This window comes from Balaenoptera acutorostrata, chromosome 18 (assembly GCF_949987535.1).
Source record: "Balaenoptera acutorostrata chromosome 18, mBalAcu1.1, whole genome shotgun sequence".
Lineage (NCBI taxonomy): Eukaryota > Metazoa > Chordata > Mammalia > Artiodactyla > Balaenopteridae > Balaenoptera > Balaenoptera acutorostrata.
The window spans coordinates 73,840,473-73,911,980 of NC_080081.1; the positions used below are offsets into that span (position 1 = coordinate 73,840,473).

At 44.6% G+C, this 71,508-nt stretch overlaps 1 protein-coding gene and 1 long non-coding RNA gene across 6 annotated transcripts; one reads left to right on the plus strand and one right to left on the minus strand.

The window, feature by feature from the left end:
* The first annotated feature begins 12,591 nt into the window (after positions 1-12,591).
* HMGB1 (high mobility group box 1) lies at positions 12,592-18,298 on the plus strand. 3 transcript variants are annotated; one of them, XM_007164169.2, is made up of 5 exons: positions 12,592-12,711; positions 15,421-15,584; positions 15,804-15,949; positions 16,448-16,622; positions 17,656-18,298. In XM_007164169.2, the coding sequence occupies exons 2-5, from the start codon at positions 15,435-15,437 to the stop codon at positions 17,830-17,832; spliced, it is 648 nt and encodes a 215-aa protein (XP_007164231.1). In that variant the 5' UTR covers positions 12,592-12,711; positions 15,421-15,434; the 3' UTR covers positions 17,833-18,298. The 3 variants fall into 3 exon arrangements, with proteins under 3 accessions (XP_007164231.1, XP_007164229.1, XP_007164230.1); XM_007164167.3 differs by lacking the exon at positions 12,592-12,711 and adding an exon at positions 13,127-13,282; XM_007164168.3 differs by lacking the exon at positions 12,592-12,711 and adding an exon at positions 14,985-15,181.
* Positions 18,299-25,879: 7,581 nt separating this feature from the next.
* LOC130705629 (uncharacterized) lies at positions 25,880-49,847 on the minus strand. Of its 3 annotated transcripts, none has more exons than XR_009005958.1 (5): positions 49,740-49,847; positions 49,356-49,475; positions 32,113-32,436; positions 30,451-30,653; positions 25,880-30,019 (listed from the first exon to the last, which is right to left on the minus strand). It is a non-coding gene; the product is annotated as an uncharacterized LOC130705629 (long non-coding RNA). The 3 variants fall into 3 exon arrangements; XR_009005956.1 differs by having other exon boundaries at positions 32,113-32,533; XR_009005957.1 differs by lacking the exon at positions 32,113-32,436.
* Between the last annotated feature and the right edge of the window lie 21,661 nt (positions 49,848-71,508).

A 71,508-nucleotide genomic window follows, 5' to 3' on the forward strand; every position in this document is an offset into this window, starting at 1 on the left:
GAGAATTATCCTGATTGAAGGAATAAGTACCTGAAGAAGCACACAGTCTAGGACCTCCCGATGGCTCAAGACAGTGGGAGCTCAGAGCGCGGGGCTGGATCTATCGGCAGACGCTGAACACGATGCTCTGCTAAAATGTGTGAGCGTTCTCTTGAGGGCAGTGGGAAGTCATAGAGGGATTTTTCAAGTAGGGGAATATCATGACCATATTATCTTATTTACTTTAGAAAAATCACTTGGAGTTTTCTAAGGCTAAGGCCCAGAGACGTTAGGTACTTTGTTGAAGTAAACCAAGCAGGAGGCCATAGGTTCAGCTAAGATGGTGGTCTTCAAAAGGAGGGAAGTGGGTAGATCAGAGACGTAAATGAAAGAGGTAGAGACCACAGGACTCGATGATTTGTTGATTGTCGGGAGTTAGGGAAAGGGAGGAATCAATGATGCAATTCAGGTTTCTGGGCCAGGCTGCTGAGCTAGAGAGGGCCAGGAGAAGTTTCTAATGATGTGTGCAAAGCTGGATGAAGCCTTGATTCTCAGGGCCACCTTAACGCAGTGCTGAGTTTCCCAATCCTGGAGGACTCAGAATGATGAGGGACTATTTTAAGAATGAAGTGGGTTTTCTGTGCCTCCGTGGCCCACTCACCTTTGGGTCAAGAGTGCTGGGGCGGACTTCCCTGGTGGCGTAGTGGTTGAGAGTCCGCCTGCCTGTGCAGGGGACACGGGTCTGAGCCGCGGTCCGGGAGGATCCCACATGCCGCGGAGCAACTAAGCCCGGGCGCCACAACTGCTGAGCCGGCGCTCTGGAGCCCGCGAGCCACAACTACTGAGCCCACGTGCCATAACTACTGAAGCCCACGCGCCTAGAGCCCCTGCTCCACAACAAGAGAAGCCACTGCAGTGAGAAGCCCGCGCACCGCAACGAAGAGTAGCCCCCACTCACGGCAACTAGAGAAAGCGCGTGCAGCAACGAAGACCCAACGCAGCCAAAAATAAATAAATGAATAAATAAATTTATTTAAAAAAAAAAAGAGTGCTGGGGCGCTACCCCTTGAGGAGATTCTCTGACCTCTCAAATGTTCCGTTGAAATTTCTCCTCAATAATTGGTAAAGGACATCAGTTTTCTCACTTCCCACACAGACCCTAGAAGGAAGTAGAACTGCACAATTCGGCTACAGCTGTCATTTTGCTACCTTTGGAATGTATCTTTTTGAGATTGTTGGTTTTTAGTGCCAAAGCAGAGACCATAAGGAGACATCCACGCCGGACGTCATGTAAAGGGGTTGGGCTTTGGAGCCAGAGAGACTAAGTGGGTCAGCCTAGGCGACCTTAATTTCCTGCTCCGTAAAATAAGAAAAGTAGCACCCACGCCAAGGACTTGCTGCGAGAATTACAAGGGGGTAAAAGCATTTTCGGTGCCTAGCACGTGTAAATGCCCACTAAGTATTAGCTTCTGCCCTCCTCCCCACCCCCATCCGTGGACACTGACCCCTGAACAACACTGCCTTCTCACTCTGATGGGAGAAGCCCCGCGCTGCCCTTCCCTTTACTGTCTCGCTAACAAATGGGAGGGTTTGGGGGCTTTCCTGGCGGTCCAGGGGGTAAGACTCCGCGCTTCCAATGCGAGGAGGGAGGAGCGAGGAGGGAGGAGGGGGCAGGTGTGATCCCTGGTCGGAAAACTAACATCCCACGTGCTGCGCAGCCAATAAATAAATAAATAAATACTTTAAAATGGGTGGGATTTTTTTGTTTGTTTAAATTTCTTAGGCAACAGAGAGAAAGGAAGAGAAAAGGAAAGAAGAGAGGAGGGGGAAGGGATCCGAATTAAACTTGGGAACTTTTCTAAGTGTAAGTTTTGCCTAAAAGCTCTTTCAAGTGTCTAACATCGGTTCTTTCTCAACTACAAATGTTAACCTATGGCTTGTGACAATCGTATGGGTCTTTGGTAGCACAGTTAAGACTAAGAATACTTGAACTGAGGGAGAATACCAGGCTCATGAGTAAGACAGTGGCTTCCCTCCCTTCATAGGCTGACTCGGCTTCACCTGTCTGTCCTTGAATCTTAGAGTTCTAAGCTATGATGCGATCGGCAGCTCACTGTAGAAAAATGCGGGTCTTCTGCCTTGAGTCCTCTTCAGATCTTTCTGCTTTGGGAGGTATGCATGTACATTCTTTCTTACTACTCTTTCTGGTTTTAGATAGCATCTGACTCTTGCATTTAGGGCTCACAACCCGCCTCAGGCTAACTTTCTTAGATGTTGGATAGATTCGGAATATTTTTGAGTGGAACACTCTTTGGCACTGGCTTCTACTTTGGTAGCCGTCCCCCTTCCCCTCTTTGGCTTTCTTTCCTTCTGTTGCTCTAGCAGTTCTTCCTCTAATCTCATTTGTGTTCTTTTGCTCCATCAAAAAAAAAAAAAAAAAAAAAGGCAAAAAAACCCTTTGAAAAAGATAGGAGGCTCGATTTTAGCCATTGAAGAATTTATAGCCACATAAAGATATTCTTTGAGTCTTCTAATTATCTTTAGGAAACATGTAGCTTTTAAAGACACCTTGTTACCATATAATATTTAGGTCAGGATATAGTTTCTATCTGCAAAAAGATTACATTTCTTTAGGTAAGGTAAGAAAACACAAGACGAAAAATGATTCAAGAGACTAATACTACGCTTCTTTTAAAACATGGGCAGGAAACCATAGAGATAGCCTGACAAAAATCCATTCTTCTGCTTCGGATGAGATTATTGATTTTCTTAGTTACTATTTTTCCCTGAAGTGTTGAAATAAGTGCCTTTTGATGCCTGGGCTTGAGAAAAACTTGTTCCTCACAGCCACTTGGCAAGTATAAATCCCAGGAACTAGGTGCTTTAAGTACTGTGTTTGTGAAGCAGGAACTGCTGTTAGTAGGGCGCGGGCGGGGAGGAGTGAGGCTGGGGAGGGAGGGAGCGCGGAGCGCTGGGGCTAGAAACCCTAGCAGCGGGTGGGAGTGACCCAGACGGGAGAGCCGGTCCTTGCTGGGGCCTTGCAGGTCCGCCTTGCTTGACTTCCCCTGTCCCACCACTGCCGGCTCCACCCAGTGAATCCTTGTCACCCATACTGCTCCCAATAAATCTGGAGTGGTTTCAGGCAAATCTGAACTAGTTGTACCCAAATGTAAAACCTAGATTGAATTTGTTGAATTCTTCGATGGCGCCCATTTTGGTGCCAAAATGAATTTGCTACACAAGAAGGGGTACCATTTCGGGGGAGTTTATGAATTTTTGTGATATCTGGTAATATGCAGGAAAAAAGTGTGTTAACCTCAAAATCTGCCACATGAATGCAACCGATTAGAAACCTGGTGTTACTGTTTTGACTTTAAGGACTTTTCATAAGATCCGGGAATTTAAAAAATAAATATATTTACAAGCCTCTGAACTATAACAACCTTACCCAGTAAAAAGCAAAAAAGAAAATCTGTGAAAACAGCAGTTCATCAAACCACTGCCCCAGATCGTCAGGATAGGGGCCAACCTGAATAGAATTTAACCACATAAAGTTGCCAATTTCCACTGATTTTGACCAACAAAGATGACAACACAACAATAGGTTTTGCTCCATGTCGTACTAGGATGTAATTCAATCTATGAAGGGAAGGGAATTGTAGACATGGTTTATTAAAATTGAGTATCAACAGTGTGATAGGTGTGGACAGAAAATCGAACCTCACCTTGACATTCAGCTATCATTTACTGAGTAGCTGTGATGGGCAAAGAGTGCTGGAGAAACAAGATGAGTAAAACAACATAATATGTAATATATTTATATAGGTTATAAAATATATAATAATCTATTGTCATTATATTTATAACACTATAAAAGCCATTAGAAAGGTACAACCAAAAGTGACAGCTCAAAAATGAAAGAAAGCTCATCAAATTGAGAATTGTAAACGGTTGGGAAAGTTTTAAAAGACAGGTTGGATTTAGCAGCACAGGTGGGGGAAGGACGCTACAAAGCAAAAGTGTGGCCAGAAGCTCAAAAGTAGGAAAGTACAAGGTCCAGTTTGATTGGAAATTAGGAAAGCAGTGGGAGGGAAAGCAAGGGAGAAATTTTGCCTGACTAGGGAAGGACTTGAAGGCCAGGTGAGGATCTTGTAGTTAATTGGGAAGAAAATGTTGTAATTAAATGGAAAGTTTTTAAGCAGTGGTGGAGCTTTATGCATTAGGAAAATATTAATAATACCAGTTTTTAAAATCTAAAATAAACAGCCAACATCTGGTGCCCATTTACAGAACTCTAAGCAATTTGCATACTAGGCTCAGCTCTTTATGTATATGAGCTAATTTAAACTCACAACTTCCCTTTGAAAGGGGTATTATCATTTTACAAAAGCAGCTGAGCCTCAGAGAAGTTAATTCACTCTGCCCAAGGCAACACAGCTAGCTAGTGCAAAGGCCAGGATTTTAACCTAGTAGTGTCTGGTTCCAAAGCCACCATTCTTAACCACAAAATAATAAAGGCCAGAACTAGAGCTGGGGGCAATAGAAATGAAAATAAAGGTGTGGGGCGTTGATTCAAAAGTACTGTGACATAGATGTTACAGAATTTGATGTGAGGGAAGAGGAAGAGGGGGAATTAGACTCCTAGAATTGGAGCTGGTGTGGGAAGTCAGCAAGTAGGGAAATCAGAAAGGGGTCTGGCTTAGAGAGCAAACCTGTGAGCTTGAGAAACTGGTACACGGTGGGGTCCAGGATAGAGCCTAAGGCTGAAAGGGAAACTTAGAGTCATTTACATAGAAATGGAGGTTAAAACTCCACGTGGAGTTGGTCACGGGGGTCTCTAAGAGAGCAGAGAAGCAAAGAGAAGATGACTCAGGACTGAATTATGGGAAAAGAAGGAATAGTGATTAAAGAAGATACAGCAGTAGTGATGAGAGGTAACAAGGTTTTCGTGTAAACACTGATACTTTTCCTCCTAGCACATACCTGATTCTGATTTGTGTTAACAGAGTGGTCGTATTTGGATGACAGTAGAGACACCTTAACTTTAGGACCATGATAAATGTGCATGATTTTTATATATAGTGTATATCTCTTTACAGGGAAGAATTTCTAGAGTAACGACGAGGTCTGAATTTCTTTAAATGATGTAAATCTTTGAGTCTTCTATTAGCAAATTTCTTCTCTTAAAAAATTGGAGTTTTTGTTTCTAATTTTAGAAGTAGTATAAATTGTAGAAAACTAAGGAAATATTGACGAGTCTAAGGAGAAAGCAAAGCTTACCTTTCACCTGAAATAAACACTATTAATGTTTTTTAGTATATTCTTCCAATCTTTGTTGGATTCACATACACACTTTTCTTTCAAACCAGGGATCCTTCTGAAAATAGTCTTTGTCATGATAAGGTAATATGAATATTTTTACGTGGCATTAAATTTAGTATTCATAACAATTTGATAGTGGCATAATAATAAACCATCATGAGGATGGACCAAAACGTATTAAACCAACCCACTCTCATTGAACATCTAGGTTGTTGACACATTATAGATAATTCTGCAGTTAATATTCTTATTCACATCTTTGTGCCTTTTACTTATTTCTGATTATTTTCTTAGTATTTTTTGAAGCAAAATCACTGGTCAAATGCCATGAATGTTTCCAAGGCAGCGTTCTGTTCCTGAATGTGACTATCAATTTGCTGGTAGTACTTTTGTTAGAATATACTAAATCATGCTATCTCCTTCCTACTTCCTTATTTCCATTCTTGGAAAGCAAAAGGAAACCTTAGAACAAGGATCAACAGCAACCTTTCAAAAAAAAGCATACAGGTTTTTCGTTGTTGTTGATTTTTTTTTTCAACACCTTCATGAACAACAGGTATGGGTTGGCGGTCACCTTCTATTTAGCCCACAAGCCATTTTGGGCGCTGTTTTTTAAACAAAAAGGCTGTCTTTGGGGGAGCTGAGGCCATCTTCCCATCGGTGCAGCTTCTGCTGGCAGAGACTCCTGCTCTGCGGCCTCTGACAAAGACAAATCCAAGGTGGTGAACCCCACCCAGGTGAGGAAGGTGTTTATCAGGTCTGCTAGGATTTCTCTCCTACGCCTCGGGGGTTTTCAGAAGTCTCCTTTGCATTTCCTGGAGGCCAGGAGCGCCTGATTTTGTCTTGGTCTCCCAGGCAGAGCGAGGCGCTCTCCTTTCCTGTCTCCAGACTGTTTCTCTGGACTTGGGACGGTCCACAGTTTTGGCACCAGCCTCCTTAAGTGTGCTGGGGAGCTCTGGCCGCAGGTCCTGGATTCCAGGCATCTGTCCTGGCCTTTCCTCCCTTCAGTCCCATCCCATCAGCTGGCAGCACCCACACTTGTCACTTAGGGCTGAAGTTACCCTTGATGGGAAATGGGGCTTCTTTACTCGGGCTTTAATGCAATGTTTTGCAAACTGCAGAGCCCATTGGCGCGGGTTGGAAAGTAAACTTAGGATTTTAAGAAAAAAAAAATGTCAAACTCCATCACAATGGTAGGTATTGTTTCATGAAACTGTTTTCAAGTTTGTTTGTTTGTTTTGCCACACTACTCAGCTTGTGGGATTTTAGTTCCCTGACCAGGAGTCGAACCCGTGCACCCTGCAGTGGAAGCGTGAAGTCTTAACCACTGGACCGCCAGGGAAGTCCCATAAATTTGTTTTGTTTTGTTTTGGCCACACCACGAGGCTTGTAGGATCTTAGTTCCCTGACCAGGGATCGAACCCAGGCCCTCGGCAGTGAAAGCTCAGAGTTCTAACCACTGGACCACCAGGGAATTCCCATACATTTTTTCAAGTTTTATATATGCAAAATGTATGTGTCCTATTCAAAAATCTTGAGAGTCGAGGCTGTAAACTCACGTCAGATTCCCGTGAGGATATGGGTTATATTTAGGTGGGAAAATGTGATCATTTTTTATTTTATTAGCTAGGCTAATAACTGGAAGGTCATGCGGCTTAGTGGAGAAAACTTCAGCTTTGGAGTCAGAACTGGGTTTACTATTACTCTCTCACTAGCTGTGTGACCTTGGACAACTTAAGGGATCTCTCTGAGCCTCCTTAGAATTTTTTGTAGAAGAGAGATAAGCATCCTGGCCTATAGGATCGCTGTGAGGATTAAACGAAATTATCTGTGTAAAGTGCTCAGCATACGGGAGAGATAGGATCAATAAAGCTTACTTTCGTCTGGGCTGTAGGACATCCTCTGCAGCACAGCCAGACTCTGTTTCACATCAGGAGTACATGCTACCTGTGACAGCACCAGACATGGTTCTGTTCCTCACCGGAGGCAGCCCTCTAGTTCAGTTTCCCGCTCTGTGTCCTGCGTGATGATAATAAGTGTTTCCTATGAAAAGAGTCTCTGAGGAAGGACGTTTCCGAATCGCAGGTCGTAGTGCTGAAATTCTAAGGACCCAACTCAGGACTGGCAAAACTCAAATGTCCGCAGGAGCCAGGCAGGCAAGACGGCAGGCCAGGTGCTTAGGGAACGGTGGGGCTGCGCAGAAGACAGAACACACCTCCTCGGAGGGAGGCGGCCCCTGCTCACTCCACATCATCGTAACCCTGCCCAGCCATGGAGCCAAGGTTATCGGATCTCTGATTTTTCAAAAGAAGCCAAATATCTGGATTTTTTTTAACGTGAAAAAAAAAAAAAATCCAACTTTTTAAAAACACCATGTTAACCAGTTGGCACATCTGAGGGTCACATAAGCCAGAGGCCCTGCCAGTTTGCACCGTCTGACCTAACACTTCACGGCTCAGACGACAGTACAGTCACCTCAGGCGCTCGAGGGAAACCTCCCAAGGTACCCCTGGAGAGTGCTCTTTTAACATAATTTTGTAGCAAAAACACACTTTAAGCACAAAATATATAAGTCCACTAATAGAAGAAATTTCCACCGAATGAAGAGGAAGAACATCATTTTCACGAGGCAGCAGGAAAGTACGGGGCAAAATTAGCAAGTGGGTAGTGATCCGTCGTCCCTTTCTGTGTTTGTTTCATAAAACATTAATTCGTTTCTTAAAAAACAGCTTTATTGAGAGATAATTCACATACGTACAATCTGATGATTTTTGGTGTCTCAGAGTTGCACAACCATTACTATGATGTAATTTTAGATCATTTTCATCTTCTTAAAAGAAGCTTCACACCCACCAGCAGTTACCCCCCTTCCCCCCATCCTCCACCCCTGGCTACCCTTAATCTACTTTCCGTCTTTATAAATTTCCTCTTCTGGACATTTCATATAAATGGAACCGTACAATATGTGGGTTTTTGTGTGTGTGTCTGGCTTCTTTCACTTATCATAATGTTTTCAAGGTTCATCCATGTTGTAACATGTGTCACTACTTCATTCCACTCTATCGACGAATAATATTCAATCACAAAGATACACTACATTTTATTCATCCCCTCAACAGTTGATGAACATTTGGGTTGCTTTTTGACTATCACAAGTCATGCTGCTATGAACATTTATGTGCAGGTTTTTATGTGGACATGTTTTTGTTTCTCTTGGGTACATACCTAGGAGTGGAATTGCTGGGTCACGTGGTAACTCTATGTTTAACCTTGGGAGGAACTGTCAGACTGTTTTCCAAATCGGCTGCACCGCTTTACATTCCCACCAGCAGTGTATGATGCCACCAATTTCTCCATTTTCACTCACGCTCCCCATGTCTGTCTTTTTGATCATAGCCATCCTAGCAGGTGAGCTAAGACATTTGTTTTTAAGGTTTATGACACTTCTCATGGGGCAGCTGAATTTGGCCTCTTGACGTGGTTCTTGAGATCAAGACCTAAAATACTGATCTTTTCTGAATTTAGATCACCATTTTATAAAAACATTTACTAATGAGTGTCCCCCTCTTCATGTGTACCATTCTTTGGCTAACCAGAGAATAGGAACCTTATTAAGAAAAGGTAATTTTTCTTCCTTATTCACCAGTGAAATATTACAATTCTAGAGATATTATTGGTATAAATTCGCTTCTGGGAATTCCCTGGCAGTCCAGTGGTTAGGATTCTGTGCTTTCACTGTGGAGAGCTGGGGTTCAATCCCTGGTCAGGGAACTGGGATCCCGCAAGCCGCAGAGCGCAACCCAGAAAAAAAAAAAAAAATCACTTCCATACCGTTTTCTTTGCCTCAGCCATCAGTGCTGCCCACAGCTGAAGCCACTGATTTCCCCACCTGCAAGCCACATTGGCACAGAAGACTCGGGCCTAGGCAGAAGTACTTAAGCAGCCCAGGACAAGGTTCCCCTTCTCCACGCGCTGACAGATATAATAACACCACCTCTCTGCCTTCCTCGGGTCTTTCTTTGTGCCCATCTGTTTAATCCTGTAATGTCCTTGCAAGTGAGAGGAAGCAGCACCACCTCTAAGCAAGAGTTGGGGAAATGAGCACAGACCTTAGTGGCTACCCGAGGCCACACGTGGTGGATCGAGGGGTGGGACTCAGTGTCCTGGGTCACAACCTGTACACTTTTCTCTGCCTGAATTCCTCTCCTTTATTGTCAGCATCCAAAAAAGAAAAAAAGAAGAAGAAGAAGGTTTTAAGTGTACAGGATCCTTAGTGCGGCTGACCTCATCAGACATTTCGGTTTACTGTTTCTATTCCTTTTCAGAAACTGGCCCTTTTTGAGAAGGAGAGACAACAGAGAATTCATATAACTTGACTTTAGGCTTCATTGCATGAGGAGGAATCAATATCCTCCAGCCAAAGACTTACAGCCCCCTGTCTGCTTTTTGTATTTTTTTACATTAGAGTTGTTTCAAAGGCCCACTGGAAGCAACCTTTGGGCAGACATTCTTGCAGTTTTCTGTGATAAATTCTTATTTGGCTTGCCATAGTTCACTGTATCCAACTAGGAATAACCTTGGCCTAGTTGGGAGCTGGTAAATACTACAAATATATGTGTTTGTCTTTATTTGCGATTGCCCCTAGCCCCCAACTCCACCTTCCTCTTTTTAAGTTATAAGAATGAGGTGCAGTTGACATCTATCCTCAATATTAATCCTAACATTTACGTATTGTTCTATTTTCCTGCCTTCTGATTTAGAAATACCCCAATGTTTATCGCCAAAGATGGAAGAGGAAGATTAAAACAATAATTTGCAGTAAGTACTCTTTCAGCTATTAAATCATTTATTCAACAGACTTTATTTATTGCCTGCTGTATGCCAGGCACTGTGCTAGGTGCTTGGGATGCAAAGATAAGATAGGATTCCTGCCTTTAAGGGGTGCATTGCCATGGGACAAACAGACATATAACTGGATAATTACAATTGTGAGCACAGTAATTAATGTACAGAATATTATGAGATTCCAGAAGAGAGGCACTTCTGCTATCTTAGAGGCAGTCTCCAGGAAGGGCATAACCCCTATTCATGAAAATCTGTAATTTAGTTGGCTAAATTGGGCATGGGAGAGAGTGTTCAGGCTTTTTGAATTAGATAACTTTGTAAGTTGGGATTAAAACACCCAATAACCCTAAAGTAAAATATATGCCAATTTGTGGCTAATGATTCATGTTGAAGACGGAGAGGGTCTAATATAATAAAATAAGTGAACGTTAAGGTTGCAGGGTTAGAGCTAGAAGTTGTAGGGTTTACTTAAAAAGTTTCTCTCCTTTTTATGTTCCTCCCTTTGTATCACAAAAAGCAAATAAGAGAAATGTGCCTAGAAGTGCAGGTTTTAATGCTCTGTGACATGGCCTCTGTTATACTTGAGAATAACTGAAGGCACCATCACTAGACTGGATGAGGATTTAGTGCTGTCTGAGGCTAGAATTAAAAAAAAAAAAAAAAACTTAATTTGCAACCACTGCCCTCATATAAAATTAAAATATGAAGAAAAACTCAAGGTTAACTAACTGCACTTGATGTTTTCTAAGTCATGGGTTTGAAGAGGTCTGCATAACATAATTTTAAACCTTTGAAGAAAAAGTTTAATCTTTACAACAAGCCCGTGATCACTTCCATTTTATAGCTGAGAGATTGGAAGCACAAAGGAGTAAAAAAAAAAAAAAAAAAAAAAAAAACTTGCCAGAGATCATACAGCTAGTAAGTAGCAGAGCTGGGATTTGAACCCAGGTCTATTTAAATCCGGTGCCTGTAATTCACCATACCATCCTGCTGAAATAGAAACCTGTGTGGGCCCATTGCTCTTGAGTTGTTCTGTGACCATAAACTTACCCTGGCAGGAGTAAGCTATTAGAGACAACTGGTAAAAGAACCTAAAAAAATGGTTGGACCAGGGCAAACCCGACACTACTCCTGGAAAATACTGATAGTGCTATCTTCAGATAATAGTCAAATTTTGATATCACGGATGCCATCTAAAGTGTGGATAATTCTCATGAATATTTTGTAATATAGTCATCGAGAAGATAAAACAATTGAAATAAATACCTGGATTTAAAGAAAGCATAAAATTTGATTAATAGAGGGAAGTAAAGAAGAGTAAATATGTGTGAAGGTAACAATATAACGGTTAACTTTAGATGTTTGCTTTTTAAACACCGAGTGTACATTATACTAGTTTATATGGTCTTAATATCATACTTTTTCATGATCATATGACATGCATTGTCCATTCACCAAGACTATAATCCCTGAGACCAATTATGTATTTTTTTAATAAAAGGAATAAACATTAACATCATAGGTCAGGAGAGGTTATCTCTAAGTCTATTCTCAAATAGCTTAATAAATTTGAGCAAATACATTATGTTATGGATGCTTAGACTGGATATATGAAATAGAATTAACATAATAAAATGAGTGATTTTAACTTTGGTCTGTTACATTTGGAGGAATTGGCTGGTGGGTTTAGAAGTGTATAAACATACCATCAGAGAGTGAAAAAAAGGGAAGTCTGTTATAACTGAATAGGGGTGTGGTCTGCTCAGGCTACAGAGGAATAGATAATAGTTTCATAAAGGGCTGATATAACTGTAGAGTCTTCAGAACTGGCTATTATAGCTAGCACATTTTTCTTTACAGACATAATAAGTATGGCTATTAATACCGCCAGCTTGGTGAGTTAGAGAAACACACTCTCTGCCTCTATCTAATCCTCCGGGTAACAATATACCTACAACTCCTGTAATCCTAGAGCAGTTACATGGATGCACTAAGTGGTGTGATGGGAGGGAAAGATAGCATCACAAGGATTCGTTTGATTATAACAGTAATCCACACCAAGTCAAATAAAACAGCCAAACAGTTAAAAAGGTGGTCTCTAATGAATTTGCTAATTCTAGCAGGCCCTCGCAAACATTTCCTGCTAGAGTACCCCATATCAAAACGAAGTGGCTGTGTGCTTTAATTACATGGAATAATCATTTGATTTCCAGGAAGTTGAGACCGTGCTTTGTATTTAAATAAAAAGTTCCAGACGAGCTGTGAAACTCGATCAAACCAAGAAAAAGGGTGAAACTAAATGCCTGTTCGGTGAGTCAAGGTTTCAGCTGCTCAGCAAGCCTGACGGTACGGGTTTAGGAGCCCAGAAAAGGGGTGTTTTAAAGCCGGCTGACTGGATCGTGTCACTTTCTTATAGGAAAAGCCCTGCCTTCCCAGAGATCTAGAGTGTAATGCAACCATATGTTGCTGAGGAGCTCGAATCTTGGCTGCCTTCGCCCCTCTGCACGAGCAGAAACCCCGGTTTTCAGGGGCCTTGATCTCATCGTGTCGCTCTCACTTTTGAAGGTCTGTTAAAGAGTCTGGGGCCTCTTATCTTAACGGCTTTGGAAGTGAGTTTGGGGTGAGAAGGGGGGGGAGGCCTGTGGGTGTCTCTTTTGCCTGAGGAGTTGGAGACACTTGTGGAAAAGTCAGGCCCTTTTCGCTCCGGCGGCCGCTCGGGCGTGGGGCTGGCTTGGGTTAGACACATGCACACATACACCATAGAGCTCTGCTTTCCCGTAGCAGCTGCTGCCTCTGCCTCTGCCTCTCCCGCCTCAGCCTCTTTGCCCGGCATACACACACATTCAGATTTGCGCGCTGTTTCAATCCTTGATGACGTGTCCCCGGAGACAGCCAATAGCAAACGGGCTCTGGTCAGGACAATGGGAGGTATCGGGCCAATGAGCGAGCCCCGTGAGTTGGCGGTAGCCAATAGGAGCCGCGCTGGCTGGAGAGTAATGTTACAGAGCGGAGAGAGTGAGGAGGCTGCGTCTGGCTCCCGCTCTCACAGCCATTGCAGTACATTGAGCTCCATAGAGACAGCGCCGGGGCAAGTGAGAGCCGGACGGGCACTGGGCGACTCTGTGCCTCGCGGAAGGTGAGTCTGGGGCAGCGCCGCGGCGGGGAGAGCGTCTCCGGCAGCTCCCCAGCCCGCGCGGCGGCCGGATCCCCGCGGCCGGGAGCCGGCGGGTCAGGATCCACACAAAGGCAAATGAGGGGGGACCGTGGGGGGAACTGCGCACGGAGCGAGCCTCCCCTCGGGCGCCGGGAGCCCGGCCGCGCGCCGGAGCCCCGGCCCCCGGGCCGCCGGAGGCGCCGCGAGCCCCGAGCCCCGCGAGTTTCCACCCCCGGCGGCGTCCGCGCTGACTGGCGCAAAAAATTTTTTTTTCATTAAAAAAATTTTTTAACGTGTTTTCGGCCCCCGGGCCGAGCGTTCGGGCGGCCGGCGTGCGCGGGGGGCGGCGGGCCGGCGGGCGGGCGGGCGGCGCTTCACGGCTGCATTGGCCGCCGCAGAGCCGGGCGCCGGCGGCGGGCGAGCGCGGGCGGCGGGCGCTGCGGGCGGGCGGGCGGCGGCGCGGGGCCGGGGCCGGGGGCGGCGGCGCGGGGCCGGGCCCGCCGGCCTGAGCCCGAGCCCGAGCCAGTGCCCGGGCGCGGCAGCGGCGGCGGCGGCCCGGCGGCGGGGGGAGCGGCGCCGCGGCGCTCGCTGGAACATGGCTGACTCGGCCCGGCGCTGCTGGCTGGAGAGAAAACAAGGCGGGCGGGCGCGGGCGGGGGAGCTGGGCGCAGCAGTTCCGAGGCAACTTTTTTTTTCGTCTTCTCACAGCCCCGCGTCGTCCGTGCGGGGGCAGCGGGGCGCGCGGGCCGCGCGGAGGGAGAAGGGGAGCGGCGGGCCGGGGGCGCCTCCCGGGGCGGCCCCCCCGCGGGCGGCGGGCGGGGGGAGGGTCCGGCCGCGCGCCCCCCGCCCCTCCCCCCGGCCGTCATGGCCGAGTGTGTGCGCCAGAGCGCGGCGCGCACCCCGCCCGCCTGCGCTCGCACTCACACTCTCGCACACTCACTGGCGCACACAGACACAGACACACACACACACACACACACACACAAAGGGAAGGAGCCATATTCTCGCTCGCGCTCGCCCTCGCGGCGGCGGCGGCGCAGGCGGGGAAGACGCGCAGCGGCCATTCCGTGCGCGCCGGCCCCGGCGGCCGCGGGCGGAGCCAGCCCCCATTTCGAGCGGGGCTGCTCCCTCCGCCGAGCCGACAAAATGGGGGAGGCCGGCAGGCCTGCGCGGGCGGCCGGGCGCACGTGGCGGCGCCGCGCGGGGCGGGGAGCCGGGCCCGGAGGCCGGGCCGCGGCCCCGCCGCCCCGGGCGGCCTCCCGTCGCGGCCCCGCAGCGGGCGGGCGGCCCGGGGGGGGGGCCGGTGGCGGGAAGGTGTGCGGAGCCCGCACCGCGCGGCGCCCCGACTTCCACGGCTCAGAAAAAAAAAATACTGCCCTGGTGGGGGCGGGGGGCAGCCCGAGCAGCGAGCAGGAGTGGCTTTTGTCCCTCATCCTTGTTTACTCGAAGAAACTTCAGACCGGACGTGTTTAGTCAGAACCGAAATGCGTCTCGGGGCCAAGCCGATAGCAAAGGAAGCTGCCTGGCGGTGGCAGCCGTGCAGATAGCGCCGCCATCCCCCAGCCCGGGCCCAAGCGCTGGCGCTCCTCCCGCTCCCTCCTCCCGGCAAACTTTTATGCCGAGAGAGTATTTTTCAGTGATCCCTGGGACAGCTTTAGGTGAGCCGTGGACTTGGCCCACGATCCGGAAAGGTCTGCCCGCTTTGGCTCTCACCTATTTGTTCCTTACGTAGCGCGGAGCCGTGAATCGGCAGCGTCGCTTTTCTGACCTTTGGTTTTGTTGATTGAAAACGGTTTTTTGCATTTAGTTCTTCGTTTCTTTTAAATGACCGGTGGGGTGTTCACCCAGAACAGATACAGGCAGCGAAGTAACAAGCGCCGTGTGAGTATACCGCTGTGTCTCCGCTTTTTGGAGATCACACTCAAGGACCGTTTTTCGCGTGGTGTAGCCTTTTCTAGGAATTGACGATCACTGCCATTTTCTGTGGTATTATGAGGGGTTAATGCCACTGCCGCGTTAAACAACCAGTGCCTTGCTTTTCATTCCCTCTCCAAGAAGCTAGAGTGCTCTGAAATGCCGTAAATTTCATTGTTAACATTACGCGTCTATTTATTTTTTAGAAAAATAATTAAGCATGGGCAAAGGAGATCCTAAGAAGCCGAGAGGCAAAATGTCATCATATGCCTTCTTTGTGCAAACTTGCCGGGAGGAGCACAAGAAGAAGCACCCAGATGCTTCCGTCAACTTCTCAGAGTTTTCTAAGAAGTGCTCAGAGAGGTGGAAGGTAAGAGGGCCTAAAACGTACTAAGCAGGTACGAAAGGGTGACGTCCACATTGGGATTTCTCAAAAGCCTCGGTGCAATTTGCATAACGTGAGTGGTGGTGTTGGAACAGGCTGCTAAATATTCAGCAAAGGACACTGGGTTTGTTCATTTTAATACTTAAGAGAACAACTTGTTAAAACTCTGTTGTCGAGTTAAGTTCACGAGTTGTTATTTTATAGACCATGTCTGCTAAAGAGAAAGGAAAGTTTGAAGACATGGCAAAGGCGGACAAGGCCCGTTATGAAAGAGAAATGAAAACTTATATCCCTCCTAAAGGGGAAACAAAAAAGAAGTTCAAGGATCCCAATGCACCCAAGAGGCCTCCGTAAGTATCTTACCTGTTGTTATTTTCAAGGAGTGTTTTGCAGTAGAATCAGACAAATTTAGCAAGCCACCTTGTGGATTTGGAGTCTGTAATCAAAGTTTCTTCATTAACTTACATTGGTATGTTTAAATTTTGTAAATAAAATTTCTGTTGGATGGCAGTTTTAGTTAGAGCAGTGGAATTGGATTCTGGCCTCCTTCACCCAGTATATCTCCTAAGTGTAATTTTAATTTTGCTCCTTTTCTTTCTTGAGAAATACCATCAGTCTGAGAGTAATTTGCAGAATGTTCTCTTGGAACGCTAATAAATAGTGTATGTTCAGCTAGTGGTGTCATAAGTTAAATCATTGTGTAAATTAAGTTTAATGAGGGATATTTAGCATTTTATAATATTTATATCCTGTGAAATACGTGGTAGAAATTAGAAGCAGCTTTTATACAGCAATACAACACAGTTGTTAGTAAACCTACAATTCTAAAATTAAATCTCTCTTTTTAGTTCGGCCTTTTTCTTGTTTTGTTCTGAGTATCGTCCAAAAATCAAAGGAGAACATCCTGGCCTATCCATTGGCGATGTTGCAAAGAAGCTGGGAGAGATGTGGAATAACACTGCTGCAGATGACAAGCAGCCTTATGAGAAGAAGGCCGCGAAGCTGAAGGAAAAGTACGAGAAGGTGAGTATGGATTGGCGTGGTGTAGTGATGGAAGGGTGTGCCCGATGTCAGATGAATGACTGTACTTGGTACTGCATCTTAATTTCCTATTACGATTCCTAAGAGTTGGAGGTGTAATGCAGTTTTAAGTATAATAGCTATTCATTGTGCCATTGGCTGCACTCTTAAGTCCCTTTCCATGTTTTAAAGAACGTAGAAGGTCAAATAAATTGTCAGTGTTGTTTGACTTAACATTATTTGACTCGGGTGGTTTTGTTATTCTCCAGTATCCAGATTGATGAAGATTTTGGTAGTCACTTTGAGTCAAATGATTTAACTATTTTAAATGATCAGGCACACAACATAAAAATAGGCTGGACCAAATAACGTAGATCTGTATTGTTCATAAACACCCTGAAACACTTATGTTCCCTCCCTTAGATTAAAAAAAAAAACTTTACTAAGTCAGAAAGTTATGAGTTTGTTGATCTGTACAGTAAATTGATATAATAAGAAAAAGCTGTAGCCTCTATACTTTGAGTTGAAATATTAAAAGTAAAGTTAGAGTTTAGCTTATTTAGTCATTTTGGAGAAATGTATCTATTTCTAGATGTTTCTTAACCTAATTGTGTGCTCAGTGGCAAATAACTTTTTTTTTTTTTAAAGACAAGATTTTCTACTATGGATTAGGGTCTGACACTATAAACCTGTAGAATGCGTTTTTGCATTCAGAAGGTGGCAGTGTCTACCCTTTAATCAGTCTCTACATTCTAGTTTTAATAAACTGAACTTAGGATGTGGTACGTGGTTGTACGTCAGTGAGGCATAACAATGCCAATCTCAAACCATGTCATTCCATGAGTTACGGACTATTTACAATTATAATATTTTCATGTGTGTTTCTGAAAGTCCACAGATGTGAGTCTGCAGATAATGTGTTATTTTAGTATATCTGAGTCCTTGTTTTTCCATAAAGTTTTGCCATGTTACTTTTATTTCTCTCCTTAACTGTTTTGTCTTTCCAACCACTTTCTTCCTGCCTTTATTTTGGAAGGATATTGCTGCATACCGAGCTAAAGGGAAGCCTGATGCAGCAAAAAAGGGAGTCGTCAAGGCTGAAAAAAGCAAGAAAAAGAAGGAAGAGGAGGAAGATGAGGAAGATGAAGAGGATGAGGAGGAGGAGGAAGATGAAGAGGATGAAGAGGAAGAAGAAGATGATGATGATGAATAAGTTGGTTCTAGCGCAGTTTTTTTTTTTTCTTGTCTATAAAGCATTTAACCCCCCTGTACACAACTCACTCCTTTTAAAGAAAAAAATTGAAATGTAAGGCTGTGTAAGATTTGTTTTTAAACTGTACAGTGTCTTTTTTTGTATAGTTAACACACTACCGAATGTGTCTTTAGATAGCCCTGTCCTGGTGGTATTTTCAATAGCCACTAACCTTGCCTGGTACAGTATGGGGGTTGTAAATTGGCATGGAAATTTAAAGCAGGTTCTTGTTGGTGCACAGCACAAATTAGTTATATATGGGGATGGTAGTTTTTTCATCTTCAGTTGTCTCTGATGCAGCTTATATGAAATAATTGTTGTTCTGTTAACTGAATACCACTCTGTAATTGCAAAAAAAAGAAAAAAAAGTTGCAGCTGTTTTGTTGACATTCTGAATGCTTCTAAGTAAATACAATTTTTTTTATTAGTATTGTTGTCCTTTTCATAGGTCTGAAAATTTTCTTCTTAAGGGGAAGCTAGTCTTTTGCTTTTGCCCATTTTGGATCACACGAATTATTACAGTGTTTATCTTTCGTATAGTTAGTTGATAAAAAGCTTTTGTGTACACACCCTGCATACTCATGATGAGGGTAAGAAAAGTTTGAGACAGTTTTCATCCATAACTGAAACTCAAATCTTGATCGGTTGATAACAGATTTCACATAGCCCAGGTTCATTTACAAAGTGAAGAGTAACCAATCTACTCACAGCACGGGATTATTAGAATCAAACATTTTGAAAGTCTGTCCTTGAAGGACTAATAGAAAAGTATGTTCTAATCTTTACATGAGGACTCTACATCCTTTAACTCCCATTACCATGTAATGGCAGTTATATTTGCAGTTCCCACGTTTAAGACTGAGAATGTATCCCCAAAAGCGTGAGCTTAAAATACAAGACTGCCATATTATATTTTTGTTGTTGTTGTTGATATTAGTCCCAACAAAGGCTCTGGAGAAAAAGTGCTGGCTGTAAATGTCTTCTCCTGTTTATCTAAATATGGATTGTTGAGGAGACTTGAGATCCTCTATTAAAGGTATTTTTAATTAATTGGGCCAACTTTTTAAATTCTATACCACATTTTAAATCAGGTATATTTTCCTATATTATGGTTTGCCCCTTTATAAATCAAATAGACATGAGGGAAGAAGACACTTAAACTTTGTATTTCAGTATGAATTACCTGATTTATTTGAATTTGATTTTTCTTTACAAAACTCAAGCTCATTCATCAGGGTCATATGTTTATCTGCTTAACAGTTTAGGGAACAATTTGGCAATTTTGTGGTTTTTGAGATTATCGTTCTCTTAAAGTGCCAGTGTTTAAAAATAGCGTTCTTGTAATTTTACACGCTTTTGTGATGGAGTGCTGTTTTGTTATATAATTTTGACTTGGATTCTTTCCATTTGCATTTGTTTTATGTAATTTCAGGAAGAATACTGAACATCTGAGTCCTGGATGATACTAATAAACTAATAATTGCAGAGGTTTTAAATATTAGTTAAATGGCTTTCACTTAAGATTTTAAGGTTTTGTTATATACATATTCTAATCTTATTCTCAGTTAATACCTCTTAGCAACATCATTTAAATAAGTGTAAGGGCGGGCAAAGTTTATCCCTTAAAAAATACTTTACCCTTGTAAATAGGTTAATGGGCTGATAAATATTTTTGTGAAACATTCCATGTGTTCTTATAGGCTGCTGTTTACATGAATCAGGAAAAACTAATTTTGCTTTCAGACTATTGGGTTAAACAAGATAGTTTTCTAAAGCAAGGCACATGTAAGTGAAAAGCAGGAATAGTGATTATAAATCTAAACTTAAGTTTTCTAAGCTAAAGGAGAGGACTGCAGTAGAGGGGCTGAAATTGTGTCAGAATTTATCAAATTTTTAGTCAAGAGGAACAAGCAGTTATCTCATTTACATAGAAGTTTGCTGTAGCTATAGAATCATTGTTTATTGCTAGTAGGTGATCCAGTTAAAACGAATTCTGCCTCAAGGAACTTCAGTGGGTGTCTTGTGACAGCTACTGTTTTTTTAAGATGTTGAGAACGGGAACAGGTTATTTTGGGTTAACTGGATTCAGATCTTGACAGGAAGACATGGACAAAAACCCTTTTCAATCTGAAAACATAGTAGCTGTGTTTAGTATTTCAACAGTATACCCTGAAACTTGGATGTGCAAAACTCAAGTAAATGGGAGGTAGGAGGCATAACAGATTTTTTTAAAGTTAATGCATAGGAGCTATTTTAATGTCTAGAAATAGTTAACAGCACTATGGGGTATGAAGATTTTCTTAACATCAAAAGATTAAACAGTATAAACTTCAGTATTAAGTTGTCTGCATTTTAAAAATTGATATAAAAGCGGCATACTGATTAACACTTAACCAAAGTAATTGTCTCCTAAAGGTTGGGAGCTGTTGCTGGTTAGTGCCTGTAATTGTTCTCATGATCTTCCATCAGGTGTTGATACTTGCTCTGTTTTTATTAATTAGAGTGAAATCTGAAAAAAAATCTTTCGTGTGTGCTGTGCACCACAGGGGTAAGACTTAAATGATAGAGATGGAAAGTGCCTGTGTGACAGAAGCTGTTCAGATACTTCCCTCACTGCCTGGGGGATTGTAAGTGTTGCTTAGACGGTAGGGTAGTATCTGGCTATATTGAAAACTGCACTGGAAAGACAAGATGGAAATTTTTGAATGGATAGCGTGGCCAACTCCCTTGCTTGGCATCACATAAACTGTGACAGAAGTTCAGATCTAGGTCTGCTTGGTACAACAGGCCTTCTGAAAGGGCCTGAAATAGCTCTTTTTCAGTACCAGCCAGGTACTTTTTGCGTATGATGGTATCACTGTAAATTCGCACAAATCCAATACAGCTTAAATCAGGATTAACTGCTGCTCAAGTGTGAACCATTGGCCAGTAATTAGCTTGCTTAATTAATAAGTTGTGGTTAAGTTATTTTTAAATATTTTCATATCTGTGCTTTGTCATTTTAAAATGACTCTTGAAATGCTTTTAAAGCAACGTAAAAGCCAGGAAACGGTCTGAATACCTATGCAACAAAAGATGCAAGCTGGTTCATTTCTTGTCCCCCTCATAGCAAAGACGTGAACAGCAGGGCTAACACTCGCCGGAACCTGGGAAGTTCCCTGGGTCTAAGCCAAGTTGCTCCCTGCAGTAATAAGGCAAAATGTGGCCCTGTTCTAGGAATGCTGCTATTTAACGTTACACCATGACACAGGACAAAGAATGACAGGCATAACTGAACAAGCCACACTCCAGAATGTATAGCCCCATCTTCCAGTGGGTTTCAGTCTGAAATCATACCTACCAGGAGGAAATTTAATCACTTAGGCCTCTAGGTATGTCCATTGGTTTGAACCTTCTGTATTTATCGGTCACCTGCTGAAAAAGGAAGTGGTAATATAGATCTGGAATAAGATGAGGAATTATGATAGACCTTTAAGTGGTGGCGTGAGGTATGTGGAGACTGAAAGCCAGTAGTGGTGAGAAAATCAGTGAAAAGGGATTAAAGAGATTCTTGTAAATTTTTATGATGTACTTTTTTTTTTCTCTTTAGTCCCACAATTCAAACATAAGTGACATTTCATGGTATGATGCCCCATGATATATTTGATACTTTTACTGACGGTCATTCATGTTGCTTCCTATTTTTTGCTATTCCCAACAATACTGCAATGAACGTCTGTGTACATTTTTGTTAGGCTTGTGTAGCTCTAGATACCTTGAAGTAGAATTGCTGAGTCAACAGATAGGTGCATTTAAAATTTTGGCAGATATTGACAAATTGACCCCTCCCCCAAGACTATCCTTATTGTGAAACTTTTTTTTTTTTTAAAGAAATTCACGTTCTTTTATTTATTTATTTATTTATTTATGACTGTGTTGAGTCTTCGTTTCTGCTCGAGGGCTTTCTCTAGTTGCGGCAAGCGAGGGCCACTCTTCATCGCGGTGCGCGGGCCCCTCACCATCGCGGCCTCTCTTGTTGCGGAGCACAGGCTCCAGACGCGCAGGCTCAGTAATTGTGGCTCACGGGCCCAGTTGCTTCGCGGTATGTGGGATCTTCCCAGACCAGGGCTCGAACCCGTGTCCCCTGCATTGGCAGGCAGATTCTCAACCGCAGCGCCACCAGGGAAGCCCTGTGAAATCAGGTTGGTTTTTTTTTTTTTTTTTTTTTTTTTTTTTAAAGGATTTTCTTATTTATTTATTTATTTATTTATTTATTTTTGGCTGTGTTGGGTCTTCGGTTCGTGCGAGGGCTTTCTCCAGTTGCGGCAAGTGGGGGCCACTCTTCATCGCGGTGCGCGGGCCTTTCTCTATCGCGGCCCCTCCCGTCGCGGGGCACAGGCTCCAGACGCGCAGGCTCAGCAATTGTGGCTCACGGGCCCAGCTGCTCCGTGGCATGTGGGATCTTCCCAGACCAGGGCTCGAACCCGTGTCCCCTGCATTAGCAGGCAGATTCTCAACCACTGCGCCACCAGGGAAGCCCCTGAAATCAGGTTTTTAATGGCTATTTCTTTGGCTCCATGAAATGTCCATTTTTAAAAGATAAATTAAAATACTGAAATACTGCCATTTATTCAGAGCCACGCCAACACAAGAAGGTAGAATCAGAACTGAAAGACCCTTGGGTTGACTATTGACTATTTAAACTACTCTAACAAATTATTTCTCTATAAAGTTACTGCAGTAACTAAATATTTAAGTAATCCATTGTGTGAAAATGAGGAACTTCCTATTTTGGCATCTTCAATCCAGTAGCTTTATCTGGGGAGGGCTTTTTCTAGCAGAGATTGTGTGTCAATCTTTACAGAAGCTACAGCCAACGGTTTTGGAAACTAGTCAAGGATTGTGTGGGCTGGATTCTGGGCATTAGGAGATAGTTATTTGTAAAAAAGGAATGGATACTGAGGATCTGCCTTAAATGGAATAAAATTGACCACTGCTTCACCTCCTTGCTGGAGATGGTACTTTAGGTAAAGGGCGTACCCCAAACGCATTTATAAATGCAACTGTATTAATAGACTTTAAAGTGGAATTAAACTTAGTTCCTTAGAGGTACATAGAATCTCTAGTTACAGTCTTTACCATATTTTTGTTCACTGGGTTTCAACTACGGATCATCCTATAAAGTGTTCTGAACATAACCAGGTAAGTAAATAAGTCCTAAAGCAAAAGAAGTATCGGTTGAGGGTAAGAGTACTCAGTGTAATGCCCACAAAGGTGTGAAGAGTAAGAACTTGCAGGCTACCCAGAGCAAGGATATGGCAGCCCCTTCCCCACTCCCCAGCCTACATTTCAGGGAAGCTCAGGTCTTGCTCTGCCATCTGGAGTCTGCCTGGCTGGGACTTGGGCATAGTGAGTGGGCTAGGCACACTCAGGCTGAGAAGGACCAGACAGACTTTTTTTTTTTTAACAAGAGGAACAAGTGGTGCCGTTGCTTTGGGGACTGACAACAGAATAAAGTATAGCACCAGTGTAGGGTCCTAGCGCATTAGAGGTAAAAGGCTCGAGGCTCCTGCAGTCCAGCCTATGCATTTTCACAGAGCAGTGGGCAAAGGCCCATCAAGACTCAGAGGCTCAAGGACCAAAAGCAGCATCAAAACAATAGCAGGGCCAGGCTCACAGCAGGTGCAGACAATTTTCGAGTTCCTTCCCCTTCTCTGTAAGGACGGTAACTAGGGGCTGGAAGGCTTCCTCCCTAACCTCACTTTCCTGCCTGGGTCCTCCTGCCTCGGCTACAATTGTGGATATTCGAGCAGGTCAGCACACTCCGCCATCACTGTGATTCCTCTCTGGCCTTCCTTCTTAGCTTTTTACTTGGACTCAGGACACTTGCTGACAAAACAAAACTAAAATACTGCCAATCATTTAGAAAGTGATGAGCTACCTGATTCTAACAGGCTGGGAAGCACCAGAAGAATGTGTACTGCTTATGTGTCCTTAGAATTGCAGCATGAACTTCCAGAAGTAGAAGGAAGGATAGCAATACACTACAATCACTTCTGAAAAACTTGTTTACCCTTATTGTGAATGAAATTTGCGTTCATTGAAAGAAAACAAATAAGCAGGGAAACAAAAATCTACAGTTCTATTAGGAAAACTAGTCACATATTGTGTGCCCTTCTAGTTTTATATATATAACATATATATACAGATATATATTTGATTAATATATAAATTATATGTGTGTATATATATATATAATTTTTTAATGAGGTGAGATTCACATAACAGAAAATGAACCATTTTTTTTTTTTTTTTTTTTTTTTTTCCTCCACTGTAACAGCTCCTTTACTTTGCAGTGAAAATTGATTTGTATATTCTTTGCCTCTGAGTCCTTGTGGGATTTTTTTTTTTTTTAATTCAGACAGAAAGTCACAAAAATTATATCATCCTCATCAGTTCACTCAGTCCCATGTAATTAATTTCTTTTTTTTCATCTTGATCTTTTGTTAGCACTTTTATGAGTTCATCAGTTTTTCATTAGAGTTCTGAAAATGCTTATTCATTCAGTTCAGCAGTACAGTCAGTTACCAGAAACCTGTACTTGTCAGAGTCTTTTCCATGAATTTCTTGAAGATGAAACTCTTTTATAGGAACATATTTGCAAAATCATCAGAGTACACCCAGAACTGTCTGTAAATGACAAAAGACTTAAAAATGACCATGGTTAAAGATTTGATGAAAGTTCATAATAATGCAGTTGACAAGAAAATTAGTTATTTCTGAGATATACATTTTAAAGTAATAACTAGGATTATTACTTATAACATTATACCAGAACATATAAGATTTTTAGACGTTTCCTGTAATGTCTGAAACATTTATATTAACATATTTCCATACATATTTCCATACAAATACAAATATAAGATTTTTAGAAATTTCATGTAATGTCTGAAACATTTATATTAACATATTTCCATACATATTTCCATACAAATACAAATATAAGATTTTTAGAAATTTCATGTAATGTCTGAAACATTTATATTAACATATTTCCATACATATTTCCATACAAATACAAGATTTTTAGAAATTTCATGTAATGTCTGAAACATTTATATTAACATATTTCCATACATATTTCCATACAAATACAAATATAAGATTTTTAGAAATTTCATGTAATGTCTGAAACATTTATATTAACATATTTCCATACAAATGCAAATATAAGATTTTTAGAAATTTCATGTAATGTCTGAAACATTTATATTAACATATTTCCATACAAATAACCCAATGAAAGTTTAGTATTAGTTGTTTTGTTTGTTTTTTTATACTGCAGGTTCTTATTAGGCATCAGTTTTATACACATCAGTGTATACATGTCAATCCCAATCGCCCAATTCAGCACATCACCATCCCCACCTCATCGCAGTTTTCCCCCCTTGGTGTCCATATGTCCATTCTCTACATCTGTGTCTCAACTTCTGCCCTGCAAACTGGCTCATCTGTACCATTTTTCTACGTTCCACATACATGCATTAACATACGATATTTGTTTTTCTCTTTCTGACTTACTTCACTCTGTATGACAGTCTCTAGATCCATCCACTTCTCAACAAATGACTCAATTTCGTTCCTTTTTATGGCTGAATAATATTCCATCGTATATATGTACCACAACTTCTTTATCCATTCGTCTGTTGATGGGCATTTAGGTTGCTTCCATGACCTGGCTATTGTAAATAGTGCTGCAATGAACATTCGGGTGCACGTGTCTTTTTGAATTACGGTTTTCTCTGGGTATATGCCCAGTAGTGGGATTGCTGGGTCATATGGTAATTCTATTTTTAGTTTTTTAAGGAACCTCCATATTGTTCTCCATAGTGGCTGTATCAATTTACATTCCCACCAACAGTGCAAGAGGGTTCCCTTTTCTCCACACCCTCTCCAGCATTTGTTGTTTGTAGATTTTCTGATGATGCCCATTCTAACAGGAGTGAGGTGATACCTCATTGAAAATGAACCATTTTAAAATTAACAATTCAATGGCATTTAGTACATTCACAGTGTTGTGCAACCACCGCCTCTAGTTCCAAACATTTTCATCACCCCAAAAGGAAATCCTATACCCATTAATTCTGCCCTTCCCCCTTAGCCCTTGGCAACAATCAATCTGCATCATCTCCATGGATTTACCTATTGTGGCTATTTCGCATAAATGGAATCATACAGTATGTGACCTTTTGCGTCTGGCTTCTTTCACTTAGCATAATGTTTTCAAGGTTCATTCACACTGTGGTATGTACCATATTTCATTCCTTTTCGCGGCTGAGTAATATTCCAGTGCATGTATGTATATCACAATTCACTTATTCATTCATTCATTGATGGACACTTGACTAGTGCTGCTATGAACATGCATGTACAAGTATTTGTTTGACTCCCTATTTTCAACTCTTTGGGGGTACATATCTAGGAATGGAATTACTGGATCATACGGTAATTCTGTTTAACTTTTTGAGGGACCACAATGGCTAAGATGACCCTTCCACAGCAATTGAATCATTTTACGTTCCCTCTAGCAATGTATAAGCATTCCAATTTTTCCACAACCCCACCAGCACTTCCTATTTCCCTTTTTTTTAAAAAAAATAATAGCCATCGTAGTGGGTGGGTGTGAAGTAGTATCTCATTGTGGTTTTGATTTGCATTACCCTAATGACTAATGATACTGAGCATCTTTTCATGTGCTTGTTGGCCATTTGTATACCTTTTTGGAGAACTAATTCAAGTCCTTTGCCGATTTTTAAGTTAGGTTGTCTTTTGGTTGTATATATATGTCTGCTTTACAAAAAATGGCAATATATTTACAAACACTCTACTTGAAAACTACTTTTACTGCTAACAGTCTATCTTAAACAAAACTTTATGTCATCATATATCCTTATTCTGCTCTGCACTGCATCATTTTTACTGCCTGCATGTTATTCCACTGAATAAATGTAAAATAACATAAATTATCTTGTCGATCCCATCTTATTAGACATTTGTGTAGTTTCTGATTTTTTAATTAGTTTTATTGAAGCATAAGCATAGTTGATTTACAATGTTGTGTTAATTTCTGCTGTACAGCAAAGTGATTCAGTTATACATATATATACATTCTTTTACATATTCTTTTCCATTATGGTTTATCACAGGATATTGAAATGTTCCCTGTACTATACAGTAGCACCTTGTTGTTTATGGATTTTTTTTTACTATTATGAACAAGGCTAAGATGACTAGACTTTCCTTATACCCATACTTCTGTGTCCATGATTATTTTGTTAGGTTATAAATATATTCCTCAAAGTGAAATGGCCGAAATTCAAGTCAGTTTTTGATTGAAGTGAAACGATGAATTTGGTGAGTGCTACCAAGCTGCCTTCAGCAAGTTTTCACCCAAATGTAGTAACTTTTTAAAAGGCTATTGAGACAATTTTACATATAAGGGATATGTAGGGTCATGATTTCTAAGATTCCATAAAGGTTCGAGCCTATAGCAGTGGGGGAAATCGTGAAAGGGATAAACCTTCAAAAGAGAGCAGATGAAAAGCTTGAAAAAACTGGAGAGCCATTGGGTTGAAATGTCCATTCCCCTTTATGCTTCTGTTATTTTACTACTTTTCAGGTTGAAGATTAACAGAAAGAGCTTTTATATACAAGTAATTGCAGCATTGCAAAAAGAGAACGTGTAGATCAATTGGAATGGGTGAAAAAACTGAAAATTTTGCAAAAGCATTAGAGCTTTCTTGCTTTTCATTTCATTGTATCATTGTTCTTCATAATAATCTACATGATTTCCAAAAGGTATTCGTCATTTGTATCAGAATTTTTTTCTTTAAATAAGGTTAACTGTGTTTTCACATATGATTTAAGACCAAGACAGTCTACAGTTCTGGGGAGTACATGTCTTATCAAATGGTGGCCAACAGGTCAACATGAGATTGGATTAATTATAAAAAAACTTATCTTCTAGTCAGTCCCATAGGGATCTATTTCATACACTGTTGAGTACTGGATTTTACACTATATAGATCAAACCTGAAAAGCAGTGTAAATTTCTCATTTTTTTTAAGGACCTAAATTTTAGAGGTCAACATTGCAAAACTTTATGTCATGAATTTATATACACTGAGCTTTTACAGATAATTATAATGAACCATTAGAAATAATACTGATTTTATTTTTTTTAATTAGGTAAGAGATATGTTATTGTAAATATAATACTTGAAGTTTTTTTTAAATGTTAAGGTCTTGAGGGTTTTTTTTTTTTTAATGTATTTGATTTATTTATTTTTGGCTGCGTTGGGTCTTCCTTGCTGCGTGCGTGCTTTCTCCAGTTGCGGTGAGCGGGGGCTACTCTTCGTTGCGGTGCGTGGGCTTCTCATTGCGGTGGCTTCTCTTGTTGTGGAGCACGGGCTCTAGGCGCAAGGGCTTCAGTAGTTGTGGCTCGTGGGCTCTAGAGCGCAGGCTCAGTAGTTGTGGCGCACGGGCTTAGTTGCTCCGCGGCATGTGGGAACTTCCCGGACCAGGGCTTGAACCCTTGTCCCCTGCATTGGCAGGCGGATTCTTAACCACTGCGCCACCAGGGAAGCCCATCTTGAGGGTTTTTAAAGAATTATAGTTCAGAATCAAACTGACTTGAAAAAAACAACAGAGATGCAGTTTTATTATTATTGTTTTTTGCTATGTCTTCATTTTTAGGCCAAATCTAACTTTTTCTCACCTTTAAGACCAAGGAGTCTTAGTAGGCTATTATTAATAATAATAGTAATGTTTAAAACCTCACTTAAAAATCATAGAAACATTTCTATTTTGTTTTATTATAAATCTCTTTTTAAATGGGAAAATTATTAAGAAACTGCTAGTGCAAACAGAAGTTAACCTCAAAATATATCTTTACTAGCGTTCATGCCTCCACCATCAAATAGGACGAAAGGATGACCAAAAAAATGAATAAATGCTGATGTCGGAGTTCAATCCATGCTTTACTTCTTTTTATTTAAATCTGTAGACCAAGAGTAAAGCATATGATAAATAAGTGGACTTACCCGGGAGCCTGGGATACTGTTTGGGAGTTTGAGGATGTTCCAGCCACGCTTTGGCAAGTTCGTGGACAACACTTGGGCCAAGGATGGCAGCTAGCATGGATGGCAGGGTAACTGACCCAAAGCTTGAGCAGGAGCTCCCAGGTAACTGGGTATGGAGGGCCTGTTCTAGGGAACTTTGTTTACAACGGTTGACACTGCCTTATTGAGGGACCTACTGAGCGCCTCCTTTGAAATGGAACAGCCTCGCCAGGGCCACATTCCAGGGAAAGGAAATCTGGAACCTTTTTTTCTAGAGGTAGGCAGCTGGCTGTGATTTCACTGCAACAGACTTACAAGGAGTAGCTTATTACTAATTTTCGGAAACACAAAGGAATTCCTAAAACTGTTATTCTTCCTCCCAACGGTTTGGGAATGTGGGTCTCCATAAAGTGTCTGGTCTCTTTAATTCCAGGGAGGAAGGGAGTTAGGTAAGTAATGGAAATTGTCAGATGACAGTCATCTTCCTATCATCTATTCTAGATTCTTTCCCAGGATCCAATTTTAGCTAAAAAGATAAAATAAAACCCATCTGGTATCACTTCAGAGAGTTAAGAGGAGAGATTCTGAGAAAGATTTTTAAGGAATAAACTAGCAAAATGTATTCATGATAAAGCTGATCAAAATTAGGTTTGAAATCTAAGTTTTCACCCAGTACAAAGAAGTCTTTCAATTTTTTAAAAAAAATTATTTATTTATTTATTTGTTTTTGGCTGCGTTGGGTCTTCGTTGCTGCACGCGGGCTTCCTCTATTTGCAGCAAGTGGGGGCTACTCTTCGTTGTGGTGCGCGGACTTCTCGTTGTGGTGGCTTCTCTTGTGGAGCACGGGCTCTAGGCGCGCGGGCTTCAGTAGTTGTGGTGCACGGGCTTCAGTAGTTGTGGCGCAGGGGCTCAGTAGTTGTGGCTCACCCGCTTAGTTGCTCTGCGGCATGTGGGATCTTCCCAGACCAGGGATCGAACCCCTGTCCCCTGCATTGGCAGGTGGATTCTTAACCAATGCGCCACCAGGGAAGTTCCCAGCGGATTTTCTTGAGTATAAAATATTTAGGTTTAGAGAACATTTGCTTTTCGAGTTGACTCCTTCAGTTCCATTAATACATAAAGCTAATTTCATTAATGTCATTAAATCTTCCTTTATGGGCTGAATTCTTATTAAATACAACAGACTACGTTCGATCTGTCACAAAGTCAAATTTGTTGAATGAACTGAACTGCGTCTTTCTCAAATTTATTTTAACCAAGTTTTAGGGGGAAATCTTCCTCTAAATGATTGTGCTTAAGATTGTATTGTTGTCGCTTTCTAGTTACCCTATAATTTAACCTATAAATGACATAAGATTACATTAAACAGTGACAAGTGGTATACATCACATAAAGAAACTAAAGACCACTAATATTTAGCCGATCCGACACTGTGGGTTGGAAAATATATAAAGCCAGGGAGAATGAATTTCCTTACCCCCCAGATAAATCCAGTTTCTCTCCACAGGTTGATGACAACACCGCCTAAGAATGGAAAGCTGAGAAATCCAGCTCCTTGACTGATTAGGAGGCAGCTTCTGCTTCAGGGTCCGTTCATTCACTTGCAAAGGAGCCCAGGCACCCTGCTTGGCACTGGAGACCCAGCGCTGCCCGCAGGAGTGTCTAGGAGGCCACATGTTCCTGGAGGAGGCAAACATGAACAAGTAAACAAACACAGAAGAAAGAGCATTGCGGGGCTTCCCTGGTGGCGAAGTGGTTAAGAATCCGCCTGCCAATGCAGGGGACAGAGGTTCGAGCCCTGGTCCGGGAAAATCCCACATGCCGCGGAGCAACTAAGCCCGTGCAGCACAACTACTATGCTCTAGAGCCCGCGAGCCACAACTACTGAGCCCACGTGCCACAACTGAAGCCTGTGCTCCACAACAAGAGAAGCCACCGCAGTGAGAAGCCACCGCAGTGAGAAGCCACCGCAGTGAGAAGCCTGCGCACCGCAACGAAGACCCAACGCAGCCAAAAGTAAATAAATAAACAAAATAAACGAATTTATTAAAAAAAAAATGCTGCTCAGGGTAATGTGATAAAGGCTGAGTGGTGGAGGTGGGCGACACGGGGGGCCGTCTGGAAGGAAAGGTCTCTTTCCAGGAAATGTAGCAAAAACGTTCGCTCATTTTCCAGCTCGGTTAGTTGCCCGCCTGCTCGCCCTCTTTCCGGGGCCCTGAGGCTCAGGCCCCCCGCCCCCGGGCAGCCGCAGCTCCTCGGGCCCCTGCAGGCCGCTCTTTCCCAACTTCCCGGCCTCTCCCCGATCCGGGAAGGCCTTGCCGGGCCTCGCGTTTTCCCAGTCGCTCCAGGGAGAGGCCTGCTCTCGGCTCTCAGGATGTGGAGGATGCAAGTAGCACGGCCAGCTGCGGCCGGGAGCCGCCGGGAAGCGCGCCAGCCGCCGCCGAGCAGAACCCGCGCCCACTGAGGCCCCGCGGCCGGCGCAGAGGGTGCCCTCTACCGCCCCGCTGGCGCGCCCGGGGCGAGGGACGAACAACGACCGCGTGCGCGTGCAACGTCTGCGACTTCCCCCCACGGCGGCGGCCGGGGCGGCCCGCACCACTGATGCCCTCTCCGCGCGAGGTGAGAGCGGACGGGCCGCGGTGAGCAGGGCTGACGCCCGGGGGCCGGGAAGCCAGTCCAGGCCCTCCGGGATCTCGGTGCCTGGCCTTCCCCTCGGATTTGTTCAGTCTTTTGACATCATCGCCTTAAAATATTTTTCTCCTGAGTTTCCTGCTAGTTACAAGACTCACATTCTCCTCTGGCCACACTCCTGAACTTGCAAACATAGGTCTTATTTAGAAAGCACCATGGCAAGTTCGGCTTTATCCTTTTTTTTTTTTTTTTTTTTTGCCCCGCACTGAACCCCGGGCCCACGGGCTGTGAAAGCGCGGAGTCCTAACCACTGGACCGCCAGGGAAGCCCTGCAAGTTCGTCTTGAAAGAAGGAAGCCTAAAAAGAAATTAAAACGGACCCCTTGCTCTGCCCACACTCAGAACGGGGAAGGGGTCCTGGTGGCCCCCAGCCCCGCGCAGTTCTCCCCAAAGGCAAGTGGCAGGTGATATCGGGGAAGAAGAGCGGAGTTGGTGCCCAGGGCACTCACCCTTCTCGAAGGTGCGCGCACGTTTGATGGGGGCGCACCTGGCAGCAGGGAGCTGCTGGGACCCGGCCTTCCACGGGGACAGGGGGTCGCTTCCCCCCAGCCCCTGCCTGGTGCTGGAGGGGAGTTCCGGTCCCTTCCCAGGCCCAGGTGTCCTAGCAGGGAGGCTGGAGGCTGGCTGGTGTCGCAGGCCCGGTCCCACCCGGGCAGTGGCCTGGAGGCTGCAGCCAGAGCCCGACCCGGGGCCGGCCGGAGGTGCTGGGGTCAGGGAGTCTTCGGATGGAGAAAACCTGCTCTCCGGAGGTAAGTGGGCTGAAAAAAATCAAACTAAAGCACACACACAGCTGCTGAGACTGGCCCAGATTCTGCTCTGACGGTCGGCCTCGGTCCTGGGGGAGCTTCTCGGGACAGTTTTAGCTTCATTCTCAGCAAAGGAGAGATAAGACACAATTCAGAAATGAGTGTACAGCACCGTAACTGTCACAGGAAACGGCTGCAAATGACCGTGACATTATATCGTATTTTCATCTTTCTTTCTTCTTTTTGTTTTTCATTGTGCAACCAAAAATGTTAAGATTTCAGCTGGTACTGAATACATGTTACTTAGGAGGACTACCTCAAACAAACAAAAAACAAAAACCAGAAAACTTTTAAAACAAACCCATACAGGTTGACAGGTCAACACTGAAGATTTTGTGAAATAACCAGATTTGCAGTGAATGGGAAGCCCCATTATATTCTTACCCTTTTTCAATTAAATTTTAAACATGCTTTAGCAAATATGTCTGTTCCCCTCAGGTGGGCGTTTTGTTTCAGGGTTCCTTTCTGCTGCCTGAGAGTGCTTTAGTCTGCCAGAATCTCCCCCAAGAGAGAAGGAGCTCTTAATGTGGAATATTAACTCCTCTGCCTATTGTATGCATAAACCCAGGCCTACCTCTCTCCCAGGGGCATCAGAAATTGCTTTTGTGCACCGTTTGGTAAGGCCTTTGCATCCAGAAACAAAGAAAAGTGGAAGAAGAAAACAAAAAACAATGCCCCAAAGAAATAAGAGTGTGACGTCCAAAGACCTATAAAGCACTGAGTTTCAAGTCACTGATTTTCAAAAATAGTTCAAGCACAGGCTTTGGACTCACACTGCTTTGTGCCAGCCCTCACCTGACCACTTGCTACATGCATGTCCTTGGACAAATATTTAACCTCCGGTGCCTTGATTTACCCATTTGTAAAATGGGCACAATAATTGACTTCATAAGGCTTCACGGCCATGTGTGAGAATTTAATAAAATAATCCATGTAAAATGTGGCACAATGCTTGGCACTTGGTTAGAACTCAATAAATAGTGAGCTACTACTTTTTACATAACAATAACAAATTACATCATAAATTATTAGCTTATTAGAATTACTATTATGTTATTACAAAGTCTCATTCTTTTCTCCTCCCATTTGGGCTTCCACCTTAATGCAAAACATACTATAGTGGCTTTATTCCTAATTATTTGAATTTGATGCCAGTGGTTCCCAATCACCCAGGGAGATTACAAAGGGACTGATGCCCGGGTCTCACCCACAGGGATTCTGATTTAACTGATCTGGGGTGTGGCCTGGGCTTTGGAAATTTTGAAAGCTCCCCAGGTGATTCTAATGTACAGCCAAGTTTGGAAACCGGTGCTTTTTGGTGTTGCCCTAAACAAAAGGGCAAGCAGATGTTTATAGTTCAAATAAAATTAAAGCAGTCTGTATTCTGAGCTAATAATTTGACTCATTTTTGCTGCATTAGCCATTCAAATCAGCCAATCGACTGACTTATATATTCACTGAATTTATAAGCTTTGACCGAGTTGACCAATTAATTCGGTTAAAAAGTTTGATTCATTGAAATCACATGGCCACAGCCTCAAGTAAATTGAATCTGTTGGAAATCAGCTATGATTGCGTAGGTATTTGGAAGTTTTTAGATTGTACATTACCACAGAAGTTCACCTTATTTAATTCCATTCTGTACATTTGCTAAGAAATAGGATATTAAATAAAAATGCTGATAGTTTTGGACTGATTTGACCAATTCGTTCAGTAAAAAATTTGATCTCTCAAAGTCCTATAGCTACAGGCTAATGGAAATTGAATTTGTTGGGGACCAACTAGGATTTTAAGTGTAATTGGGAATATAAACTACTACAGGAGTACACATTATTTAATTCCATCCTGCACACTTGCTAACCAACAGGTTATTAAATCAAAATGCTGATAGTTGGGATGAGATTAATGTTGTCTTGTCCCTTTGATCTCGTCCTGGGGACTTTTGACAGCATGTAGGTTGCTATCAGATTTGGACACCACTGTCTGTGTATAATTAACCTCTTTAAAAAAATTAAGGATCGTGTTCATCCACTTAGCGCTTCGGTCATAGTGACCCATCAGGTGAATCATGAGTGAGGTAGCATTCCCAGCCTCTGTCAACTTCCTGTCAACATTTTCTGTTGGACGCACAAAATGCTAGATTAGAAAAAGTCCCTGAACCTTGTTCCCCAGAAGTTCTGGATCTGGTCATGGACGTGAGACATCACAAGCTACTTTTTTTTTTTTTTTTTGGCTGCACCGAGAGGCTTGCGGGATCTTAGTTCCCGGACCAGGGATTGAACCCGGGCCCCGCAGTGAAAGCGCCAAGTCCTAACCACTGGACCGCCTGGGAACTCCTATCACAAGCTACTCGAAGTAGCTGGGCACAGCAGACCTTCCTGGGATGCATCCATAGCTGGACAAAACAAAATTCAACCACCACTTGTCTCCAAGTGTTTATGTTTAAAACATAAACCAGTTATCAAGTTGAAAATCAGGCAATTTTACGTGGATGGGCTACTTCCCCCACTGCAGTACAAGTTATTTATTAATTTGGCTATTTATTTGTAAGGGGCAAAGAAATGACATCATTAGAAAATACAGGGGATAAGAACAGTATTTTAGGGACTTCCCTGGTGGCACAGAGGATGAGACTCCGCGCTCCCGATGCAGGGGGCTGGGGTTCGATCCCTGGTCAGGGAACTAGATCCCACATGCATGCTGCAAGTAAGAGTTCACATGCCACAAGTAAGGAGCCCACATGCTGCAACTAAGACCCGGAGCAACCAATTAAATAAATTTTTTTTGTTTAAAAAAGAATGGTATTTTAAAGTTTCCCTTCTGATTATTTTATGAAAAAGGGAATTTTGGCTAAAGATTGGATAAGCCAATTAGCTTATAATGGTCTAAAGTGTAGGAAGGGAATGAATATTTAGTAAGTGCCTATTCTGTGCTAGGCTCTTTCTGTGCATAATTTCCTTTAATCCTTACAATATCTCCTCAAAATAGAATCAATCCCGATTCACAGATAGGGTAATTGATGAAGTAACTTAAGGCTGCACAGTGTGAAGTCATAAAAATGGGATTTGAACCCAAGTCAGTCTGCCCCAGACCCCATAAGCTATTCACTACATGTCAGGGTGGTCAACTGTCCTGGTTTGCCCAGGACGTGGGACTCAGTTTTAAAACCATGACAGTCCCCAGAAAACCAGGACATGTTGGTTACTCTACTTGGTAACCAGAGGTTACTGCTCCCTTAGCCAGCCAACCAGATTCCAGGCCCCGGGTCTGCCCCCGGTGGGAAGGATGGGAGGCCTGAATCCCTCACTTATTTCAGAAAATAATATATCCACCCACACTACTTTCCCACCGGAGGAAGCAAGTTAATGCCACAGCTGACCAAATTACTATAGCCTTTGATCATGCAGGTCAAGCACTGGCAAACCTTTCCCCTGGAGGGCCATTTTTTATTTTGTGGGTCACAGGGTCTCTGTCACAACTACTCAACTGCGTCCTTATAGTGGGGTGCAGCCATGGACAATACAAAAATGAAGGGGTGGGCTGTGTTCCAGGAAAATTTTAGTTACCAAAACTGGAGGTGGGCTGGATTTGGCCCCTGGATAGTTCGCCAAACCCTGATGTAGTTTATTAAAAACGAATCCTTTGCATAGATAATTCAATTTGAAGAAGAATTTATTTCTAGAAGTTACTTTAATCGGGGGTAGGGCCGGTGGGCAGTTGGAAGCTGTCTTTTGGACTAACCTATTCATCAGTTAGTCGTGCCTACTATTTTGGGGCCATGGAATTTGACTTTTCTAATCCTACTCAGAAGTCACACAGTGTGTGGGTGTGTGAAGGCGGCAGTATGGTATCTCCCATCACAAATTTATATCCCCTTCCTTGTCTGTTGGGAGATATTAGTCGCATTCATTTCTCCACTGTCTTTGCAGCTTCTTCTATTTCCAAACATCATTTAAAAAGTAATTCCTACTGCACGCTCCATCATATTACGATATATTCATTTGCTTCAATGTAGCATTTTCTTTATTGTGTGCTGGAAAAATATTCCTAGCTTTTTCTATACTGAAAAGCGATGCCACTTTAGCACTGGAGCAGCCTCTACCATCCCAACATTCATTCACGCATGCCTTCATCCACTCACTGGGTACCTACTCTTCGAGGGGGAGGGGGAGGGGCCGCTCAAGACCTTGTGCCCATAAACTGGGAGATTGGGATTGACACATACACGCTGCTATATATAAAATAGATAACTACTAAGGACCTACTGTATAGCACAGGGAACCCTACTCAATACTCTGTAATGGCCTATAAGGGAAAAGAATCTAAAAAAGAGTGGGTCTATGTATTTGTATAACAGATTCACTTTGCTGTACACCTGAAATTAACACAAGATTGTAAATCAATTACTCCCCAATAAAAATTTTTTAAAAAACAAACCAAAATAATTAAAACCTTATGCCCCCATCACAGATATGCCCCCAAGAAGAGAAGATACAAAGCAACATAGTCTTAAATGCAAAAGGAACAGTGGGCATGGCTTAAGGAGATGGGGGAGGTGGGAGGGGAAGGAAATGCAAATTTGGAAGGAAACTAGCAAATGGTAAGGCTTGGGCTCAGGATTTATAAGCCAAGCACAGAGGGAGATAATAGATTAGCTCAGGAATAGAAGAGGCGCTCAGCAGTTGGAGACAGCAAGGGGTCACAGGGAGGGCACAGTTGCTGAAGCAAGCAGAAGCCACTGTACGTTCTGAAGCAGGAGATGGGCAGGGTTAAAAACAGCGACGTAGGCAGGGTGTGCTGCTGGTTTCCGGGGCGGCTGGAGTTGGGAGGCTGGGTCAGAGTGTGGCAGCTGAAACGGACAGTAAGGGACACGGTCCACAAAAATTCCACAGGAATCAAGAGGATGACATTAGTGTCCCTAATTCCAGAAAACACGGGAAGAGGTGATGCTCATTTAATGAAGATGACTTCAGGTTTCAGCTGAAAAGCTTCAGGTATTTTCATACTCCTTGAATCAAGATGTTCCCTGGGCAAGCAGGTGAGAAATCAAGGTTACCTGTGCAGACTTTACGTGGAATGCCCTACAGAGGTGATAACTGAACCAGGCAAGGAGTCTCCTATGCTTTTTTTGGTTATTCATTTGCTTAATGATCTCTGCCTAAACCCTTTCATGTTTGGCTGGAGAGAAGCATATTAGAACCAGTGTTTCTTCCAACTTACTCTGAACGCCCAATGCACAAACTCCCAGACAGCATACACGTCGGACACGTCTCTACTAACCATAGGTTTTGCGTTAACCTGTAAACTGCCCAGATTACCAGCTCTGGCAAGGTGGGGTTCTGACCACTGGTTTTCATTACTGGGGGCACTGCTCATCCTGGCCGTCTTGCCCACACCACAGTAGTCACTGAATTTGTGATGGGTAAGCTTGCACTTGACTTAGGAGAACTGAATGAAACTGCGTATGACTCTCAAAGCGAATCAATCAAAGAAGGTATTACAACAATTAAGAATACATCAACAGGGCTTCCCTGGTGGCGCAGTGGTTGAGAATCTGCCTGCTAATGCAGGAGACACGGGTTCGAGCCCTGGTCTGGGAAGATCCCACATGCCACGGAGCAGCTGGGCCCGTGAGCCACAGCTGCTGAGCCTGCGCGTCTGGAGCCTGTGCCCCGCAACGGGAGGGGCCGCGATAGTGAAAGGCCCGCGCACCGCGATGAAGAGCGGTCCCCGCACCGCGATGAAGAGTGGCCCCCACTTGCCGCAACTAGAGAAAGCCCTCGCACGAACCGAAGACCCAGCACAGCCAAAAATAAATAAATAAATAAATAAATAAAATTAAAAAAAAAAAAAAAAGAATACATCAACACATATTAGATAAATATTTAGATAATGCATGCAAGAAATGAGGCACTATTTTGGTTTGATGATAAAATCAACTATTCACCTGAAAACATTTCATAATTGTATAATTGATCAATTTAACCCACTGACTTCAATTTCCTAACCTTACACTTGTAAGGAGGGCATTAATATTGAAGATTATCATGATATCCAGGAGAGGAAAATACTATAATAAATAATTTAGCTTCTTTATGCTTCAGTTGCTTTCCTAAATTACTTATGAAACAGCAACAAATACTAGTGGTGCTATTGGGAAAGTTGACATTATCCATTTCTTATTTAACAATGGAGTCATTAAAAAAGAGAGAGAGAGGGAGGCTGGGAGTGAGAAACTCATTATTGTATTAAATACAGATCCTGGTATCTTGAGAAGCTGCACGTTTGGTTTGGCTGAAGGATATCAAAAGCCACTAAGCAAGAGAATGACATTTGTTGTAGCCAAAGTAAACAATTTTTATTTCTGTTTTCCATATGCAAGCATATGAGTAGAACATAGCACATTTCATATTTGTACATTTTGGGAAAACATGTAGAATTATAATCATCATAATATGAAACACGTCCCTTATGCTACTGAATGTTTCATCGCTGCTTTGGGAACGCTGCATGGGCAGATAGTATAGAAATTCGTGATCCCGTGAAGTTTCAGTACTACTATGGACTGTGTATGGGCCTGACAGAAAGACCCGCACCGGAACTGTCTCAGTTCTGTGAAAATTTATTTTATAACCTGTTTCCAGAAGCTGTGATTCAAATATCATAGTAACTTATCAAAGATAACCCTCATTGCCAGGAAAAGTTTCCTTGAACCTCACTGAGATTCTTTTTTCTGATCTCACTAGAGATGAAAATGTTTTCCACTCTCCATAAACTCCAAGATTTTCCCTCTCTCTCCAAAAGAGTCATTTCGAGGCAGAATCCCCACCCCCAGACATAAATGTGATCAAATGCATGCCTTTCCAGCGAGGCTTTGCCCAAAAGTTCAGACAAATTGGAGTCCTTTTTATGAAATATCGTTTCTTTACACCCTAACAGTTATGCCTGCCAGACAAGATGTTTGCAATAAACTTCACAAACTTCCATATTTTGAGCAATCAATTGTGGGTGTTAAGACTGAAAACAGAAGAAATTAATGAAAAGAAGTTATTGACAATGTAAATTGGGAATTCCCTGGCAGTCCAGCCGTTACGGCTCGGCGCTTTCACTGCCAGGGCCCGGGTTCAATACCTGGTCAGGGAACTAAGATCCCGCAAGCAGCACGGTGCAGCCAAAATAAATAAAAAATGTAGATAAAGTCTTCAACAGTGCTCAGCCTATGGTATGTGCTCAATGAATATTAGTTATATAATTTTATTATTCAGGAATATGCACATTTAATGACAAATGGTAGCATATACATACACACTTAAAATGTATACACCTATTTATGTATATAAGGGGTATGTATAAACAGAGAAGTGTCCAACTTTTCTAATTGCCAGAAATAATCTTTGCTTGTGAATTAATTCATTGCTGTTTGCTGTCTATTTGTTCTTTTGTTGAGAGTTGGAAAGGAGAACACTGGCAGAGGTGTGAAATGGCTCAGTTATTTTAGTTAATTATTAACCCTGAAGCCTCACCATAATTATTCTAATCTCAGCACTGAAGCAACTTTGGCCATTGATGAAATGCCTGATCAATGAATTAAAATCACGAAACACACTGCACAGTGCCACCTTTATCACAGATCGTAGGAGGTTAGAATGGGAAGGGCATCAGGTGTCACCCAGCACAGTGCCCTCGTTTTACAAGTGAGGACACTGCAGCCCCAAAGATGTAAGGTGACTGGCCAGAGCCCAAGGCAAATATCAGAGGGGTCATTTCAAGACTGGACTTTTACTTCCACATCCAGGCTCTGTCCAGTCTCATTATCTGGAAGGCTTTTTCTCCTCTGAAAAAACAAGTCTGTCTGATTACACCGTGTGAAGCCATTACAGCTGGATTTCCTTCCCTGGCCTCTCGTGGGTGACGGCCTCCTAAGCCTCTCAAATGCAGAGAAGAGGGATTACGAGTCTAAGATGATGAACTGAAGGGGCCCCAGCAAGCCTCCCCTCAACCTCCCCTTTCCTGCTCTGCTGTTGTAAATACACAAACATATACAGGTGCCAAGTAACACCACCTCATTTTAGAATTAAAAAGTCTGCTGTTTTGTTTTCCAAGTGTATTTTGAAATGAAGTCTTTGAAAACAGGTCACAGGAATCTCTTATATCTAGACAGCATTGTTGGTGAGAATTGGTTATTGATGAGTTCAAGAAATCACTTGTCTCTGATTCTGATGTTCAGAATGGATGGTCCAGTTAGGCAAATTTGCCTGAAACCACACCTGCAGAACCTGGAGAACAGGCTGGAGGCTCCTGAACTCAGGGTTCTGGTCTCCTCTATGCTGTATCTCCAGCACTAAACGCAGTGCCTTTGTACATCGTAGATGCTCCATGAATTTTGTTGGATAAATTAATGAAAGAATAATAAGCAAATTAAATGTCTGTTTCTCCAAAGTTCCCATGGGAATCGAAGAGAACCTTAATCTGGAGAAAGGCATTGGTGCTTTCTAAATTATGTCTCCCAAACCATCTGGCTACACTGGCGAGGCCAAAAAACCAACCAACCAAACAGAAATCCAAACGCCCTTTAAACTTTTCCATCCACCTCTGGTAGCCACTGCAGTGCAGCCAAAAATTAATTAATTAAAGAAAAACAACAACAAAAATAACCTTCCACCGTGTCATTCCACCTTCAGTTTTGAATTCTAGAAACACGGACCTGTGTGTTCCCGAGGCCGTGGGTCTCTTACACGGCAGCTGCATTTCACAAAAGACAAGTGCTTTTTACCTGGTTTTGCTGGTGGCATTTAAAACTCTGCACTGGACTTTGCCACATCCATTCTTCTATCCCCAAAGCACCGCTGTGAGTTGATGGGAGGGAAAAACATTAACTTCACTTCAGCCTGAAGAGAGGTCAGTGACATGTCCGGAATCACAGGGGACTCAGAGTGCATGCCTGGGTGGCTCCTGAATCGGTTTGAAGGTTGGCTATTAAACAGCAGGACATATTTATTCATTTTGGAGGTCTGTTAGTCTGTGTTTCTAAATGGTCGACATGTAGATGAAGGGGGGAAATCATTTAGCGTTTACTCATGGCTCCCAAGCCAACGAAGTGAAGATAAAAATATATTCAGAAAAGTTTGTAGAAAACTTATCTCATGATAAATCTACAGTTGGGTTATTAGGAAGCTAGAAAAGTCTATTTGAAAGATAGCTCCAGCTTTTGAAGTGGGTTTCATGGAGCAGGTCAGGGCCCTCATGACTGTCCCACCCCCATCCCAACTGCGAGAAAAATGCCCCCGAGTGGCAAGACCAACATCTAAGCCCACTTGACATTTTAAAAATTTTCTTGGGACTTCCCTGGTGGCGCAGTGGTTAAGAATCCGCCTGCCAATGCAGGGGACACGGGTTTGAACCCTGGTCCCGGAAGATCCCACATGCCGCGGAGCAACTAAGCCCATGCGCCACAACTACTGAGCCTACGCTCTAGAGTCCGCAAGCCACAACTACTGAGCCCGTGTGCCACAACTACTGAAGCCTGTGCGCCTAGAGCCCGTGCTCCGCAACAAGAGAAGGCACCGCAATGAGAAGCCAGGGCACTGCAATGAAGAGTAGCTCGCCGCAACTAGAGAAAGCCCGCGCACAGCAATGAAGACCCAACGCGGCCAAAAAATAAATTAATTAATTAATTTTAAAAAATTTAAAATAAAATAAAACACTTAAAAATTTTTTAAAAAATTTCTTACGTTTGGGTGAAAGCTGACCTTCCAAATAGCCACTTTTTTCTGTCTTTATCCAGATGCTTGTACTGGAGACAAAATGGTAGAGGCTGAAGGGAGTACAGTGGGCGACTGAACAAGCTTCTTCCACACTACCATTATGCCAGCTAATGTTATTAATCAATGCATGGCAATGATTGGTGCTAAACGAAACGTTTCCCCTTTTTAGGTTCAGCTGTGGTTGAAGCTCGTATTTTCTCCGATTCAATAAAATAATCGTAGAAGATGGTTGGAACCACCTTGGTTCTTCCAGTTCTCTTGCCCCTGCTTCATGCTTTGCATGTGAAACAATTCTAGTTCTTTTAACAATCCAATCTCCTTCTAGTTCCCTTTTCATCCAGCTGTGTGACTCCTCTCCATGCCTGCTGTGTGTTTTCTGATTATGTTCTCTTGGGGAGTTTGGAAATTTACCCACACCAGTAGCCCTCACCCTCCAGCACAAAAACAAAGCAGCTCACACGCACATCCCCAGAGTAACAGGAGGACTGGCCCACCTACCCCAGTCAGCCTGTATCGTTGATTTCATATGTATTTGTACATGTGGTCATCTGTAGGTTCCTTTGGCCACTTTATTGAGCTAATTAAGTTCTAAGATAGTCTAAAGCTTACCAAATTGACCAGAAAACTCTTAGCCACCTAATATGGCAATAAAATGAAGATACATCTTTCAAGAAGACATTGGCAGTGACAATGACTAGAGAAGAAAGAAAATCCCTAGAATTCTTGACAACTTGGCCATTTCATGTTGCCCACTGTGGTATATCGCTTTCTGCTGACGATAATCACAAGAGCTGGTCCTACTGGATGTAAAAAAGGGAACTTAAGAAAGAGAGGGACTCCCCTGGTGGTGCAGTGGTTAAGAATCCGCCTGCAAATGCAGGGGGCACGGATTCGATCCCTGGTCCGGGAAGATCCCACATGCCACAGGAGCAACTAAGCCCGTGTGCCACAACTGCTGAGCCTGCGCTCTAGAGCTCGCGAGCCACAACTACTGACCCCTCGTGCCTAAAGCCTGTGCTCCACAACAAGAGAAGCCACTGCAATGAGAAGCCCGCGCACCACAACGAAGAGTAGCCCCCGCTTGCCGCAACTAGAGGAAGCCCGCGCACAGCAACAAAGACCCAACGCAGCCAAAAAATAAACAAATAAAATTTAAAAATTTAAAAAAAGAAGGAAAACTTTCTTTACGAGTTGAAAGTAAAAGAAGCTAGGCTGATATTAGCATCTATAGATTTTAGATATGAAAAATTATAGACACTGGTTTCAGTTATTAAAAAGCATGAGCTTAAGCTTTTTGATCCCTTAATTAAAGTGCTGATTCAAAAAGTGTTCAAACACAACCTTTGACAGCTCAATTTCTAAAATAATATCATAAAAGCAGGAGAGTGAACAAATCTATGCGTATCTGTACTACAGGAGAAATCCTACCACCAATTACTAAACGGAAGTGCAGGGGTCCCAGTGCGCTTGTTAAAGATCTGACTGAAAAGGTGATGGGAAGCACCTGACAGTGTCACTGAGGGGAACACAGGCCTAGGCTTGAAAAAAGATGCAGTGCTTTAGAGCAGCCCAGCACAGCCTAGAGTTGGAGAAGCTACCTTTTTTGCCTGGGAAATTCGCATTTGTTTTGTTCCCTTTACCAATGTCATCTGACCCCTTGTAGCCTACCTTCTGCTGTCTGCACCTTTAGCCTAAAGTAAAGACACCAAGTTATGGTGTGCATTCCAGATATTTCAATCACTAAATGTCAGTTCAGTGAGGGGAAACGTCAATTAAAACAAAAGTGTAGGGGCTTCCCTGGTGGCGCAGTGGTTGAGAATCTGCCTGCCAATGCAGGGGACACGGGTTCGAGCCCTGGTCTGGGAAGATCCCACATGCCACGGAGCAGCTGGGCCCGTGAGCCACAATTGCTGAGCCTGCGCGTCTGGAGCCTGTGCCCCGCGACGGGAGGGGCCGCGATAGAGAAAGGCCCGCGCACCGCGATGAAGAGTGGCCCCCGCTTGCCGCAACTGGAGAAAGCCCTCGCACGAACCGAGGACCCAGCACAGCCAAAAATAAATAAATAAATAAATACAAAATCAAGTAAAACTTTAAAAAAAAAAAAAAAAAAAAAAACAAAAGTGTACTTCTCACAATTATTATCGTGGCTTGCGTAGGCCCAGGTTCCAAATTTTCACCCTTATCCCACCTTCCCTCTCAACCCTCACTCCCTGTTGGGGAAAAACGTACTAGAAAGGCATGGAGCATATAATTTCTTTCCTTTCAGTTTCTTTAAGTAAACTTCCGGTTCTGGTCCGACTGTGTGTTAATATCCTGATATTAACACACAGTCTGAATTCTGATTATCAGAGTAGCCAGATCTCATGGCTTTAAAACTCCAAGGGCTCTGATGGGTAGTTGCATCTATTAATGCCCACTTTCTTTTAAGATTTTTTTTTTTTTGATTTGGAACATTTTTAAAGTCTTTATTGAATTTGTTACAATATTGCTTCTGTTTTATGTTTTGGTTTTTTGTGCGCGAGGCATGTGGGATCTTAGCTCCCCAACCAGGGATCAAACCTGCACCCCCTGCATTGGAAGGCCAAGTCTTAACCACTGGACCACCAGGCACGTCCCTAATGGCCACTTTCAATAGTGCATATATACAGACTCTCAACTGAAGTTCTGACAGAACAGTCTGAAATTGTGCGAAGCACAGCAACTGGCCCACTTGCTAGAGTGACCATCCATGGTCCAGCATGTTTTAATTCTACCTGCTTATTCATCAGTTGCCTGACTAAAGAATGATATTATGTCCAAATCAAATTGCTTATCTTGCATTTCACAGGACAAAGGGAAATCCTGGGTGTCTGAGTTTGTTTCCCAAAGACTTTCCATTGACCCAGTTCGTATTTCTCAACAGGAAGTCATATAGACTCAGGAAATGATCAAATGTATGCAATTGAGAGCCAAAGATGATCATAGTTAGAGGTCAGATATAAAAATATACACATGCAAAGAGACAGAAATAATACACTTGGGGGCATTTTCACGAAAAGTTACCCCTTTAGAGAAGAAATTAAAATTATACTTCTTTACCGGAATTTTCAGGTGTAACTCACTTTGTAGAATACTTGGAATACTGAAATCCTCTCTCATTTTTATGACACAATTGGACTTGTATTTCTCTATAACAAGTATTAGACCCAGAAAAATACAAAGTGCTCAGTAAGAATGCAGCAAAATGTACCCTGCAAAATCACATATCTAAAGGTAAGATTATCTCTTACTGATAAATGATTAGAAGTCTACTCAAATTAAGCTACAGAATATGAATGCAAAGTAGTCAGAGTTACTTTTATATTTGGCATAATAGCTAAGAAGCTTAAAAAGAAATGCAGTATTATAACAGGACCAAACAATGGGACAGCAGAGTCACTTGGTTCCTATCAAGTCTTCTCCCTAATATTCTGTAAGAGAATATACAAGTTGCATTTGTTGTGGAAGCTTCTGGCATTTGGAAATGAATGGCTGATCTTGGTTAAAGCCTAGAGGAGATATGCAGACACTGATTCAAGATGCAATAAGATAACCGGTTTGCTCTTTGGCCTCAGATAGAATCGCCGCTGAGTAAGGGTTGTGTAGACCAGGGTTGGGAAAGAAGGCCATGTGGCAGGTGACTGAGGTGGCAGTCAGAGCAAACAAGATTGCAGCAAATGTCCAGGTACAGATAACAACCCAATATACAAGAATTCAAAGTAGGTTGTTGATATGGCATTTCTTCCCCAGCTGGAATAGAAGTTCCACGTGGACAGGGATTTTGCATTTTGTTCATGGCAGTTATCCCCAGCTTCTGGAACAGTTCCTGGCTTATAAGTATTTGATGAGTGAATGAACATAAACTAAGTTTCAGAAGACATATTTGTCCAAGGAAATTAAATTCCACAAATATCTAATGAGCACCTAAGCAGTTCTATGCTAAGTGTCCTTGTGTAATGCAGAAGTCGCTGTAGTGCGGGCGGGCGTGGGAAAGCATGGCTCTGGGCGGGGGTGGGGGGGATGGAGGGAGAGAGGCGCTGATGAGATCAAGGAGTGTCTTTGGGAATACAGCCATTTGGGACGGTATTAAATGCTGGACGGTAGGAAAGGCAGAAACTGGGACCCAAATGCCAGGCCTGACCTTGGAATTCAGTTCCCTGAGCTCCCCGAGGACAGGAACTGCTTCCTTTGCCTTGCGTGCCTGGTGCCCGCTCAGGGCACTTTCCAGCAGGTGCTCAGTAAATGCCTGTGGATCCAGGAGCTGGCAATAGGGATTCAGGGAGGCATCCGATCTAGCCTTGGGATCAGCAAGCTGGCTGGGACCAGCCTGGGACTCGGCTCAGGCCTTCCTCTGTCTCCACCTCACTCCCTTGAATGACCAGGGCCAAGTCCAGAATGAGGGCTGAGGACTCGTGCCCCAGAATGAAATGTTAAAATGTCAAACCCCAGGGCCCTACTTGAGACTTCCTATATCTTAGAAGAGGGACCCAGAAACTAGCACTGTAATCAAGTATCCGGGTAAGTCTCCTACACATACCAAAGTTTGGATTCTACTAAAGTAGGATTTCGTAGACAAGAAAAAAGATCTAGTAAGAATTCTCTCTCAAGTATCCGCATTAGTAACTGAAATCCCCAGGGCATGAGAAATTAATATTTTGGGTGGTTCCTATGGACCAGGGACTGTTTAAGATGCTTTCACATATAACTACTTAATATTCAATAATTCAAAGGGGTAGTTTTATTATATCTATTTTTAAGGAAACAAGCTCAAGGATAGTAAATAACTTGCCTAACACTGCACAGCAAGTACCTAGTGGGAATCCAAACCAGGTCTGTTTAATTCCTGAGACCACACGCACCCCTATGTCTTGCTGCATCTTGGGCAAATGCAGAATGGAGGGAATCCGGACATTCCGTAGTGCCTGTCTTTAGGGAATGTACGCAGACTCAGTTTCTGATTGGTTGAATCTGTCAAGATGAATTTCTGGAAATCAAGATTTGAGGTTTTAATTATACATGCATTAGGTCTAGACAGAGAGTGTCTAAACCACCTATGACTTTAATAATCCTCATAAAAAGGCCAAACACCAGATGAAGTGATTTGTCTGGGGGCAGAAAACTCACGCATAGGGCAGACAAGTACCTTAAGAGGACAACAGGGGAGGTGCAGACTGTCACATCTGACACTGCCGCTCTGCTCCAGGTCTTCTCAGATTTCAGAGAGAGCCCAAGGGACTTACCTGGTGGTGCAGTGGTTAAGAATCCGCCTGCCAGTGCAGGAGACCATGTTCGATCCCAGGTCCGGGAAGATGCCACATGCCGCGGAGCAACTAAGCCCGTGCGCCACAACTACTGAGCCTGCGCTCTAGAGCCCAGAAGCCAGAACTACTGAAGCCCGCGTGCCTAGAGCGCGTGCTCCGCAACGAGAAAAGCCACCGCAATGAGAAGCCGGCGCACCGCAAAGAGGAGTAGCCCCCGCTCGCAGCAACTAGAGAAAGCCCGTGAGCAGCAACGAAGACCGAATGCAGCCAAAGAAGAGAAGCCAAAAGTCCAGCTTTCCCTGTGAAATATCCTGATTTTTATTTTTTATTTATTTTTAAAAATTTATTTGTTTATTTTTGGCTGCGTTGGGTCTTCATTGCTGAGCGCGGGCTTATCTCTAGTTGCAGTGAGCAGGGGCTACTCTTCGTTGCGGTGCACGGGCTTCTCACTGTGGTAGCTTCTCTGGTTGCGGAGCACAGGCTCTAGGTGCCCGGGCTTCAGTAGTTGCGGTGTGAGGGCTCAGTAGTTGTGGCTCGCGGGCTTAGTTGCTCCGTGGCATGTGGGATCTTCCCGGACCAGGGCTTGAACCCGTGTCTCCTGCATTGGCAGGCGGATTCTTTACCACTGCGCCACCAGGGAAGTCGCCTGATTTTTAAATATAGATAATGAATTCAAAAGTTTAAAACACACTTCAAAGGGCAAACAAACAGGTCTGGAAAACAAGGACAGGCCCATGCAGCGCCAGTCTACAGCCTCTGGTCTGGAGCTCCCTCCCAGGGACTTAAGCTACATGGAGTAACTGGGATATTAATAGTTCCGTGAAACGTGCGTCTGTGCATCCTGTTTACATGAAGGTACACCCTATCACTGCTGCTGGTTTAATGTGATAAAATGTGCATCACATCGTCTTTGACTTTATGCAGGTGTATGAGACACAGCCTGAAGGCCACATTTTTGTAAACTGAATTGGGCCTTTCTATTTACTTACCATTGTTGGGATGCCTCATTCTGGTTTTGGAGTGATCTTCAATTGGCATTGGCCAATTTAAAATTAATGATTCGCTGGCTCATTTTAAAGGAAAACGGAGTAAATTCTCGGGGGGAAGAGCCTTCAGTTTTAGTAAGCACCCCCTACTGCATCTGCTTTATTTTTTTAATTTAATTTTATTTTTTAATATTTATTTATTTGGCTGTGCCGGGTCTTAGTTGCGGCTTGCGGGATTTAGTTCCCTGACCAGGGATCGAACCCTGGCCTCCTGCATTGGGAGTGGGTAGTCTTTACTGGACCACAAGGGAAGTCCCTGCATCTGTTTAATATTCATTGACTGCATTTGGAGATTTCCTAAGAATAACTTCTTGGTACTTAAGCATTAAAACTGCTCTGTTTTAGAGCAGAAATTCTCTCACGTAAAGAGCTAATAATGCGATTCGCTACATATGATGTAATGATACACGTTCGAAAACAGGAAGTTTAGAACAACTAATAGGGTTTCTATCCCTATCATTTAATGATTTAAAATGTTAACTTACGTAGAAGGACTATGAACTAGCCAATGAATTATTGTTGTTTCTAACACTTCCACGGTCTAAATAACACTTCACTCTTTTGGTATTGGCAGCGCCTTAGGGAATATTTTCATCTCTATTTTAAGACAGGGTTTATTCTTGCAACGTGTATGCATTTATGTCGTGTTATCAAGTGAAGCAACGTCAACCGACCAAAGCAGAAATCATCATCAAATCAACTGAACACAATGTCACAACGTCACCCGTCTAATAATGGATGTTAAACGCAGTATAGACGCACAAGCATCAGTGGGAACGGATTAAAAAGGCACTTACGAGGATGACCCGCAAAGACTCCTAGTTTCAAGACCCAACAAAAAGCCTCCAGGAAGTGAAGCCGGCAGGTTTTAATCTCACTTATTTTCATGGCTATGTTTTTTTTATTGTAGTTTTCCACTGTAAAACAAAAGCGAATCAAAGGAGTCTGGTGGATTTTGGAGAAGAAAAACCTCCTCTCTCCTGGAAGTCTGACGGAGCCCAGATCCCGGACTGAGCGGCCGCGGCCACGGGGAGCGCCCCCCGCGCCCCGCGCCCACCGGCCGGCGTGCTGCCGCCCCCGCCGCCGCTGCTGCCCAGGCCAGGGCGGGGCGGGCTGCGCTTGTTTTTTTCTTTTTTGGGGGGTGGGGGGGGGTGTGTTCAGGAAAGCGCCGCGGTGCTGACCTCATCTTCCAAAGCGCGTCCGCTGCCCGAGAGCGGTGGTCGCAGTCAGCGCCCGTCGGTCCTCTGCCGCCGGCAGGGCTCCGCGCCCTCCCCCTCTTACCCCGCACTTCCTCCTTCCTCCGCCTCGCCCCTCCCCCACCCTCATACCTCCCTTCCCCCTCTCCCCCGCCCCCTCCCCATCCCCCCGCCTTCTCCTCCTCCCATCCCCTCCTCCCCTCTCTCCCTCCCTCCCACCCAGCCACCTCCTCCTTCTCCCACCTCCTCCTCCCACCTCCTCCTTGCCCCACCCACGCCCCTCCCCCACCCGCCCCTCCCCCACTCCTCCTACCTCCCAGTCTCCAACTTCCCCCCACTCTTCCCTTCCCCCGCCTCCTCTCACTTCCCACCTCCTCCTTCCTCCGCCTCCTCCCACCCCATCCCTTTCCCCTTCTCTCCCCTCCCCCGGCCCCCAGGGCTGCGGGCGGCTCCCTGGTTTCGGCGTCGCACACACGTCTGGGCAGAGTGTGGTTCCCAGGCTCTCGATCTGGAATTCAGACGGGAAAGTTTGCTGGCAGCTCCAGCGCCCGGGCCGCCCTCGGGCCCGGCTCGTCAGCGCCCGGAAAGCGCGGCATTCACACAAGGGCGGGTGGCAGCGCCCTCCGCTTGTCTGCTCACTTTCACGACGATTCTGCCCCTGAAGTTGAGCACGGATTAAAGAGCGGCAATACTTTCTGTTTTAGAGAAGAAAACGAGGGAGCCGAATGGCACCGAGAGGGAGAGAGGCGAGGGGGTGGCGCGAGAGCCGGGGAGCAGGTTGGCGCCGGTGGGCTGGGGATGGAGGGCCCTTTAGGGCGGAATTGCATCGTCGGATTCCGCGCAGAGGTAGGTGGGTGCAAAGACAAGGTGGCCGGACAACGGAGTCCCAGGCAGAGAAGTGTGTGGTATTTCTGCTGCCCGAAATGAGGCCACACAGTCTTGTTTCCCACTTCTTCAGACTCAGTAGATCCAGATCAGATCGCGTGAGTCTGTTTTATTCCCATTTGCACAGGAGGACACTGAGGCAGGGACAGGCTAAGTGACTCGGCCACCGCCACACAGCTCTTAGTGGCCGACCCAGGACTCAAACCTACATCTCTCTGACTCCAAACCCCTATTCTACCGTGACCTAGTATTTGCTGGTTCAGACAAATGGCTCAGCTTTAGCACCGATTGAATCCATGCCTTGTTTGGAGCACAGGCAGGTAGATTTGCAGGTAGGTATGTGCTCAGAATTCATCCAGACTTGTATTTCACAATGGACATAATCAGTGCATCTTTACCCCTCAGGATGTTGAGGAGGCCTTTCATTAGCAGGAATCTGAATTCCTAGACTCTCTCCAGAGGGAGTGCTTAAGGAGCTGTTGTCTCCAGTTAACCTGAGTCTCCTTGTGGCTCATTAGGGAGATTCCCTGGGCCCTAGGCCCATATCCCCGGTGCATAATTGCTGGACTATCCAATAAGAGTTTTTAAATCCCCCCAATTCCCATTCTCCTACAAAGGAAATCTACGATAGTGAGGGCGGGGAGACCAGCAAGGCAAGTTAAACTTGAAGGTTTAATGGCACTCTTGCAACATACCCAGAAAGTTCTGCTGGACCATGAAGAACCCCTGGGAAAAACTGGGATTTTGGCCCCTTTGGTATTTTACAAACTGTTTACTCTGGAGACTAAGGAGATGGGTAGTGATGGTGATGGGACATTTGTGGTCCCCCAAGTATGTGTGCCCCTTTCCTGTTTATCCCCAGCAAATACAAAATATACCTGGTTCACTTAGGCTCTTGGATAGTAGTTTCTTTTCGGAAGATTTCAAGATACCACTAAGGATGGTTTTGGCTTCAGTTGCTATTTTTACTTCTACTTAGTATCTACACATTAATCAGTCACCAGAACACACCCTAATCGTCACCCCAAAACGAGGTAAAGATTTGACAAGTCTAGCCTTCCAAGAAAGTCCAAGGGAACATGTTTGACACATGTTCCAATACAGTGCAGGGGAATCGGTGTTTAAGATGCTGTGTTGTAGAATAATACCTCAGGGTGCTAGCTGATGGTTCATTTATTCCTAAACCTCATACAGCTCCCGTGTTGACTAAATCCCCCATAGGAGCACTAGGAAGTTCTCCTCCTGGTTATCCTTTCTCCTTTTCTACAGGTTAAGAGCTGAAGCCACCAGAAATGAGGATTAGTACAACCTGACACCCAAGCCTTGTTTTTGGGGTGGGTGGGTGCCGTGGTGGGCCTGCGGCTCCTTAGGCAGACAGCCAGGAGAGGAAGGAAGCCGGTGCCCGGGCCGGCTGTGGCAGTAGCCGTGAACCCCGGCAATGCGAGGGGCCTCGGTGGATCTGGGCAGCTGCTCCCCAGCAGAATCGGGCTATTGCCTCCAGGTGGTCAACTTCCCTAGTCTTTTTTCATGACAGCCTATGGGGGGGCCTAGGGGCAGGCTTTCCTTGTGTTGAGGAGGGATCCCTGGAGGGTGGTCAGAGAATCTCCTGCTTCCTACCAGGCACCCTGAAGAGGAGAAGAGAATCAGGGGAGTCAAATGAATCTGACAACCCACCTCCCTTTGCAAGTACAGTTGGCTCAGAGCTGCTTCCTCATCTGGCCTTGGAGCCTTTGCTGCTTGTGGGCTCCCCTGTACCCTTGACTGCCCGGGCGTGTCTGCCACCACCGTGCCCTGGGCCCCAGACCCTTCCCGGCCATGGTGCTTCTGCTGGATCCCATTCCTAGTACCTTTCCTAGGGAATCCAGAGGCAAGTCCAGGCTAATCTGCTCCGTGAGAAACAGTGGGCAATGTAGGTGTTTGCCTTTTCACCAGGACCATCGACAGACAATACTTGGATGCCAGGGCTGGCTCTGGGACAGGGAAGCTTCAGGCCTTTGCTGTGGCAGAACAGGGAGGGAGGTACTTGGGGTTTTCAGCACCTCTTAAATCATCCCAGAGAGAGAGCCACTTACTTCTGCACGCCGGCTCTGCCGCCGGCTCTGTCACAAGAAGATGAACTACAAGTAATAAAATCAAAGACGAAGTTCTGTGTAAATCTTTCCAGCTTACAAAGATTATAGAAAGTGGAAGATGAAAGGGATATTAAAGACCATCTACTTCTACCTCCTTATTCCGCGGCTGTAAAAGCCGAGGCCCAGGGAGGTGTGTGGACTAACTGACGGTCCCACAGCGGCTCCGAGGCAGGAGTTGCACCAGCATTCTGTGACCTTTGCACTACATCCTTGCTGTTCCCTAGTCCTAGGGCATCTTTCGACTTTTGAAAACAGGCAAAGAGAAATCCGTCCTCCGGCATCTTCACCTCCCTCTACGTTTATTGTTTCCAGCTGCTAAAAATTGGCATTTTAAAAAGTGGGTCATCCTGCCGGTCATTGAGGGTCAGGGCTCTGGTGAGTGCTGATTGAGAGGAGGGAGAACAGGCAGGTGGTTGGAAGCAAAGCAGCCCACCTCCTGCCTGGCGCCTGGGGATTCTGTCGCTCGAGTCCCTGGGTGTGTGCCCTCAGCAAATACTAACCCACAGAGTCAACTGCCAACTCCAGTCATCTGTACATTTGCCCTCCGGGAATGTAAAGCTGGAGGAAATGCCAGTTCCTAATCTCATTGGCCTTGGATGGAAAGATGCTTTTGCCCAGTGGAAGCCTTCAAAGAGCAAATGTGTATTTAGGGCCTGCAGTGCTCTCCAGAATCCTTTAAGGGACCCGGCTGTCAAGAAAAACCCACAGATGGTTCTGGCTTTGTCTTTGCCTCAGTTAAGACCTTTGGGTTGCAAGTCATCAACTTGAGCTGGCTGAAGCGTGCAGGGAAGTGCGTAGATGAAGCCGCGTGTCATCAAGTCCAAGGACGGATGGCTGCCAGGCACCCAGGCAGGACCCCTCTCCAGCTTCGTCTCTGCTTCCCGTCTCTCGCTCTGCAATCGACTTTCGTCTTCTTGGTGGGCAGCTGGACTGGGAAGGAGATGATCTGCTATGATTGCCACGCTTACATCTCCTCTCCTGCAGAGAGTAGCCAGGCGACTGGCCGTCCTCAGCCCAATACCGAATTCCCAGGAGGGAGAATGTGGTTGGCCCAGCCTGAGGCAGGTGCACAACCTGATCCAAACAAGGTGGCCGCAGGTAGGGTGCCCCAAGGCAGACTGAGGGGCGGTTCTCCCTGACAGGAGAATGAAGTGCGGTGGGCAGACATTTCCCATGGGTGACTATCCTAGGCTTCGATCCAATTAGCCATTGATATAGAAAAGTGGTAGATGCAGGTGGGAGTCTGGGATAAATCAGACACTCTAGAGACTTAATTTGCCTAAATTCTTGAGTGACAAATTCTCTATCATGTAACTCTGTCTTTTTAGAGAGCTGTTTCCTTGCAGTTCAACCCCTGTCCTCTGGACTCCAAGAAAGCCCAGTCAATCAACCTGAGGAAGGTCTTAATCCTTTATGTGGTTATCATATATATTTTCGTCCTGTTGAAGGGTGTTAGCTGGATAGATACTGAGAATGAAATAAAGGTGTAATATTAAATGTGTATGGTTGATATATATAGGTATGTGCGTATGTATATACTGGGTTGGCCAAAAAGTTCATTTGGGGTTTTCCGCACAATGTTACAAAAGCCCCGAACGAACTTTTTGGCCAACCTAATATATACATACATGTACACATACCTACATTTTTACTTATTTATTTATTATTATTATTATTTTTAATAGTACTTTTTAAAAATGCATTTTTTTCTTTTTAATTTATTTTCTTTATTTATTATTTTTGGCTGCGTTGGGTCTTCGTTGCTGCGTGCGGGCTTTCTCTAGTTGCGGCGAGCAGGGGCTACTCTTCGTTGCGGTGCGCGGACTTCTCATTGCGGTGGCTTCTCTTGTTGCGGAGCACGGGCTCTAGGTGCGCGGGCTCAGTAGTTGTGGCTCGCGGGCTCTAGAGTGCAGGCTCAGTAGCTGTGGCGCACGGGCTTAGTTGCTCTGCGGCATGTGGGATCTTCCCGGACCAGGGCTCAAATCCGTGTCCCCTGCATTGGCAGGCAGATTCTTGACCACTGCACCACCAGGGAAGTCCATACCTACATTTTAAAACATCCAACCTACTTCCAGAAAGGATTGGAGCAAATTCTAATAAAAATAGAAGAAATATGACAAAAAACCATTAACATTAAAAAGATGTAAAAGTCAAGTAGCAAACAGGTTGCAGTTGAGCAGAGTGGCAGAGATGGACAGACTCTAATTCCTGGCCTGAACTGATTACTCAATTTGGCTCTGAGCTTTCTAATATTCAAGAGAAAGGAGAAAATTTATGAATTGAGTGGCTATTAATATTTAAGCCTCTAGAATAACATCTAGATGGAAACATCTAGAATAGTGGAAACATCTAGAATAGTGGAAACATCTAGAATAGTGGATCTCAGAATATAGTCCAGGGCCTCCTGGAGTCCTCAAAACCCTTTCAAGGGGGTTCCATAGATCAAAACTATTTTCATAATAATATCAAGACACTGTTTGCCTCTTTTAGTCTCATTCTTATGAGTGTACGGTGGAGTTTTCTAGAGCAGCTGTCCCCAACCTTTTTGGCACCAAGGACCAGTTTCGTGGAAGACAATTTTTCCACGGACCGGTGGTGGGGGGGGGGTGGATGGTTTTGGGATGATTCAAGTACATTACATTTATTGTGCACTTTATTTCTATTATTATTACCTTGTAATATATAATGAAATAATCATACAACTCACCATAATGCTGACGGGGGCGGAGCTCAGGCGGTAATGCGACCGATGGGGAGCCGCTGTAAATACAGATGAAGCTTCGCTCGCAGGCCGCTTACCTCCGCTGTGCGGCCTGGCCCAGGGGTTGGGGACCCCTGTTCTAAAGGCTACATGTCATGTAACATGCCCACAGATTGCATGCAAAAGCAGGTATGAGAATCCAGCTGTCTTCTACTAAGCTAGACATTCAAAAGATTTACAGAAATTTAAAATAATATCACTCTTCTCACTAATTTATTTTTGTTATGTAAAATGTATTTTCACAAAACATTAATTATGTTGATCTATTTTGAGTCAATGCTATTATTTTAAATGAATTAATAAATTTTTAATTTTTAATATGGTAAGTGTTGATGGATATATCCTATATAAGCAAAAACTCTGGGGTTCTCAATAATTTTTAAGTGTTAAAGGAGTCCTGAGACCAAAATGTGCGAGAATTGCTATCGAGAATCTTACTATTATTTATGTACCTGAGATGGTGATTTTTGCCCCCAAAATTCCATTTTAGAAGGCATTGGGCATGTCTCTGTTTGATCCTTGGCAAAACTAAAATCATTTTATGAATAAAGTATTATTTTTGTAAACATACATTTGTTTATTGCTCATTTTATCTATTCAAGAAACATTTATTGAGCCTTTGTTATGTATGTTCCAGGTGTGCTGCCTGACTCTGTGAAGGCAGTAAAGGGCAATCTCCCTGCCCTCGTGGAGATTTGTGATCTAGTTTGCAAAAGGGGCACAAAGTTGACTTGAAAATAATTCAGGATCAATGTAAAACCAGATGGAAATTCAGGATCAATGTAAAACCAGATAAACTTTTGTTTATCTTCACATGAACTACCAATTAAAAGAAATACTATTTATTTTACTGAGTCTGAAGATTTGAGGCTAAAGAATTTCCTGGCAGGAGGACATCATGTGCCAGGTATTGGATTTACGGGTGATTCAAGTTACAGCAGCCCTGGTCTGTTATTATTGTCTTGGAAGGTATGATATGTTTTGAGAAAATTCAGTATAGGTAAACAAAAATCTATATTAGAAAGTATTATACTTGTATTTCAAAAAGAGTTTTCTTTTTGGAAATATTGGACTTATCAAGGGAATAATCAATACCTTTATTGATGGAATGAACAGTTCATTGTATACTTAGAATATGATTCAAATGATCACAGCTTTTCAGTAACATGTATAATGCATTTAGGAAGACAAAACTACAGTTACAGTAAAAAAAAAGGAAGCAAGCTTCTAGGTATGGCCTGTGTCTGATGTTAGGTGAGCCTCATGCCAGGAGGAAAAGTCCGGAGTTGGTACGAGAGGTAGCAAAGCAAATAAGAACTGTGAGGTATAAGTTCATTTCTTTGTTTTATAGCATGGTTGGGCTGGAAGGTCAAGACGGTGCGTGTACGTCTTAGTATCTTAGACAAAAATCTTTTATTGTGTCCTCGTTGATTAATGAAGAGATGTAGGGTAGATATAGGGCAAATTAGAGTGATTTGCAGCTGGTTGAACAATCACTTCCCAAAAGTCTTGGTAATGGATCCATTCCAACTTTGACGGAGGTCTCTGTTGACTTGCCACAGGGCTCTATCTTCAGCTGCCCTCTATACAACGTTGTTATAAGTGATATCCTGAAGAAATCTGTTGACGGCAAAGATGGGAGGAATAGCTTATACATTAAGATGCTAGAACCAGGGTCCAAAAATATTTTTAAAAACTGAAACAATGTGCCCAGTCTAATAAGACAGAATTTAAGAGGAAAGTATCCACCACTGAGCCCCCAAAAGCCATCCAGACAAGTCTAGGATGTGTGGAACCTGACATGTTAAATGGAACCAGGATGAGGCAAATACAAAAATGTGTCTGTAAAGACCTTGTTCTGAGTAGGCTCCCACTTGGCTCTAGGATGTTTCCTTAAGCTCCATGGTAACAGTAGGTATTAGGCCAGGGGGGGACGAGGGTGAGGGTGGGGAAGAAACTCAGGTGGGGCAGGTGGTTTAAGAGTATAATGTGAAGAAAGGAAGAAAGAGAGAAAGAGAGAAAGAAAGAGAGAAAGGAAGAAAGGAAGGAAGGCAGGAAGGAAGAAAGGAAGGAAGGAAGGAAGAAAAGAAAGAAAGGAGGGAGGGAAGAAAGAAAGAAAAAGAAAAAGAAAGGAGGGACGGAGGGAAGAAGGAAAGAAAGAGAAAGAAAAAGAAAGAGAAAAAAAGTATGATGTGCAAAAGAAAACAGCAAACTCAATAAATTGCTTCCTAAAATGCCATCTCAGAGGTCTCAGATTGTATTAATAGGAATATTATGTCCAGAATAAAGGAGGGGATGGTCCTGCTGTACTCTGCCAGTTAGGCCTCACCTGGAATGTTGGAGGCAAGTCTGGGTTACCACCTTTTACAGAGACTTTGGCCAGCCAGAAAAATAGAGAAGGCAGCAACTAAGATGGGAAGGGTCTTGAGATCACATCACATCCCTGCTCTCAACCCTGCAGAGTGAGGCCCTGTCGAGGCCACAGGACTCCTGGCTGCCTCTCAAACCTCACTTCCTACTTACTGTCTCACTTCCCCTTACTGTCTTGCTGACCTCCTTGATGTTCCTCAAACATCACACATATATCATTGCAGGGCCTTCACTCCCTCCCCTCCCCCCATTCACATGGCTCATCCCCTCAATTCACTCAGGTCTTTGCTCAAATGTCATCTCCTCATTAGGGTTCCCTTGCCTTCCAGCCTAGGGGAGAAGCACTCCCCTTTCCCAGTCTCTGAACTTGCTTTTCCTTCAGTGTTTTTATCATTACCTGACATAATATTATCCATTTACTTGTTTAACTGTTTATTTTCTGTCTTCCTCAATAGAAGACGAGAACCAGGAGGGCTGGGGCCTTGTCCAGCTCCCTCTTCCATTCCCCCCCCCCCCGCCCCCCAGACACCTCAATGAGCAATTTTTAACAGACTCAATGAGTACAACGAGGCCCTATTGCAAACCTACAAGAGTAAAACCTCTGAGAGCTACTCAGACACCGAAGGAGCTACTTCGTGGATGAAGCTTTTCCCATGTGGCCGGGCTAGAGTGGTGAGTGGGCACCGAGGAAGGGAGCTTCAGGAATCTCAGGCTCTGGGTAAAGAACTGTTTCCAAGAGTTGGAAAGGGTGGGCCTCTGGGAGCATCCCTGCCACTAGGCGTGTGTCCTCAGGTGTGAGGAGGCTACTTGCCAGGGATATTGTTTGGAAGTTGAATTCGCTAGTACTGAAGACTTTTTTTTCCATTCCCAAATTTTGTGAGATTGTCGCAGGTCAGCCCACCTCTTTCTCGTTAAAACAATTTTGAATTTAGTCTACTGAAATAGTTTTTCTATGTGAACACATTTTTAGTGTTTTGCATGTGATAATGGGATTCAATTTGTAGAAACGATGCCCATTTTCAGAAACACAGAACAGAATATGTGAGATTTAGAGGAGAAAGACTTTGATTTCATGGGAAATGTGTGTCATTCTCTGAGGGCATCCTAAGAATCATCAGAATGTACCTAATTTTTCTTATTCACATGTCTGATGTGCTTACCACCCTTATAAATAATCATAAACTTTGCTTTCTGAGTATCTTTCTAGATAAGACATGGCATCTCTCCCAAGGAGAATGATTTTAGCACTCAACAGCTGAGAAAGGAAGTGAATTATCCCTTTGTAACTGCTCGGGCACTTTAGGTAGTCAGGCAGGAATTATCCTGGTGTGGACAGACAGACAAGAGTAAACAAGACTCTGCTTTGCTTTTTCAACAAGGCAGTTTTCTTTTTTATAGCACTAAATGCTGTGTATTAACACAGAGCTCAAAGAACACAGAACATAGAGGTCTGTGTATTTTTATAAATTAAAACAAACAAAAAAACATAACAGTGCTTGTAGAGGACTCTGTGTTTCTCACTCGGGGAAAAAGCACAAAATATCAGTGTGGAGGGATTCCAAGTGCCTCCTAGCTAATCTCTGCAGCACTGCCTTACTCCCACAGTCCTGAAGCAGGCCCAGAGCAGAGAGATACGGCCTGAAAGTGTGTCATGGGAATTTGTGACTGTTTCTCTGGCTACGCGATGAGATTTTTGCTGCCTAGAAACGTTGGAGGTTGGAACCACACAGCTAGTGTTCTGTTAACCTAATATGTAGAAAAGAAAGTCTTTCCTGGAAGTCTGAATTTTTAAAACTTATTTAAAAAAGTGAACAAGAAAGCCCAAACATAATTTCAGCACATTAAAACAACAGCAGCAGAAACTGAGCTATATGAAAGCTATATAAAGAGTGAACCTTGGGAATTCCTTGGCGATCCAGTGGTTAGGGCTCTGTGAGCTCTCAGGTCAGAGGGCCCGGGTTCAGTCCCTGGTCTGGGAATTAGGATCCCCCAAGCCGCAGGGTGCAGCCAAAAAACAAACAAACAAATAAATTTAAAAATATAAATAAATAAAGAGTGAACCTTCTTTCTCTCTCAGCATCAGCCAGATTCTAGAGCGCAGTTTCATGAGATGGGAAGCAGAGTATTTGGTTGCTGGATACTAGTTCCTGAGGAACTTCCCAGGAAATGAATTTGAAGGGAAATGAGATCAGTGAAGCCAGAGCAACCCCAGGGTCAGAAATTAGGATGCTCCTGTTACTTGGCCTGGGATACAGGACAACTGATGTTTCCCTGGGCCTCGGCACCAGATGGTGGCTTTCCTAAGGGACTCTTCATCATTGGGGCTGGGCTTTGGGTCTGACCCAGCAGTGTAGGCGGGACCTCTCTCTCCTGGTCCCTCTTGTGCCCTATAGAATAGATCAGTGGAATCCAGACAACTAGCGGACCAGGGTCCCAGCCACACTGCAATTTCTTGTTTATGCTTTACCCGCCTACTGCCTGCACTGGGCTTCTCGCTCCCCAGGACACGGACACATCTTGTTCCCCACTGCATCCCCAGCACCCAGCACGGCCCAGCCCCGAAGGCAGCCGTCAGTGAAGGTTTTTTGCACGTTACTGTTAAATGAAGTGAAAAGGTCCAAAAAGTTAACGCAAGCCTGCACGAACCCGCTTCGAACGGTGGCACAGACTGCGCGCTTGGGTTTGAGGGAGGGTTTTCTTCCTTTATGTGGTCTTGGATGTTCAGGTAATGGGCACCAGAAGCCCATGTGGTCACCTGAAAACTCAGTTCTTTGGCGGTCCGGGTAGTGAGGACAGGGTCTGAGTCCTTGCTCACCATTGAATCTCGGGGTACCGTGCCTGGCACCCGGAGATGACCCACGAGCACTTGTTAAAATAAAGTTATCGCTACTGGCCCGACTCGTGCCTACTCGGCTGCTGTTATTACCGACTAAATGGACCTCTTTCAAATGAGGCACGTTAGGAAACGGAATCGCCCTGAAGGGCAAAGATGTTGGGGTAGCAGCCCTTTTCCTACCGCTCTCTGGGAAGGTGAGGAGAAACCTGGGACGAGACTTCCCAGGGTCACGGTCCCGCACGGACCGCCGGCCTTGGGTTGCCGCGGTGAGCGGGCGTTCCCGGCCTCGCTCATCACGCCAGAAAAGCCCCAGAACCAGAGCCGGCAGGTTGGGAGGCGAGGAAGGCATTTCCTCCCCCACGTGACAAGGTCACTGCTCCGACTCCTGCCGGATCCGCGCGGCCACCAAGTGTCTCAAAGGTGAGGGCTGAAGAACTGCGGCGGCGGCAGCGGGAGGCGCGGCTCTCCGCCCCGCCGCGCTCCCTCCCCCACGCCTCCATTTGGTGAGTTCCTCGTCGGCTCCGGAGCCAGGACGGAGACCCCTGCCGGCGGGACGCGGCGCTGCGGCTCCGCCCTCCGCCGCGCAGGCTGCGCCCCGGGAGCCAGCGAGCCGGCGAGCCGGGGAGGGTCCGCGCGGCACGGGGCGTTCGTGCCCTTCGCGAGCCAGGTCTTGATTCCACCTCCAAGGGCTCAACGTGATCTCTTCTTTGGACGCCCAACGAAAGATTTTAAAAGACATGTGTTCCCGTGTAGGGCAGCCCAAATGTCCCCTTGCCTCGGTTCCTCTCGACGTCTCCCGCCACCCAGGCCCCTCGCACCGACCGTTCCCAGAGCTCCCGGGCGGAGAGAACCCGACAGCCGCCGTCCGCAAGCAGCGGGTCCTTGAAAGGCAGGGCAAGGCCTCACTCGGTTTCTTTCAAGTTCACGGAGGCTAGCCAGACGGCTCTCGGGCAAGCAGTTGCCCGCGCTCTGCTTCAGGCAGAGCCCTAAACCGGTGCCTGTACCTCTGTGTGTGTGTGCGTGCGTGTGCCCGCGCGTGTATGGGAGGGTGTGCAAGGTGAAAACGGGATGTACTAGAAATCGCAATGAGAGAAGCAAACAAACTGCAGTGAGCACAGAGGAAGAACGACTTACTACGAGCCTGGGACCTAGTTGGAGAGGCAGGACTAACCTTGCGATGGTAATCGCTACTTTCCTTGCCACCGAGTCCTAAGAGAAACAACTCCACGAAGGCTGGAGAAGAAAAAAAATCTTGGGGCTGCTGGTCTGGAGCGAATCCCCTCAGAATGAGGGAGATTTGAGTCCTTGCAAGGCAAGGGGATGGATTAGGCCTTCCATGTCGGGAAAACAGTGGCTTAGGGTGAGCTGCTCCGGGCTGGGCAGGGCAGGTGGAATAGTGCGCGCCGCCGCGGGTTCCCTGCAGTCGGGAAGTGCAAAATGAGTCTGGAATTCCTGCTTGGGATGGTTAGAGCGGTGGTTCTCAAAGCGGCATCACCCTCTCCTGGGAACTCGTTAGAAATGCAGATTTGGGGGTCCCACCCTGGACACTGAATTACAGTCTCTGGGCGTGGGCCCCAGCAATCAGTTTTTAACAAGCCCTCTAGGTGATTGTGGTGTTTTCTAAAGTTTGAGAACCCCTGGATTAGGAAATGGAGAATAAAGGAGCCGGCTGGGTGGCAGTCCCGGTGCCAGACAGTGAAAGCCGGGCTTCTTGCCAATAAGTAAGTAGGAATAAGGGTGTAACGCTGACAGGCATAGGCTGGAGGGAAGGGGATCCAGTTTGGGAGGGAGAGAGTGCTGAGTAAATGTTATTTTGGTCCCGTTGATGTGAGGGCAGGACACCCACATGGAAATTCCTGGAGGCAGCGGGAAGGCAGAGCCTGGAACACAGGTGGGAGAGCCGGGGTGGGCAAACCTGTGTGGAGCTGCAACGGAAGGAGTGGGTCAGCTCACAGAGGAAATAAGCCTAGTGACATATGTTCAGATAGAACATTCACGGTGTTGTACACCCATCGCCACCATCTAGGACACGGGGATGGGGGTGGGACAAAACTTACGGGGAAGAGCTGGTCAGTGAGGAAGAAGGAAAACCCAGTCAGTGCGGTGCCACTGAGGCAGAGAAAGGAAAGAGAGTCAAGAAAGAACCAGTGGGAGGAGGAGAAGGTCTCAGACACGAGCTGGCCTAGGGCAGTGTTTTCTGACCCATTAGACGGCTGTGAAGCAATAAGGTTGTGAAACCAGCATTTCAGACAGTAATAGAAAATGTCAGCGTGTATCTTACATAGCAAAGATAGGGTTTCGTGAAACTTCTGTTTGATATGTTTTTTTTTGGGGGGGGTACAACATCATTTCTGTGTCATTCTTGCCAAAAATGTATAACGTTCGGCAACTTGAAAAAACATCAGAGAAACCAAAATTGAGAGACTTGACAAAAAAACGTATCAATATTCTTCAAAAGCGTCAAGATCATAAAAGTCAAGAGAAGGCTGAGGCGCTGTCACAGATTCAGGGGACTGAGGAGAAATAACTAAATGCAGTTCGGGATCCTGGTTAGGATCCCAGAACAGAAAAGGGACATTAGTTGAAAACTGGGGCCTTTAGTTTGGATAACAGTATTGCACTGATGTTAATTTCCTGGTTTTGTTATTGGCTCTCTCACATCGGTCCCCAACAAGGGTTCTCCTGGCTGGTGTTGTCTGAGCCAATAAAACAAGACCCAGTTCAGTTCAGATGCTGTGGAAAATTTTATTCTGTGATCGAGGAACGTGGAGGTGGGAGCTCAGGCTCTAGAGGATGTGCTCCGGGGACAGGCCGTGGGCGGGGCTGCTTTATAAGGTCTCCGGCGGCAGGGAGGGGGCGGGGTTATTGCAGGACAGGCGCATGCGCAGCTGTGCTGCTCCAGCTCCGGATCCAGTGCTGGGTGCAGCCTCTCTGCACTCGGCCCGATTCCGCCATCTTGAATCGCGGTGCCTTGTGGGGTGCTTTTGCGCACGGCCTGCAGCTGAAGTGTCTGATGGGGCCGTCCTGCGCTGGGAACCCTAATGCGACTCGTTAGGTGCGACGCCTCTGCACGTGGCCCCCTACAGGCAAGTGAAACTACACTAAGCGCAAAAGAAGAGTTTAGACCTTATCACCTAGATGCCGTCTTATTTTCCCCAGGGACCCCAGTAGGCTTTGCGAGTGACGGTTTTGATCATTGCAGTATGGGTCTGTAAGATGTTAACACTCGGGGAAGCTGGATGAGGAGCTCTTAGTCTGTACTGGCTGCTATAACTAAATGCCACAGACGGGGTGGCTTATAAACAGCAGACATTTCTTTCTTACCATTTTGGAGGTTGGAAATGCAAAATCATGGTGCCGACAGAGTCTGTGGTGACAACCCGCTTTCTGGTTCATAAATGCTGCCTTCTTGCTGTGTCTTAGGGGCGATAGGGAGCTCTCGAGCCTCTTTTATAAGGTACTAATTTCATTCATGAGGGTCCCAGCCTCATGACCTAAGCATCTCCCCAAACCTCACCTCCTAATACCCTCACATTGGGCAATAGGGTTTCAACATATGAATTTGGGGGGTCGGGGGGACACCGCATTCAGATCATTAAAAAGGGATGTACGGAAATCTCTGTACCATTTTTGCAACTGTTCTGTGAGTCTAAAATTAGTTCAAAATAAAAAGTTTAAAAAGTACAAAATGTATTTTTGTAGATGTGAGCAGGGAAGGGGTTCATGATACAAACTATGATGAGAAAGTTTGAGATCCCCACTGTCTTCTGGGGTGTGGAGGGCATGTGGACCAGGCAGTGAGGGAGCGCTCCTGGAGCTGAGGTCCCAGGAGGTTTTTTGGGTGCCATGGGGGAGGATGAGAAGCTGCAGGGCATGGGTGTGGTCAGAGAGGGGGCTGGGATTATCACAGTGTCTGCAGGCAATTAGATGCAGGCCTCAGTTCTGCAGTTTGACAGAGACCGTAGATTCCAGAAGAGAGAGGCACTCCGACCCGAGGAAGTTTGAGAGCTGGGTGGGAACAGTGGATGTCTGGATGTTGCAGTGCTATCCTGTTATAACCTACAACAGTCCTTTGGGGGAGATTACATGCCAGGAAGAGACCCCCTGTTACCCGGGGGAGGGTGCATCTGATAGTCTAGGGTTGTGTATTTTCTTTAAATTTTTTTGGGGGGAGGTCACTTAATTTTAGGTCTCTGTTTCATAATCGGAGTCCTATTTCATAATTGAAGTTTCTCTGAATCCTAAAAGCAGGTAAGTGTCCCTCTTTCACAAGGAATCCTTTAAGCAATCTGGAGGAACGAAAGGTTCTGGGAATTCAGTAGCTTCTAACCTCCCTTGCTAATGTATTGAGTTAGAGCAGTGTGGTTCCCAATTGAGGGCAATTTTGGCCCCCAGGAGACATCTGGCAATGTCTGGAGACATTTTCAATTGTCACAACTCTGTGTGTGTGTGTATGTGTGTGTGTTACTGGCATTTAGTGGGTAGAGGCCAGGGTTGCTGCTAAACGCCCTACAGCGCACGAGACGCCACTCCACCCCACAACAGAAAATGATCCAGTCTCAAACGTCAACAGTGCCAAGGCTCAGAAACGGTGAGTTACAGGAGATGAAGATCTGAGTTCTGTTTTTGGTCAGGAAAAGCTGCCCGGGTGCTTTTCACAAAAGAAGGGTATTAAATTTCATTTCTTGGCTTGATTTCAAGTGGATAATTATAACCTGCCTACCTAAAATTTACACTTTAATTTTCAGTGGTTATCTTTCTTCAGTTCCTGCTTAAACAGGCTTAGTGTGGCTGTATTCTTGACAACAGGGCAATATTCTGTGCCTGACTCGGTTACAGGTCAACAGGGGGTGAAACGAGGGGTCTGTGAAGTGATTTGAAACCTTTGGAGGTGAAAAGCACTAAAACAAGAAACTTGGGACATTATCATTATTAATTATTAGTAATATTACAGTACTCATTCAGCCACTCTCAGGATTCCCATGGGATTCCTGTGAGCACTGAGGTCAAAATCAGATTCCTGACCTTCGGTCTAACCAAACACTGCCCAGAATTAATATGTTACGGTTAAAAGCAGGGAGCTCTCCCTCTGCAGGGCCCTGCTGCCTGCTCCCAGCATTTGGGAGAGGCTCTGCATTGGCAACATCCAGCTTCAAAGCAAATCTTCAATCTTCTATTTGTACTCGCGGTTCCCATATTTAGAACAGAGCAGCACATACTTGTCTATTGCTTCAAGGCAAGAGCAAACTCTGAAGGTATTAAATAGAGTCTCACTGCAAGCAAACAAGAGAGGCCAGAAAAAAAAGGGCAAGCCTTTGCCTCTACTTTTCCTAACGTTTTAAAGATGATAATAATTCAGGGTGGCAAAATTTAAAATCGGAAGTCAGGCTGTCAACTGTTTGACAAACCAAATGATTACCTTTTTGTAAACCACACAGATTAGTTCATGAAACCTGATTTGGCTTTTTTTTTTTTTTTTTTTTTTTTTTAAAAAAAAACAGTCCTTCAATGTTAAGCAAGCCCAGACAGCTACAGACAGGTATGAAAGGAGCTGGGTTTTCCTTTGTAAGGTGTCTTTTTTCTTGTTGTTGTTGTTCATTGTCTTTAGGATTTCTGTCTTTAGAAGTATAGTGCCAATCTCATCCTTAGTAATTTGAAGTTTTGGCAAAGTGTGACTTTTGGGATTTTGAACGGTGATGTATGTTGCTTCTCTGCTTGACATATCTTTAAGTAGGTTTGGAATGGAGACTCCTGGCATGATTCTTCCTTAAAAATCCATATCATTTCATAGTACAAGTGTTGCTTTTTATATATGGACAAAATGCCACTGACTTTAATTTGATGTTTGGTAGCTGACTCATGCTCACCCTCTTGCCTAGGCCCTTAAAAACATGCATTTAAAGGTGTTAGCTGAGAGGAGAGGCAGAAATTTTAGCTACAGGGCAAAGTCTGTCTTTGCAAACCAAACTGATGTGTCCCAGACAAAACCTGAGACTCTGACTCCTGGTGGGAATGATCAAACCATAATAAGTGTTAATATTTATTGGCTATTTAGTATGTGCCAATCTGAGTCCTGAATTTTCCTGTGCAATGACTCATTTAACCCTTGCCACAGTTTTTTAAGGTAGGTGCTACTTACTGCCTCCATTTTATAGCTGAGGAAACTGAGGCTTAGGGAGGTCAGGAAGACTCCACTAGAATTTGAAACGAGCCATCTGTCTCTAGGGCCCTTGCCCTTTTTCCCCCCCAAAAAAATGATCTAAAAAACATGAAATATATTGGCATGTAATAATTATATAGTTTGTGATAATTATGTAAATGTTTCATTACCTCTTTTGCTCAGGAGGCATGATGGTAACCAGAATCCTGGAAGTTGTCTGTTTACAAAGAGTAGATTTGGACACAGCTTGACACAAGTCCACACACTCCAACACAATGTGAACAGAGGGCCTCTTGGAGCAAATGTGGTGCCCCAAGAGATCAGCTCAGTTTCTTTTCCTTCTTCCCAAGATGAATTTAGGTGGTGGGATGTTTTAGTTTTTCTTTTCGAGGGGCTTTTCTTTTTCTACACTTTTCCTGAACACGACGCAGTCGATACCCTTTTGAAGTTTGATTGTGCCTCTGGCTGCATTGCACAAAGCATTTTCATCATGGCCGTCTTTCTGGAAGCTAAGTGCTTGGCAGGAACGACATATTTATCTTGGAGTTGAGACTTGAGAAGCGAGTTCCACCCCTGAACAAGGCCTGAGATGTATCACCTCCCCACCTGGGATTCCAACCTCAGGTACATAAGGGAGCCTACAGTAAAATTTAAGAGTAAAGGGAACAAGAAACCATTTTCCATTAATTTAGATGAAAGCTGATGAGGTAAAGTACAACCATCTATCATTTCTGCGGGGTTTTAGTACTAGTATGTCCCCTGCTGCCTCCCTATGCCCTGTAGGGGTTGCAGAAGAGTGGTTGGCAAGTCACCACTTTCAACAATGTGTATTCAGGCTTCAATATGTCCTTCCTGCATCAGGTTGAAAATGGAACACGTTGATAACATACAGACAATCCTTTGCTTATAAGACATGTGGCAACTTGCTGGCATGGCCTAGGAGCCCTTTTGAAATTGGTCCCCAGCTCTCCTTTCTAGCTCTAGCACCTGCCACTCCGTCCCCTGCAGCTACACAGATGGCCTGCACCCCTTTACTCCAGATGGGGTAAAAGGCAAGTCTTGGCCACACATCAGGATTCCAAGGATTGGTTTCCTACATCCTCTGGGCTGCAACTTTGAGACTTAGAAACGAGACTAGGGTGGGTGATGTGGTCCCAGGATGACCTGCTTGGCAGACCACACCCGCAAGAATTCAGGGTCATAACTTAAGGTCTGTTGACTGAAAAAAAAACGCACAACATAAAAGTTGAGAATTACGTGTTGTTTTTTTAAATTGTAGTTGATTTCCAGCATTGTGTTGAGAATTCTGCTTTACTTGGTGGCCTTACTGAGGACCGTAGCCCGGGATGGCAGCGTCTCAGCCCTGAGGGACTGTTCCAGAGCAGTAAGGGAGGGGCCAGGACACTTCATGCCTCCTCCTGGTGCATCCATGTGGATGCCTTATCCTGGGATGCCTTCCTTCACTTCGTCTCTCGAATTGTACTTGTCCTTCATGTGCAATCATCTTCCAGTCAGCAGCTGTCCCTGACCCAACCCTCTGATTGAGATGCCCCCTCCATGCCACTGTAATACCCTGGGCTTCCCCTGGTGGCCATACACACCATGAGAGGCCTCTTTACTACCATCTACCTTTCCTACTCAACTGTATTCTTTCATTCTGGCTTAGATAGTGGGGGATCAATATATTTGTTGAAAAAACGAATGACTCTTTCTTTCTGACAGCAGAGCCTGTTTGGGAAACAATTCAAGTCGGAAGATCACTTAGTGAATATAAAAGGCCTAGGATGGGCTGAGCCAGAAATGCCCCCAATCCGTGTCTGAACACACTACCCCGTCCCATAGCCATTGCTGCTCTGCTGGGTTGTTCTGGATTCTCCACACTCTCCATTTTTCAATGCTGTGAGCTCTGCTGGTATCAAAAGGGCCCCTGAGTAGGTGCTAATGTCTTTGACTTTAAACTTGGCTATGATTGCAGGAAGAAAGCAGCTCAAGAAGGCTCTCGTCTCTTCTTCTGAAGAAGGGACGCTGTTTCTCAGCTTGGGATTGTGAGTCGGGCTGGACCAGCTCTGTGGGATGTTCCACCTGCAGGTTCTCCCATGGCTGCCTCTGGGCCCCAGCAGCGCTCTCTGCCTGGTTTCTGAAGGGCTGTAGGAATGCGTCTGTGTTCGTGGCTGCATAGGACATGGCCATGAGGAGAATTTTCCCCTTGGAGGCAGCTGTGCATGCAAGCAAAGGAGATGGCCTCCATCACCCGAGAGGAAGGAAATGGAAATGCTCTCTGCTCAAACTGTTCCCTCACTGCTCACCGCACCAAAATTCCACCATCAAACCCAAGTACCCTGCCGAGGGGCGTGTAGAACCACGAATCTGTTAACCTCTCCTGACACGTTAGCACTAATTAGTTGTTCAAGGATAGGTTTATTTTGACCATGTAGAAAGGCTCCTGAAAGGTCTGTAAGCACAGGGAAAGTGGACCTCTCTGGGCAGTGTGAGAATCTCAGCGTGGACCACGGTCATTCTCCCGGCCGCGCTGGAGGCCTCAGCCAGGCTCCAGCTGTGTAGTCTTCTCCTCCGCTTCTGATGGATATTACTCAGGACCTTCTGAGCTCTAATCGAGTGTAAATGCCTTAAACCGCCATCGAAAGCCTTGGAGGCAACGGTCAGGCGTGATCAGGGACTAGTAGTGGATCAGCTCCCCCAGCTCCCTGTGTCCCCTGCTCCCATCCCCCCAGGTCCCTGAGCTTCTGGGGGACAGGGCCACTTCCTTTTCACGTCTCTGTTCCTCACAGCATTCAACTCAGTTATTTGGCATTTAGGTGTCCATGTGTGTTTGCAAACTGAATTGAATGCAGCAACGCGGATTGTGTTAGCTGGATAAACCATTACCCTCACCTTCCCCCAGAGATATGGGAACTTGGGTAAGTTTCATATTTAAGTTAGAGTGTCTGTCAGTGGTGGGCCCACAAGAAGGGCTACACGGCCTGGAATTTTCCAGACAGCTTTGGATTGAAATAATCTATCTTGCTCTCTGCCTGAGTAAACTATACAAATCTTACACCAGAAGTTCCTAATTTGGGACTTGGAAAATATGACTGCTGTATCTGTGGGATATCCAGAATAACAATAATAATAATGGCACCCAAGATGCCAAACGTTTGTTAACGACAAGCACAGAGCCAAGTAAGCACTCTTGCTTAACAACCAGACGAGGCCGGTAGGTGAGACAGGTTAAGGTAGTATCTTTATTTATGGCTTCGTCATCCATACGTTTTTTCCTAATGACTTTTCTGCCTACGTGAGGTCTGACTTGATGAAGGAGGAAGCAGGGGCCCAGCTTGCTGGAGAGTTGCAGCAGAAGGCTGCAATGGTTCCCGACCCATTGGCAGGTTTATGGATGACTCACGGCGACGGTCAGCTGTCAATACAGACAATTCTTGGCTATTCTAACCACCAGCTTAACTTCTTCCAAGGAGGCCTGTGGCTTTTCCACATGAGGGCTATCCTTCTCTTCAAGCAGCTCAAAAGACCCTGCTTACTTAGAATTATTACGTACAATCTTTATAGAAGGATAGAATATTGTTTATGGTTTCTGGTAACATGCACTATTCTATTGTGTGTTAAGTCATAAAGCCAAGGCAGAGAGCACTTAAAACATGCAGTCTACAATCTCTGCTCTCATGCTTCCTGGTATCTGCTTCCCTCATGTCCTTTGAAGCTCAGCTTCTGTGCTAACACTCCATCAGGTATTTCCCAAAACCTTCCACAAAATCTGTCTATTAATAGGTGAGAGAAAATTTACAGTGTGGGCAAGAAAATTGATCTTAAATCTTTTTTTTTTTTTTTTTTTTTTGGCTGCGTTGGGTCTTCGTTGCTGAGCGCGGGCTTTCTCTAGTTGCGGCGAGCGGGGGCTACTCTTCGTTGCCGTGCGCAGGCTTCTCATTGTGGTGGCTTCTCTTGTTGTGGAGCACGGGCTCTAGGCACGTGGGCTCAGTAGTCGCAGCATGCAGGCTCAGTAGTTGTGGCGCACGGGCTTAGTTGCTCTGCGGCATGTGGAATCTTCCCGGACCAGGGATCGAACCTGTGTCCCCTGCATTGGCAGGTGGATTCTTAACCACTGTGCCACCAGGGAAGTTGCTATCTTAAATCTGTAACGTTTTCCACTGGAGGGGTTGGGCGGGTGGAGCTTAATCCTTAATCTTCCTTCTTATACGCTACCATTTCTCTTGCTAGCAAATCAGATCAATGGGCTGAAGGGGCTGCGGGAGGTGAGGATGGCCTGATGAAGGGGAGTTCTCAACCTCTAAGGACTGTAGGCAATGTAGAACCAAGGCTAAAGGACAAGAGAGATAGCATCACAGCCCATGTGTCCACTTTTTTACTCCATCTCCTCGGACATCAAAAGGGATGGATGTGGGTAATTCTCACAGATTCTGCTGATACGCAGGACACAACTTCCAGGACAAAGATTGTCTGAGATCACCTGAAACTCCAAAAAATGTTTCGGTGATACTCTGATACTATTTTTAAAAATTATTTCTATTGTGGTAAAATATACATCACAGAAAATTTAACATTTTAACATTTTTAAGTGTACACCTCAGTGGCAGTGA

Coding starts and splice junctions, on each gene's coding strand:
- HMGB1 (XM_007164169.2), top strand. CDS start 15,435: ATGGGCAAAGGAGATCCTAAGAAGCCGAGAGGCAAAATGTCATCATAT. Junction 15,585..15,803: donor AGTGCTCAGAGAGGTGGAAG/GTAAGAGGGCCT, acceptor GTTATTTTATAG/ACCATGTCTGCTAAAGAGAA. Junction 16,623..17,655: donor TGAAGGAAAAGTACGAGAAG/GTGAGTATGGAT, acceptor TTATTTTGGAAG/GATATTGCTGCATACCGAGC.